At 45.3% G+C, this 72,089-nt stretch overlaps 2 protein-coding genes and 1 long non-coding RNA gene across 4 annotated transcripts in view; 1 reads left to right on the forward strand and 2 right to left on the reverse strand.

Annotated features, from left to right (window-relative positions):
* inpp5f (inositol polyphosphate-5-phosphatase F) overlaps window positions 1-7,413 on the reverse strand; it is a 105,564-nt gene extending 98,151 nt beyond the window's left edge. Inside the window, exon 1 of one of the 2 annotated variants that reach the window (XM_034184163.1) lies at window positions 7,012-7,413. In XM_034184163.1, the coding sequence (XP_034040054.1) occupies window positions 7,012-7,108 (97 nt within the window). In that variant the 5' untranslated portion in view covers window positions 7,109-7,413. The remainder of the gene's footprint in view (window positions 1-7,011) is intronic. The other variant, XM_034184164.1, reaches the window with a different exon arrangement.
* A 9,313-nt stretch (window positions 7,414-16,726) lies between these two features.
* Window positions 16,727-35,431, reverse strand: bag3 (BCL2 associated athanogene 3). The gene is made up of 4 exons (XM_034184165.1): window positions 35,192-35,431; window positions 23,615-23,950; window positions 23,135-23,485; window positions 16,727-17,824 (listed from the first exon to the last, which is right to left on the reverse strand). The coding sequence occupies exons 1-4, from the start codon at window positions 35,381-35,383 to the stop codon at window positions 16,970-16,972; spliced, it is 1,734 nt and encodes a 577-aa protein (XP_034040056.1). The 5' UTR covers window positions 35,384-35,431; the 3' UTR covers window positions 16,727-16,969.
* A 33,968-nt stretch (window positions 35,432-69,399) lies between these two features.
* LOC117523491 overlaps window positions 69,400-72,089 on the forward strand; it is a 15,712-nt gene continuing 13,022 nt past the window's right edge. Inside the window, exon 1 of the long non-coding RNA XR_004564516.1 lies at window positions 69,400-69,410. This is a non-coding gene — a long non-coding RNA (uncharacterized LOC117523491). The remainder of the gene's footprint in view (window positions 69,411-72,089) is intronic.

Here is a 72,089-nt window from a genome sequence, read left to right on the forward strand (position 1 = left end):
TTTCAGATAACTTGTCTCTACTGGTGGTTGGCTCTCAATGCGGTATTGTATCACTTCCTGTTCCGGAGCACAGCGGTGTTTTGATGTATCTGTTAGCTGTTTAATCTGCGCAGTTAGATTGATCTAGTTAACTAGATAACGATTTGCTTCACAGTGTAATCTTCACGTGCCTTAACTAAAGCACTCCCTCTGCTGAATCACCTCTAAATTATTTACACATTATTCACTTTGTGTGTTTTTAGGAATCCGCTAGCTTAGCGCAGCTACTAGCTCTTAGCCGGTTTAGCATGGTGGCTTCTCCTGTCTCTCCCGCACTTTTCTGCTCTGGGTGTGAAATGTTTAGTTATTCTTCGGCCTCCTTTAGCAGTAATGGTACTTGTAATAAGTGTAGCTTATTCATAGCTTTGGAGGCCAGGCTGGGCGAATTGGAGACTCGGCTCTGGACAGTGGAAAATTCTACAGCTAGCCAGGCCCCTGTAGTCGGTGCAGACCAAGGTAGCTTAGCCGCCGTTAACTTCCCTCTGGCAGATCCCGAGCAGGCCGACTGGGTGACTGTGAGGAGGAAGCGTAGCCCTAAACAGAAGCCCCGTGTACACCGCCAACCCGTTCACATTTCTAACCGTTTTTCCCCACTCGGCGACACACCCGCCGAGGATCAAACTCTGGTTATTGGCGACTCTGTTTTGAGAAATGTGAAGTTAGCGACACCAGCAATCATAGTCAATTGTCTTCCGGGGGCCAGAGCAGGCAACACTGAAGGAAATTTGAAACTGCTGGCTAAGGCTAAGCGTAAATTTGGTAAGATTGTAATTCACGTCGGCAGTAATGAAACCCGGTTACGCCAATCGGAGGTCACTAAAATTAACATTGAATCAGTGTGTACTTTGCAAAACAATGTCGGACTCTGTAGTTTTCTCTGGGCCCCTCCCCAATCGGACCGGGAGTGACCATGTTTAGCTGCATGTTCTCCCCTGAATTGCTGGCTGTCTGAGTGGTGTCCAAAAAAATGAGTGGGCTTCATAGATAATTGGCAAAGCTTCTGGGGAAAACCTGGTCTTGTTAGGAGAGACGGCATCCATCCCACTTTGGATGGAGCAGCTCTCATTTCTACAAATCTGGCCAATTTTCTTAAATCCTCCAAACCGTGACAATCCAGGGTTGGGACCAGGAAGCAGAGTTGTAGTCTTACACACCTCTCTGCAGCTTCTCTCCCCCTGCCATCCCCTCATTACCCCATCCCCGTAGAGACAGTGCCTGCTCCCAGACCACCAATAACCAGCAAAAATCTATTTAAGCATAAAAAATTCAAAAGAAAAAATAATATAGCACCTTCAACTGCACCACAGACTAAAACAGTTAAATGCTGGTCTATTAAACATTAGGTCTCTCTCTTCTAAGTCCCTGTTAGTAAATGATATAATAATTGATCAACATATTGATTTATTCTGCCTTACAGAAACCTGGTTACAGCCAGATGAATATGTTAGTTTAAATGAGTCAACACCCCCGAGTCACACTAACTGCCAGAATGCTCGTAGCACGGGCGAGGTGGAGGATTAGCAGCAATCTTCCATTCCAGCTTATTAATTAATCAAAAACCCAGACAGAGCTTTAATTCATTTGAAAGCTTGTCTCTTAGTCTTGTCCATCCAAATTGGAAGTCCCAAAAACCAGTTTTATTTGTTGTTATCTATCGTCCTCCTGGTCGTTACTGTGAGTTTCTCTGTGAATTTTTGTCTGACTTAGTGCTTAGCTCAGATAAGATAATTATAGTGGGCGATTTTAACATCCATACAGATGCTGAGAATGACAGCCTCAACACTGCATTTAATCTTTATAGACTCAATTGGCTTTGCTCAAAATGTAAATGAGTCCACCCACCACTTTAATCAATATCTTAGATCTTGTTCTGACTTATGGTATGGAATTGAAGACTTAACAGTATTCCCTGAAACTCCCTTCTTCTGATCATTTCTTAATAACATTTACATTTACTCTGATGGACTACCAGCAGTGGGAATAAGTTTCATTACACTAGAAGTCTTTAAGAAAGCGCTGTAACTAGGTTTAAGGATATGATTCCTTCTTTATGTTCTCTAATGCCATATACCAACACAGGCAGAGTAGCTACCTAACCGCTGTAAGTGAGATAGAGTATCTCGTCAATAGTTTGACATCCTCATTGAAGAACAACTTTGGATGCTGTAGCTCCTCTGAAAAAGAGAGCTTTAAAATCAGAAGTGCCTGACTCCGGGTATAACTCACCAACTCGCAGCTTCAAGCAGATAACCCGTAAGTGGAGAGGAAATGGCGTCTCACTAATTTAGAAGATCTTCACTTAGCCTGGAAAAAGCGTCTGTTGCTCTATAAAAAAGCCCTCCGTAAAGCTAGGACATCTTACTACTCATCACTAATTGAAGAACATAAGAACAACCCCAGGTTTCTTTTCAGCACTGTAGCCAGGCTGACAAAGAGTCAGAGCTCTATTGAGCCGAGTATTCCTTTAACTTTAACTAGTAATGACTTCATGACTTTCTTTGCTAATAAAATTTTAACTATTAGAGAAAAAATTATTCATAACCATCCCAAAGACGTATCGTTATCTTTGGCTGCTTTCAGTGATGCCGGTATTTGGTTAGACTCTTTCTCTCAGATTGTTCTGTCTGAGTTATTTTCATTAGTTACTTCATCCAAACCATCAACATGTCTATTAGACCCCATTCCTACCAGGCTGCTCAAGGAAGCCCTACCATTATTTAATGCTTCGATCTTAAATATGATCAATCTATCTTTATTAGTTGGCTATGTACCACAGGCTTTTTAAGGTGGCAGTAATTAAACCATTACTTAAAAAGCCATCACTTGACCCAGCTATCTTAGCTAATTATAGGCCCAATCTCAACCTTCCTTTTCTCTCAAAATTCTTGAAAGGGTAGTTGTAAAACAGCTAACTGATCATCTGCAGAGGAATGGTCTATTTGAAGAGTTTCAGTCAGGTTTTAGAATTCATCATAGTACAGAAACAGCATTAGTGAAAGTTACAAATGATCTTCTTATGGCCTCAGACAGTGGACTCATCTCTGTGCTTGTTCTGTTAGACCTCAGTGCTGCTTTTGATACTGTTGACCATAAAATTTTATTACAGAGATTAGAGCATGCCATAGGTATTAAAGGCACTGCGCTGAGGTGGTTTGAATCATATTTATCTAATAGATTACAATTTGTTCATCTAAATGGGGAATCTTCTTCACAGACTAAGGTAATTTTGGAGTTCCACAAGGTTCTGTGCTAGGGCCAATTTTATTCACTTTATACATGCTTCCCTTAAGCAGTATTATTAGACGGCATTGCTTAAATTTTCATTGTTACGCAGATGATACCCAGCTTTATCTATCCATGAAGCCAGAGGACACACACCAATTAGCTAAACTGCAGGATTGTCTTACAGACATAAAGACATGGATTACCTCTAATTTCCTGCTTTTAAACTCAGATAAAACTGAAGTTATAGTACTTGGCCCCACAAATCTTAGAAACATGGTGTCTAACCAGATCCTTACTCTGGATGGCATTACCCTGACCTCTAGTAATACTGTGAGAAATCTTGGAGTCATTTTTGATCAGGATATGTCATTCAAAGCGCCATATTAAACAAATATGTAGGACTGCTTTTTTGCATTTACACAATATCTCTAAAATTAGAAAGGTCTTGTCTCAGAGTGATGCTGAAAAAACTAATTCATGCATTTATTTCCTCTAGGCTGGACTATTGTAATTCATTCTTATCAGGTGTCCTAAAAGTTCCCTGAAAAGCCTTCAGTTAATTCAAATGCTGCAGCTAGAGTGCTGACGGGGACTAGAAGGAGAGCGCGCATTTCACCCATATTGGCCTCTCTTCATTGGCTCCCTGTTAATTCCAGAATAGAATTTAAAATTCTTCTTCTTAGTTATAAGGTTTTGAATAATCAGGTCCCATCTTATCTTAGGGACCTCATAGTACCATATCACCTCAATAGAGCGCTTCACTCTCAGACTGCAGGCTTACTTGTAGTTCCTAGGGTTGTAAGAGTAGAATGGGAGGCAGAGCCTTCAGCTTTTCAGGCTCCTCTCCTGTGGAAACCAGCTCCCAATTCGGATCAGGGAGACAGACACCCTCTCTACTTTTAAGATTAGGCTTAAAACTTTCCTTTTTGCTAAAGCTTTATAGTTAGGGCTGGATCAGGTGACCCTAAACCATCCCTTAGTTATGCTGCTATAGACGTAGACTGCTGGGAGTTCCCATGATGCACTGAGTGTTTCTTTCTCTTTTTGCTCTGTATGCACACTCTGCATTTAATCATTAGTGATTGATCTCTGCTCCCCTCCACAGCATGTCTTTTTCCTGGTCTCTCCCTCAGCCCCAACCAGTCCCAGCAGAAGACTGCCCCTCCCTGAGCCTGGTTCTGCTGGAGGTTTCTCCTGTTAAAAAGGGAGTTTTTCCTTCCCACTGTCGCCAAGTGCTTGCTCACAGGGGGTCGTTTTGACCGTTGGGGTTTTTCTGTAATTATTGTATGGCTTTTGCCTTACAATATAAAGCGCCTTGGGGCAACTGTTTGTTGTGATTTGGCGCTATATAAATAAAATTGATTTGATAACTTTGAAAACAATTAGCGGGCCAATTAGCTTCTGATAAATTTAGTTGCGATAACTTTTAGACAGCTCACATATTTTTGTGGGCATAGCGAATAAACCTTAACAGTTAAAAACATTTGTAAAGTTTGAAATCAAAGATTTTAGTGCCTGCCTGTTACATGTTTTGTAGCAGACAGACAGCCAAGAGTGGTAGAGCTCCATCCTCTGTAGACAGAGGAGAGATGACTACCAGACAGAAAGGGAGGGAAGGAAAAAAAAAAAGATAATTTCTCTTCACACCATACAGGCCTGACGGTCATTTCACTGAAGTCTTGCACAGGCAGACAGTTTAGACTTATGGTAATAATTTTTAAAAACAAACTAATTCCGGACAGGTTATTGAAATTAACATCATGTCTGTTGTTTTACAAAGTGAAAATATCAGCTATATGTTTTAGTTTTAAAGTAATGCACTAATTTTGAAGGTTTTAGCATTTAGACACACACGCCGCATTGCATTATGGATACAATAGTTTCCTGATGTCAGTGGTTGCCTGGTCGGTATAACACACAGTTACTGAAACATGTGGTGGGTTTTACAAATAATCTGTATATGTAAATATGTGATTTTTTTTTTCATTTGTAAAAAAAGGCAATTTGAAAACTGAAAATTGTGTTTGTTAAGTCCTTCATCACTTTTAGCGAATGTGTGGCTGCTCACACTGCCATGAACACTGCCATCTACTGCCAGTAGATAGCAGTGTGAGTTTATTGATTTATCTACTGCCAGTAGATAGCAGTGTGAGTTTATTGATTTATATAATGTTGATTGTGGTAATGAACATTGTGGGACGTTGGCTACACCCTCTGGCCCAGGTGGGGATTTTATCTCCCCCAAGAGAGCCTTCATGGGTCCAGTCCAGTCCTACAGACACTTTGTACTTAATTGGAAGTGAAAGACCAAGTGTAGCTTTGTCCACAGCCATTTCCAATTCACACGTGCTGAGTCCAAATGCTGCAGTCAGCCACGTAGTTATGTGCCGCAGCTTTGCTGAGTGAAATGCTGGTTGTCTTCACACCCAAAAGATGTGGTGTTCAAATCCAACATATGTAGAAGTGCATATGCATACTTCAGGTTGTGGTCAAGGTTAGTGTATGGGGTTTGGGTGGAGGAAATGCATATATGTGGTAAAAAAAAATAAATAAATAAAAAACTATATGTGACCTATTACTACATATGAACTCACAAGTTGCACTGACCTAGCTGGTACATGGAGTGTCCAGGTACCAGAGCACTAGCAAGAGCTTGCATAATTTTATAGTACCCAAAAAAAACCTTTTGTTTGTCTTTTCCCCATCTGTCTGTCAGGTCTGGGAGCATGTGCTGAGGTCATGCAACATTGCATCCACGCCCAGTCAGACAACAGGTCCATCTCCACTTCTCAAAAGTGAAAAGTGGGCATAGCCTTGGCGTTGTCCTGTTGCTGGTCCTCAACACCTGTGTTTACTGGACCATGCCCAGAGAAGCATGCCACATGGTCAATGCAAGTGGCACTCATGATCTGAATATACTTACATAAATATTCAATTGAAACAAAATCATTTCGGCAGTATCTGGTAACAGTGGTAAGAACAAACACCTATGTTCAGGGACCATAAGCTCATCCCATGTGTTTCTCAATCTCAGGACCCAGAGACATTAATATCATTGTGAAGCTATATGAATCTCTCTGCAAACACAACACTTTCACTTCACACAGATACGAGCCTGATGGCAGAGTCCAGGAAGTCACTGAAATGACGTGTCTTAGGTTTTCACCAGGATGATCGCAAACCCAGACACTCCTGACTCCTTACTCTCCTTCTTAGGTTTTGGAATCAGGGACTCCACTGATTCCACAAAGATCACTGCAGTCAGTGAAGTCCAGGTCAGTAAACCTCTCCTTGCCAACAAAGGGAACTACAGTGAGCTGCTGGTTTCCACCGCCTAACTACCTAACCCCTGGTCCATTCAAATGCAGTTCTCTATGTTGAGACTATAAATCATCATGAGTCAAAATACGTTAAATCCAGTGGTGTGTGTGCCCGTTTAATGTCCGTGTGAAAGAATGGAGACTGTAATGTAAGCTCGAGTGTGTAACAGAAGACGTCGTAGTGTACTGGGGGTGTTGGCACTCCCACAACTACAACCAGATCCGTGACTTTTATTACGAACGTCTCAGTATTTTATCTCTTTGACACAGTCTCATAAATAATTTCATTCCACTTTGTACTCTTGGATCTGAAAAAATCACTACAGCAAAGTGAGTCAAGTTCATTCAGAGCCACAAACTGTCCGGATGTTTAAATATAAATGTTTAACTGAAGCTGTGATCCGGTGAATTCCGGTTCAGGACCTACCGGGTCTGAGAGACACGGCTCCGTCCTTTCGGCTGCACCACAGAGCCCGGTCACCACTCTGGACAATGTAATGGTCTTTGGCTTGAAACAGCTCCATGGTGGTGTTGCGCTCTAATTAGTTAGTGGCCGGCTGGAGAACTGGTTAGAGGTAAATATCAGGCGGAGCGCCGCTGGTTGGCCACGTTCAGCTCCTTCCACGCAGCTAGCTAGCTAGCTGGCTAACGAGGAGCTAGCAGCAGCCGAAAGCTGGTCGAATTCGTTTATCCTCCATGTAAACATCCTGACGATCTCACACGAGAGGAAAGTCCTTCCCGACAGTCAGGCTGAAGACAGTAAAGGTAAATACACATCAGTGAGCGAGAAAGCGACGCTGGAGCCGCTGCGGGAATGACGCTGCTGACGTCACCGGCGTTTCCTGTTCCAAACAAATAACACGTGACCATCTGGAATAGTTACGTCATCACTGAAGCCCAAACAAATGGCCTGTAGAATCATTAAGTTACTGATGACAGTTAACCAGCAAAGCGCCTCGAGGCAACTCTGTTGTGATGTGGTGCAATATAAATGAAAATGGTTTGAATCATATTTGTCTAATAGATTACAATTTGTTCATGTAAATGGGGAATCTTCTTCACAGACTAAAGTTAATTATGGAGTTCCACAAGGTTCTGTGCTAGGACCAATTTTATTCACTTATACATGCTTCCCTTAGGCAGTATTATTAGACGGTATTGCTTAAATTTTCATTGTTACGCAGATGATACCCAGCTTTATCTATCCATGAAGCCAGAGGACACACACCAATTAGCTAAACTGCAGGATTGTCTTACAGACATAAAGACATGGATGACCTCTAATTTCCTGCTTTTAAACTCAGATAAAACTGAAGTTATTGTACTTGGCCCCACAAATCTTAGAAACATGGTGTCTAACCAGATCCTTACTCTGGATGGCATTACCCTGACCTCTAGTAATACTGTGAGAAATCTTGGAGTCATTTTTGATCAGGATATGTCATTCAAAGCGCATATTAAACAAATATGTAGGACTGCTTTTTTGCATTTACGCAATATCTCTAAAATCAGAAAGGTCTTGTCTCAGAGTGATGCTGAAAAACTAATTCATGCATTTATTTCCTCTAGGCTGGACTATTGTAATTCATTATTATCAGGTTGTCCTAAAAGTTCCCTAAAAAGCCTTCAGTTAATTCAAAATGCTGCAGCTAGAGTACTGACGGGGGCTAGAAGGAGAGAGCATATCTCACCCATATTGGCCTCTCTTCATTGGCTTCCTGTTAATTCTAGAATAGAATTTAAAATTCTTCTTCTTACTTATAAGGTTTTGAATAATCAGGTCCCATCTTATCTTAGGGACCTCGTAGTACCATATCACCCCAATAGAGCGCTTCGTTCTCAGACTGCAGGCTTACTTGTAGTTCCTAGGGTTTGTAAGAGTAGAATGGGAGGCAGAGCCTTCAGCTTTCAGGCTCCTCTCCTGTGGAACCAGCTCCCAATTCAGATCAGGGAGACAGACACCCTCTCTACTTTTAAGATTAGGCTTAAAACTTTCCTTTTTGCTAAAGCTTATAGTTAGGGCTGGATCAGGTGACCCTGAACCATCCCTTAGTTATGCTGCTATAGACGTAGACTGCTGGGGGGTTCCCATGATGCACTGTTTCTTTCTGTTTTTGCTCTGTATGCACCACTCTGCATTTAATCATTAGTGATCGATCTCTGCTCCCCTCCACAGCATGTCTTTTTCCTGGTTCTCTCCCTCAGCCCCAACCAGTCCCAGCAGAAGACTGCCCCTCCCTGAGCCTGGTTCTGCTGGAGGTTTCTTCCTGTTAAAAGGGAGTTTTTCCTTCCCACTGTAGCGAAGTGCTTGCTCACAGGGGGTCGTTTTGACCGTTGGGGTTTTACATAATTATTGTATGCCTTGCCTTGCAATATAAAGCGCCTTGGGGCAACTGTTTGTTGTGATTTGGCGCTATATAAAAAAAAAAATTAAAAAATTAAAAATTATTTAATTAAAATAAATTGAAATTGAAAATTGAAATTAAAAGCAAAAAGGAAAGCCATCATGCTGATGCACATCTACACCAATAATCCATCCATCCATCCATCCATTTTCTTCCGCTTTATCCGGAGTTGGGTAGCGGGGGCAGCAGCTCAAGCAAAGCCGCCCAGACCTTCCGATCCACACACACCTCCCCCAGCTCATCCATGGGAACCCCAAGGCATTCCCAAGCCAGCCGAGAGATGTAGTCCCTCCAGCGTGTCCTGGGTCTTCCCCGGGGCCTCCTCCCGATGGGACATGCCCGGAACACCTCTCCAGCAAGGCGTCCAGGGGACATCCGGAAAAGATGCCCGAGCCACCTCAACTGACTCCTTTCGATGTGGAGGAGCAGCGGCTCGACTCCGAGCTCCTCCCGAGTGACGGAGCTCCTCACCCTATCTCTAAGGGAGCGCCCAGCCACCCTGCGGAGGAAACTCATCTCGGCCGCTTGTACTCGCGATCTCGTTCTTTCGGTCATGAGCCAAATCTCATGACCATAGGTGAGATTCAGAACGTAGATCGATCGGTAAATCGAGAGCTTTGCCCCCCTACTCAGCTCTCTCTTCACCACGACGGTCCGATACAGCGACCGCATCACTGCAGATGCTGCACCGATCCGTCTATCGATCTCGCGCACCATCCGTCCCTCACTCATGAACAAGACCCGAGATACTTAAACTCCTCCACTTGAGGCAAGGACACTCCACTGACCTGAAGAGGGCAAAGCACCTTTTTCCGGTCGAGAACCATGGCCTCAGATTTGGAGTTGCTGATCTTCATCCCGGACGCTTCACACTCGGCTGCAAACTGCCCCAGTGCACGATGAAAGTCTTGATTTGACAAAGTCAACAGAACCACATTGTCTGCAAACCAGACCTCCTCTACACCCTGGCTGCACCTAGAAATTCTGTCCATAAAAATAATGAACAGAACTGGTGACAAAGGGCAGCCCTTTGTCACCTGCGCACCAATAATATAAATCCACAAGTAAATATAGAGGGTATTCAATCACGTGACCGATTTGCTGCAGGACAGGTGCCGTCTCCATTCTGGATTACAAGGAGGCTGGCGCGTGATAGAAAAATGGAGAGAATGTACGGTTATTATGATGCTTTAAATCCTCAAAATAAAGCTATTTATCGTGATAGATGTGTAGCAGTTGGTTCAGTGGATCTGTATCTTATACCAGCTAGTGAATTTAGTGGTGATGTAACGAACTTGCTGACAGTGTCACACTGTGATATTGTGAACTTGGAAGCGGCCGACCAGGTCAGCCTTGCCGGCCTCCTGCAGAGCATCACAGCGGAGCTCTGAAAGCAGAGGTCGTCTTGAAGTCCTGAGCGATTTCTCTCACCAGGCGCTGGAAGGGCAACTTGCGGATCAGCAGCTTGGTGCCCGAGGACCACAATGTAAATAAGCATCCGTATTGGAAGCTTTCTTGTGTTATCCTTGGCAGTATTTTTATGTATTCTTATATAATTTTATTGCCGAATAAAATAGAATACATTTCTTGGAGCAGTGGATTTCTGGTAGCGGTGGATCTCTCTCAGCGCCACGGTGCCGTGAGGCTTCTTCACACCGACGTTGAAGCTACTGCAGTTGTTCACCAAATGCACGTAGTGTATCACAGCAGCCACCGCGTTGTAATCCAGAATGGCCGCTGGACACAAAATGACGTGACCGATACGTCACATGAAAACCCTCTATACATAATATATATATATATATATATATATATATATATATATATATATATATATATATATATATATATATATATATATATATATATATATATATATATATATAAAATAAACAAATACAGTCAGTTGCCCAGTTCCGGATCATTGCCGGTTCCGGATCACTGCTGTAGTATTTGCGCCGCCGTTTCTCGTAATCAGCGCGAATTAGCTAATACTTGGTACCAATGGAAAGACTGATGTTTTGTCTACAAACGACCACAAGCTCGTCCGGATCCAGCCATCCTTGTGATCAGCAGAGGAATCAAAACATCTCGGTGTCTGCGGTGTGCGCGCATTTTCTGACTCACTCATTCCTGCAAGTTTTAAAGTAACAATCTCTAAAACGTAGCAAAGGTGAGTTAGCCATTCGGTGTTTTTGATTCTAGAGTGGAAAATACTTACTGACTTGGGTAGAAAATCAGTGTGTTATGTCTTGCTGTTTAATTGCTGCGCGCATTTATCTCCGACGCGAAAATTTGCCAGTTGTGGATCACTGAAGCAGCAGCCTTGTGTCAGTACTTGTGAGCCATGTGGACTTTGGGGCTCATCTCAACATCACGAATGGGCATGAATGTGGGGGCTTTTACTTTTTAATTTGGGAGAAATCTCACCTCCACTCTTCATTTTTTGCTCGTAAAAACGTATAACAGTGCCTTTCGAAGTAAATTCTAATTTAGTAAGTATACTTTCTATCATTTTGTGTCCAAAACACATTCTCAGGCACAGCGTGTATCATTCTGCATTAGAAGGGCTCCAGCCAGATCAAATCAAAATCAAATCAATTTTATTTATATAGCGCCAAATCACAACAAACAGTTGCCCCAAGGCGCTTTATATTGCAAGGCAAAAGCCATACAATAATTACAGAAAAACCCCAATGGTCAAAACGACCCCCTATGAGCAAGCACTTGGCGACAGTGGGAAGGAAAAACTCCCTTTTAACAGGAAGAAACCTCCAGCAGAACCAGGCTCAGGGAGGGGCAGTTGATCTCTGCTCTCAGAGAGCAGAGATCAATCACCAATGATTAAAAGCAGAGTGGTGCATACAGAGCAAAAAGAGGTGAATAAAAAGAAACACTGGGTGCATCATGGGAAACCCCCCAGCAGTCTAAGTCTATAGCAGCATAACTAAGGGATGGTTCAGGGTCACCTGATCCAGGCCTAACTATAAGGTTTTTCAAAAAGGAAAGTTTTAAGCTTAATCTTAAAAGTAGAGAGGGTGTCTGTCTCCCTGATCTGAATTGGGAGCTGGTTCCACAGGAGAGGAGCCTGAAAGCTGAAGGCTCTGCCTCCCATTCTACTCTTACAAACCCTAGGAACTACAAGTAAGCCTGTAGTCTGAGAGTGAAGCGCTCGATTGGGGTGATATCGTACCGTGAGGTCCCTAAGATAAGATGGGACCTGATTATTCAAAACCTTATAAGTAAGAAGAAGAATTTTAAATTCTATTCTGGAATTAACAGGGAGCCAATGAAGAGAGGCCAATATGGGTGAAATATGCTCTCTCCTTCTAGTCCCCGTCAGTACTCTAGCTGCAGCATTTTGAATTAACTGAAGGCTTTTCAGGGAACTTTTAGGACAACCTGATAATAATGTATTACAGTAGTCCAGCCTAGAGGAAATAAATGCACGAATTAGTTTTTCAGCATCACTCTGAGACAAGACATTTCTAATTTTAGAGATATTGCGCAAATGCAAAAAAGCAGTCCTACATATTTGCTTAATATGTGCATTGAAGGACATATCCTGATCAAAAATGACTCCAAGATTTCTCACAGTATTACTAGAGGTCAGGGTAATGCCATCCAGAGTAAGGATCTGGTTAGACACCATGTTTCTAAGATTTGTGGGGCCAAGTACAATAACTTCAGTTTTATCTGAATTTAAATGCCAGGAATGACCCCAAAGTGACACAGAGTGTCGTGATCCAGACCGGCAAAAGTGATCTATTTCCGCAAATATTTGCACCACACATAATGTGGCTTCACACTTTAAGTAGAAGGGCTACTCCACCCAGACTTTTTCACCTAAATAACATCCAAATACCCAATACAACAATACACAATTAAAGAACATTCAGTTGCATTATGGCTCCGTATAGCAGGACTTTAAAAAAGGTGATCCGGAACTGGGCAACCATCTGTACCTGGCTTGCTTGATCTGTACGGGAAAGTATGAGACCTCTGTGTTTTTCTAAACACCTTGGTCTGCTATTTCCCTGTACAGACCTCACGCTCTTTTAATAATCCTTTAATCCACCACACTGCTGAAACACACAATTCAGCAACTGGTAGTTGCATAAAATAATATTTGACAAACTGGAAAATAAAAAGGCTGGGAATACAAACAGACATCATGCAGCACATGCAACATTTTAATTTGACATGTCTGCTGCAAATTCATACAATTCACCCAAACACAGCAAAGCATCACAACACGACAAAAACAGTAAGAGCACAACCTGGAGGGCTGCTGAGTGCATCATAGTGCTTCATGCCGACTGTCGATTTCCGTTCCATAAACTGAAATCACCTGGTTCTTGTCCAGGCTAACTCTTGCGAGGCTTAAGCCCGCGCATATCTCAAGGAGTGGAAAATGCTGACGAACATAGCGATTTCTGAGTTTTGTCAGGGTTCATAAACCTTTGCAAAACAGTTTTCAAACAGTTTGCATTTCAGGCTAAACTCAGCCTGAAAAGGCAACGTGGACTTTACATCTCCACCCTGTGGGCTCACCACCCGCAGGGGGAATGGCTTGGTCGGGTGCGCTGTCCCATAGGTGCCAGTGAAAGTCAAGGGCCTCGATAGACCAGACCTGGGCGGCCTGGAGGTGTGGAACGTCACCTCACTATGAGGGAAAGAGTCAGTGCTTGTGCCAGAGGTGGAGCACCACCAGTTAATCTGGTGAGCCTCGGCTCCAGAACCACTCTCTTTGATAGGGGTTGGACCTTCTTCTCTGGAGTTGCCCAGCGTGAGGTGCCGGGCGTGTGGGGATACTCATGAGCCTCCAGCTGAGCGCCGTTGTGTTGAGGTTTACTCCAGTACACAAGAGGGTTGCCTCCCTGTGGTGTCAGAAGGAACCAGAAGGGGGCTTCAGGCCTATAAAAAGTGCTGGATCCGTCTCTAGCGCAGGGTTGGTGTTGGAGCAGGGATGAGCAGGAGGATTCTGTACATAAATACACACACACACATATACTGTATATAGATAGAGAGAGAGAGCTGTAAATAAAGTTGCCATTCTTTCCTAAAGATGTAGTCTTTTTCCCTGGAAGACCCACACACTTTTCTGTTAAACACAACAGAATTTTTGGCAACATGGAATGGATTTTTCCAGGAGAAATAAAGGACACACACAGAAGCGACGGTACATGCAGCGAACGACTTAATGGTGCAAACGTGTTTCGGCGGCGGGCTGAAGCTTCAATTTCATGAAACCCTGGAAAGCTTTGAATATCAGGACCAGTTGATTGATTGATTTATTTATTTATTAAGGAAACAGTTCATTCCAAAGATGATCTACATCGCTGAACATTTTAGATTCCACACCAGAAAGCAAAAAGCAGACGAATCAAACGGTGTCTTTTTGGCAAGCCTGCGGAAAATGGCAATGTGTCAGTTTGGAGGCTTTTTGAGTGAAGCCTTATGGGTCAGATTCGTTTGTGCTGTGAGAAGTGAGAAATTATGTGAATGTTAGTTGGCTGCTGCCAGTGGCAGCTCCAGAGATTTTTTTTTCTGCAGGTACTATGGGGGAGTTTGGCATTTTTATGAGGGTGCTATGGGCTCATGTGTTGCGACAGCTCTCTGCTACACCTCTGCCACATTCACATGCGTGCATACATAGCCACATTCTGATCTGCGACAGTCACTAATGACATACTGAATCACCAAAATCACAAACCAATTGTGTGGGAGGTACTCAGAGATATTTGATAAGAATCTGGGGAAAGTGAGAGGCATCAAAGGCAAACTACAGGTAGCACCTGGGGCCGTTCCAAAGTTTTGCAAACCTCGACCTGTGCCTTATGCAATGAAGGATGCTGTGGAAGTTTAATTAAATAAAATGGAGAAAGACAGGGTTATAACCACAGTAAGTTTTAGTGAGTGGGCCTCACCTACAGTAAACATTCCCAAGGTGGATACATCTGTCAGGATTTGTGGTGATTAAAGTCTCTATAAAGCCATGGTTAGAGGTCGATCAATACCCAATTCCAACACCACAGGATTTGTTCACAAAACTGGCAGATGGGGACAGATTTACAAAATTTGACCTGCTGTAAGCTTATCTGCAACTGGAATTGGGCGAAGCTTTGACAAAATTCGTCACAATCACCCATAAGGGTTTGTACAAAGTAAACAGACTCCCTTATGGAGTGGCAAGTGCACTTGCTATATTTCAAAAGCTGATGGATCAGGTGTCGCACGGTTTAGACCAGTGGTGTCCAAAGTATTCCAGGAAGGGCCAAGAGTGCAGGGTTTCTTTGCAGCCACCAACTCCAGCAGGTAATTTCACTGCTTGGCATCACTTTGAGCAGATGGGATGAGTTCATTCATGAAATCACCTCATGGAGCAACTCATGTAGGGGTTTCCTTCAGCCAAGAACCATTATGATGTCTGTTTTACATACTAGACATGAAAATGTAAATATAGCCCAGTTTGAGAAAAGTATAATTGTGCTGGAAAGTTGTCGACCATCCATTTTACCACTGTGTTCCGATCATACTGAAACACCCCTATTTGCCCTGCTGCATCATACACAAGTGATCGTGTTCCGTTTTGCTATGGTGAAACGATTCCAACACAATTTATTTTACAAAATTGAGCTTTGTGTATGTATACGTTATGTGTATATCAAAACATCTGCACAAAATGTAGTGTTTTTACTATGAAACGCATAATTGTAGTGATATTTTCCTATCTGTCCCACTACTTTGATTACTTAAGGAGGCGCAACTTGATACAACCCGATATGTTGCCAACGGCTACTTCAGAAAACAATAACCTCACAGTCACTGGGAAGCCAGTATTAGTCCATGTCAAATACATTTTATTTTAAACCACACCAATGTGACTTGGTTTCAGCAATGCATTGACCTGCTGTTAAAACAGTGATGAACACTAAACCACAAGCCATAATTTGTAGAACTGTTTGGCATAAAGTAACACCAACATACAGATTAAAAAAAATAAAATCTTACCCCATAACGCAACACTAACAGTTTCTAGATGACACTGACATTTTCTTGCAGCGCATCTGCTGTCAAGCAATCCGATTATTTCATAGAGTTGTATTTGAGGTTTTACACATTTTCTTCAAGTGCTCTTACAGATTGTGGCTTTGGTAAGAATACAAGGACACTCAAACGTAATTAGCATCAAGCACTGATTGTCTCACATCTCAAGTAAGATGCACATCTCTCACCCATTTTGGCATTTCACATTCAAAAATTACCAAAATACTATATAATGCTATAAATACCAAATACTGCTTTTCAGTCAGTAAAACAAAGCAGATACAAACATCAATTGTGTAACCGATATCATTCAAAACAAGTGCTGCTGAGCCTTCAGCATGATACGTTTCAAACATGGCAAAGTGCAAATACCACCAAAAAGCAGCATGAAAAAAAAAATAAAAATTCACTGTGGATGAAGCAGCTTCAGTGTGGCTCGGAGGATCTAAAGGGGAAAATGCTCTTCTGTTGAATTCTGAAGTTTGGTGTAATCACTGTAAAACCACGTTTGTGCTAATGCACCAATTATTGATCTTTGAAAGAATAAAGAAAACCTTTACACAATACTCGATCAGGACAAAAAAAAAAAAAAAAGGCAACTACATGTAACATTTCTTAAGAAAATACTTTTCTTACATTTATTGATAAAGGCCTCATTGATTTGACTAGAAAATGTTGACAACGCGATCAAGCAGCTGTCTTTTTATGAAGACATTTGCAGAACATGGAAGGCAACAACATTGGCCTGAAAACTGTGACTGCACTGAGATATCGTCAATTATGTGCTGAATTGCAGGAAATACCAACACGTTAATCAATACATGCAAGTTCCACAAATGCTGTAGAGAAGAGGAAGAGCATTGGCCACAGCAGACTCCTTCACTATCAAATATACAGCCTCTTCTCTCCCCTTAATTGTGAGCAGTGCAGTTATGAGATCTCCTTTGCCGCCTCTATGTTCGCCTTGCTGATCATGTCAGGTTCTCCTTTCGACACAGACGTATCACCAGCAGGCCCACTTGTCTGCTCCTCCAGTTGCTCCAGTTGTTCCAGTATGGTCTGAACTCGACGGACTCCATCACGTCTTGCTTGGCGCACATCGGCACGACCTTGAGGGTCAACAGAGTCCAGTGCTAAAAGCTCTTTGGTTAGCAGTTCCTCCAGTAATAAGTACTTCTTATCATTTCTCTTTCCATCAAAACATTTCACCTCCTGTTCCAGTTTAGCGACCCGTGTGTCTATCTCTTGGACCTTAGCCAAGCCTGGGTGGATCGGGCACTGAGCAGCTTTTTCGGCTTCTACCGTTACAGGTGGGGCCTCTGGTGGACCAGCAGCCGTGTCCTGGATCTCTGGTTTCAATGGTATTTGGACGGTGATATCTGCAGTATGTTGGGGTAGTGGTGGCTGTTCTGGTTCCTGGGGCCGAGGGAACTGTTGCTGTGACTGTTTTAACTGTTGTGGGTGCAGAAGCTGTGGGGTTGTCTGAGGTGGAGGCGGCTGGAACTGCTGAGGGGACTGAGGTGGCGGAGGCTGGAACTGTTGAGGGGACTGAGGTGGCGGAGGCTGGAACTGTTGAGGGGACTGAGGTGGCGGAGGCTGGAACTGTTGAGGGGACTGAGGTGGCGGAGGCTGGAACTGTTGAGGGGACTGAGGTGGCGGAGGCTGGAACCTTTGGCTGTCAGTTTCTGTGGGTAGCGGGCGAGGGCTCTCTGGTTTCTGCTGAGTGCATTGTTGTTCCTGCTCCAGTTTCAAAGGTGCCTCCCTTGTGGGGACATGATGATGGGGCTAGAGGGTAAAAACAATCCATTAGGATATTTCATAATCGAAATGAAAACATACAGGCCCAATCTCAATTCTATTTGTACGCCTTCCCCTTCTCCTTTAAAAGAAGGGGAATGTCTCTAGCCCAGGGGTGGGCAACGAGGGCCGAGACACTGCAGGTTTTCCTTGCAACCAATCACCACACCAGGTGGGTTGCTGATGAACTTCTCCCCTGCACATAAACACCTGGTCATCAATGAAATCACCCGCTGAGACACCTGAACATTAATGAAATCACCTGCAAAGGTGACTGGTAGCAAGGAAAACCTGCAATGTCTCGGCCCTTTATGGCACATGATTGCCCACCCCTAGCCCTATGAATTGAGACACCCCTCCGCCTTGGGGGGGGGGGGACTGCCCGTCTCAAATTGCTGTCGTCACTGTTTGTCAACATAGCAACCGAAGCAAAACTTGTTGCAGTAGCCCGTTTGCTCTTTTTATTTTCTCGCTTTTGTGCGTAAATGCAAAGAAATAGAAGAAGTCGCAGGTTTTGAGTATATTTCTTATTGTTACATGGGAAACAAGGTACCAGTAGATTCTCACAAATCCAACAAGACCAAGCATTCATGATATGCACACTCTTAAGGCTATGAAATTGGGCTATTAGTAAAACAGGTAATACAGGTAACTCCAGACTGTCTTTGATCATCCTGGAGCTGATCAGTGGGTGAGCCTTTGCCATTCTGGTATTTTTCTATCCATTTTGATGGTTGTTTTCTGTTTTCTTCCACATGTCTCTGGTTATTTTATTTTTTTTTGTCCATTTTAAATCACTGGAGATCATTGTAGATGAACAGCCTATAATTTTTTGCACCTGCGTATAAGTTTCCCCTCTCCAATCAACTTTTTAATTAAACTATGCTGTTCTTCTGAACAATGTCTTGAACGTCCCATTTTCCTCAGGCTTTCAAAGAGAAAAGCATGTTCAACAGGTGCTGGCTGGCGCGCGCACGTAAAGATAAAAAAAAAAAAGAAAGAAACTCCACTGCTTGCTGTGAGGCTGCTCCTCGCTCTTTCCCAAAAAAACTGTCATAATTGTGTTTAGAAACCAGTCACCATTTGCTTTATTATACAACCCCTGGCAAAAATTATGGAATCACTGGCCTCAGAGGATGTTCATTCAGTCGTTTAATTTTGTAGAAAAAAAGCAGATCACAGACATGACACAAAACTAAAGTCATTTCAAATGGCAACTTTCTGGCTTTAACACTATAAGAAATCAAGAAAAAAGATTGTGGCAGTCAGTAACGGTTACTTTTTTAGACCAAGCAGAGGAAAAAAATATGGAATCACTCAATTCTGAGGAAAAAATTATGGAATCACCCTGTAAATTTTCATCCCCCAAATTAACACCTGCATCAAATCAGATCTGCTCATTGACAGTGACCCTGTGTGTCTTTTTGCAAGGAATGTTTTTGCAGTTTTTGCTCTATGGCAAGATGCATTATCATCTTGAAAAATGATTTCATCATCGGTCACAGACGTTGACTCCAGTTTCCTCCCATTCGTTCCTCATTTGTTTTGTTGTACATTTTTCGATTTTTGAGACATATTGCTTTAAGTTTTCTGTCTTGACGCTTTGTCTTCCTTGGTCTACCAGTATGTTTGCCTTTAACAACCTTCCCATGTTGTTTGTATTTGGTCCAGAGTTTAGACACAGCTGACTGTGAACAACCAACATCTTTTGCATCATTGCGTGATGATTTACCCTCTTTTAAGAGTTTGATAATCCTCTCCTTTGTTTCAATTGACATCTCTCGTGTTGGAGCCATGATTCATGTCAGTTCACTTGGTGCAACAGCTCTCCAAGGTGTGTTCACTCCTTTTTAGATGCAGACTAACGAGCAGATCTGATATGATGCAGGTGTTAGTTTTGGGGATGAAAATTTACAGGGTGATTCCATAATTTTTTCCTCAGAATTGAGTGATTCCATATTTTTTTCCTCTGCTTGGTCTAAAAAAGTAACCGTTACTGACTGCCACAATCTTTTTTTCTTGATTTCTTAGTTTTTCTTAAAGCCAGAAAGTTGCCATTTGAAATGACTTTAGTTTTGTGTCATGTCTGTGATCTGCTTTTTTTCTACAAAATTAAACAACTGAATGAACATCCTCAGAGGCCGGTGATTCCATAATTTTTGCCAGGGGTTGTACATCTGTGTAGTTAATTTAATAAGTAAAATAATCTCCATGGACGATTCCCTCGCAAGCGCACGTAAAATAAAAAGAAACTCTGCTCCCGCTGCTGTGGTGCTGCTGCTTGCTCCAAAAACTCTCTCATAATTGTGAAATAAAGGACAAAAGAGACATAAGTCCTGCTCACAGGCTGCTACCAGAAACAGGACATGTTCACATCTTCAGTCAAACTCCAGACATCTCCACATCACTACATATTCAGTCCCTGATTGGTCATTGTGGCGCGAAGAGACGAAAAAGTTCAGATTTTTCAACTTGGGGAGGAGGGCAACACGATGTGACGTGACGCAATATCACGCCACAAACGCGCAAAATCGCTTCACTCGCGTCGCGCTGTGCAGTTTGGCGCCAAAATGCGTCCTTACATAGGGATTACATGGCAACCTGTGGCTGCACTCGCTCGTGTCGCGCCCGGTGTGAACGCAGCATTAGAGACATTATCTTCAGTTCACGAGGCTCCTCCTTGAGCATGGCACTAATTTCAAGATGTTCAAAATTTAGCAACAACAGCATATGGCGCAGTTTCTGTACGAGTTACTATGACATCTTGGAGGGATTTGCGTGGTGCTTACGAGGCTGCTAAAAGCCCATTATGTGTGTGCCTGGCAGCTATGCAGGACCTGAGAGGCGATTTTTGGAGCAGCTGCCTTCTTGCGCACACAATTCCACCTGCTCTGTGCGCTGGACACTATATAAAAAAAAATTATTTTGTAGCAGACTAATCATATTCTGCCAAAGCTTGGATGCTGAAAACACCTAATCACTTCTGGAATCACAGAGGACTGTTTCATGGATGCTTTTTTCCCCTCTTTCCTGATCCATGTGGAATGTATTTTGGAAGAGCTAAAGGTAACTATTTTTAATGTTTTATAGTTTGATAAAACAGTTCCTCCCTGTTAAGGTATGTCTATGGTTGATTTAGTATCTTGTTAATGAATCGCATGAGCTCTGCTGTGTGCGCGCACTGCGCCTTGAGTCAGTGACTCATCACGCTCCAAAGGAGCATTTAGGTAGAACGCCAGCTCACAAAAGAGTGATTTTTCAGTCAATAATAGACTAACAGTTAAAAATGGATGTGTGTTTAAAGCCGCGGAAGAAAGAACTCCAGTGAAGCAGCGCAGAGCTGTGCACCAACACAATAGGAGCGTGCCCAAAAAACTGATTTTGTAGACATAACACAAAAAGTTGTATCACGGTGACTTGTAAGCTGCGGAAGAAATATATACAGTATATATGTTAAAGTGATCTACATGAGTTGCGGCAGCAGGTGTATATAATTAAAGCGGCCACGTCATTGTGTATGGAGAATGGCAGCGTGCGCAAAAGAGCGATTTTGCAGAAATAAATGGACGAACACCAAGTTAAAAGTGGGATCACTGTGTGAAAATGACTGTGTTTAAAGCCAGGAAAAAAAGCCAGCAAGCCACAGAGGTGGCTGTCCAACAACCCTTGGTTTGGTTGTAGCTGGTCTGGTGCATTACAGGTGGACAGCAATCTGGCGCACAGGGCACAACCGTGGGTCTGTACTGGAGCATCTATTTTTGGACTGTTTAAAAAAATGTGACACCTTTAAATGCTGCTGTGAATTGAAAACCCACACTTTAAAGGGACCAGGTGTGGGAGGGCTCAAGGTGTTATCATGGCGTTACGTAGCTTAGCCTGGATGATGCGAGCCATTCGAGGCCCTAATGACCGGTCGGTTGTGGCTTACTAGAAGCTGCTACATGGCACATGCAGGGTACAGAGAGGCACCTTAGTAGCAGATGCGTGAGATGAAAATGTGAGTCATTCTTCGATTAATCACTGACACACCCATGCGTGGCTCATTATTCATCCTTCATTATTTGGTGGGATCCAGGCTTAACGGAGTTCTGAATTGGATTACAGCTCTTGTAATCAGCATTGGATGAATTTACTTTATAGCGGTTTTCTTTGTTTTAACTGGTTCCACGACATGTTGCGCCAGACCACCTTCAATATTTTGTCAAGTTTAAGTTTGTTAGATTTTTGCAGAAATTACATCATCATAAAGCATCACTCTGCACAGATTAAAAATCATTGTAAGCAGCATCACTACTCAGTAAACATCTCATCTGTGAAGATGTCAAATTAATAAGTCATGCAATATGTTCGTGGTGTTGTCTTAAAGGCACATGCAGCAGTCTGATGCCATACAGGGACAGCGATTCAACACAAATGTGAATTGTATGCTCTGGCTTTTAGGTTCCTTGTATGTAAAGTAACCAATTCCATTTATTCTTCCAAACTTTCTGAACAGAGTGATACAGGCTGGTTCGCTGTTGCATGCTGTCTACTCTAAGCGCCCCTTACATAGTCTATGCCAGGGGTCTTCAACTCCAGTCCCCGAGGGCTGGTGTCCTGCACCTTTTAGATGTGTCCCTGGTCCAACACACCTGAATCAAATGGCTGAATTACCTGCTCGGCATGCAGTCAAGTTCTCAAGAGTGCTGCTCATGACCTCATTAATTGACTCAGGTGTGTTGAAGTAGAGATGCATCTAAAAGTTGCAGGACACTGGCGCTCAGGGACTGGAGTTGAATACCCCTGGTCTATGCTGACACACAGAGCAGGCTGACCCCACCTCCTCCCGAAAGCATGAGAGAGGGACAGTAGCAGCAACTCCCAGCGGTAAGGAGAAAAACAAAACAGAATGCACACCACTCCTGGGACGTGGCATCCGAGGGGCATGGCACATATTATATATGTTTATCCAGCCTTCATATATATCCAGCCTTGTTGATTTTGCATCAGGACAGCATTAAGTGTGAATGGTGAATTGCATTATCAGAATGTCAAAAACATGCAGGACTAAATGTGTAGTTATCAGTTAGCTAATGTATAATGATGTGCACAAAATGATGATCTGAATCTTTTGTTTGCTGAAACCCTTGTTTTTATAGGTCTCATACAAGATCACCTACTGTAATATTCAACACAGGGCCAGATAAAAGTATCTCCATGAAGCAGCAGAGAACTCGTCTGTGGGGGTGAAGGTACTGTATCTGAGGCTGCTTTGGTTTATATGACAAATCCAAACAAAGGCACAAAAAGTCAGATTACCTGTGATCTTTCTGCCATCATATGTGTTATAACAGGTGACTGGCTTCGAGCATGAGGTGGGAAGTGACCAGCAGCAACATCACGATGCTGAGGAAGCAGTATCGGGGAAGCCCTTTCCCGGGGAGGCTGCATTATGCCAGAATAAACAGGCCATTCTTCCGTCTGAAAGCGATGGAAAGGCTGCTGATGCTCTGAGTATGGGACACGCTGAGAGTAAATCGAAGGATTTGGCTGAGGGTGGGGTTGTGCCTGGCCTCCTCCACCCTCATGGATCACGGGGATGGAGATGTAACCTGGTTGAAGACCTGTGCTGCTGGGTCGTGGGGATTGGTGAAGAGGGGCCGTGTAAACCTTAAACATAAGATGCCAAATTGAAACAGTGAGAATTCTCCTTGGTCATTCAAATCATTCCAAAATACAATCTGAGGTGCTTCTTAGACAAGAGTCGGCCATCCATCCAGCCTGCATGACTAATCTTACCTCTGCTGGGTGTGACACTGGCGAGGCAGACTTTCCAGGCTCAGGGGAGCAGCTGTCTGACAGTCCATGTAAAGGTGATCTTGGCCTGCAGTGGAGACCTTGCGTTGGGGAAGGCATGTGCCCTTCTGTTCGAGTATTCTGTGGAGCAGACGGCTGGATGTAGGAATAACTTGGGTGGTGTTGGTGTCGGAGTTCTGCACCCTCATGGAACACTGGGATTGGGACATAACCTGGACGAAGAGTGGGTTGCTTCATCTCTCTCACGAAAGTCTTCTGCAACTCCTGTGGACTTGGTTCTGGTGGTATGTTGGGTCCGTTTGCTGACACCTCTCTGACCTGACAAACAGATACACAGTCACTGGGTTTTTCCATATGGTGTCATATTAAAGCAATCCCTTCTGGTTTACTTTCAAGTAACTAAGTTACTAAATGTTCACATTTTGCAGTAACACAACTCTGAACTTCTAAAACTGCAGTAACTCGGCATCTTCGACTCTAGATCTGAAAAAGGGGCACCCAGAGAGTGACTTGTGCAAACTCATTTATTGTGGTACGGTGGTACCATAACACATGGCTTTGTGTGCATTAACTATACTTACTTCAGGGTTTATTACAACAACAGGGAAGCTATATAAATTTGCAGACGTTTCCCTCCATTAAATTCATCATAATGTAATGATATCCATTTAATTTTTTATGACCTATTTAAGTGTATGATTTTGATAAGGTGCAAATTAAGGATCAGCTTTGCAAGTGAAATGTAACTACATTTTGTAAGCACTGACCTTGACTTTGACCTTTAAAGGACAAACGTCAAACAACAACAACAACCATCTAGGTTTATTGTCCCCATTCTAGATATCCCTTGAATAACAGAATGCACTTTTACATCCAAAGCAGACGCTCAAAGTGCTTTACAATGAAGTTCAGGTCACTTTATCTGCACCCATCAGTAAATCTGGTTTGCAGTAGAGTCCTCACTCAGACACTGGGAATGTGAATCTCATCACTGACAACGATTCGATACGATTCATTCTTGTTCTCAATTCAATGCAATTTGATGCCGATTCAATTCCTCACAATGTGATAGGATGCGATTCAATATGATGCAAAGAAATTATACCAAAAATTTAAATCGAAAATAAGAAGCTGCAATTTAGTATGGTATTCTTCTGATTCTACTAGAGGCACAGAATTTGTTTTACTCCTTATAAGCAGCAAATTTACCAGATTCAATGTTCTGGAACAGGAACAGGAATCAGTTCCCTCATATGTGGAACCTGTTTGATCACACTGTCAGAACTGAAACAGTAAGACAACATCACTCATTGACTGACGTAAAGTGACTCACTCATTGACAGACTATTGCCTAATTTAGAATATGTGTGCCAAATTCCATTCTTTTATCACAAAATGCACAATTTGTATGGAAATTTTACCTAAGCTGCACCACCACTGTCAAGTATTCCTATTTTTTTTTTTTTTTTTTTTTTAAACCAAAATAATTCCAAATGCCTGATTTAAATGTTTTAGGTGCATCAAAAATCTCCTAAAACTCCTTGCACCATTGTTGTGGGCCCCCATTTTAAAATAGATTTGTTGCGGTAGAAGCGTACTTTGCTTTCAGGCTTCCCTCCATGGTGCATTCAATGTGAGTCAGAAAAAAAAAAAAAAAAAAAAAAAAAACACAACTGATGCAAGCATGCAGCGACCGATCCATCATGATTTCATCTGTCGATTGAGTCAATGCACATTGAATGAATCGATACACTCGCATTGCGCAGTTTGTATCTAGATACCAATTCGTATCGATTAATCTCCACATCCCTAACAGACACACATGCAGAAACAAATAGGCATATGTCTTAATGGTCATTATGCAGGCAAATGAAACAATGACATCAAAGTTCTCAAGAGCCCCTTCCCACCTCACTCACTCATTTTCAACAGCTTACTCCAATTAAAAGTCACGGGGGGCCTGGAGCCGATCCCAGCAGTCCCTACCGAAAACATTTAAATCCACTACAACAATAACAACAACAAAAACAGGATGAAACAATATGCTAAAATAAGTAACATGAGTAGAACTGTATGAACTATAAAATGCAGAAATAAAAAAAAAAACACCTGCGCCTCATATAGTTACACACCAACATCAGCCTGCTGCCATGCAAAGGCACAACTGCACAGCAAGAGCAGTACGGGGTTTCAGGACCTCGCTCCAGGGCACCTTTGTGAGTTTCCTCTTTGATAAGCAACTGAACCAAGGTCATAGGTACATCTCTCTAATGCCCCTGTTCCACAGAGCACAGTTCCTTCCCGTTTCATCCCGAATAACAAATCGAGGTGTTTTGTAGCATCACAGTAACTCCTTGATCCATTTTTTTTTTTTTTTTTTTTTTATTTAGTTTTGTTGGGGAATGGAGAAATCACTCACCCAGTGCAGGAGGGTCACTCACCCACTGTCACTCTGGCCGGAAAAATTACTGGTACAGCGATGACCACCAGGTGACTGCTTTTGTGTTCCAATAGTGAAGCAGGTAAGTATGATTTCTGGCCAGAATTGTTCACTTGGTGATGCAAGCAGCAAATTTGGCATGAATGTTCTTCATAAATCAGTGTTTGAGAAAAAAGTGCTGGCCACTTGAAAATCCAATATGGCGGCCAGGTAGGGGTCAATGAAGAATTGCACAGGGGTCAAAATCTAAAAATGCTCCAATCATATTGAAAAGTATAACATTATTTGTCTGATTATAAATATTCCAAAAAGGTATAGTTTGGATTATCTATGTCTGACTGTTCTGGAGTTATGGGGTAAAAACAGCAAGAATGGTGACAAAGGTCAGTTTCAGTTTGTACAGGGGTCAAAAGATAAAACTGCAACAATTTTTGTAAACTGTGATGCAAATTTTTGGTTGAGTTAATGTGTTAAAAAGGAACAGTCTGCACCGTGTGTCATGCTTAGTTGTCACGTTACAGGGTAACGTCTGTCACATGCCATAGAATCCAGTGGACGTCGACATTGTTTGACATTTACCTTGCAGACCAAGCATTCAATACAGTCAGAACTATTCCATTTATTAATCCTATTAGTTCAACCAATAATTTGCACCACGTTTTACCAAAATTGGGGCAACTTTAACTTTTGACTCCTGTATAAACTGAAATTGACCTTTGTCACCATTCTTGCTGTTTTTATCCCATAACTCCAGAACATTCAGTCATAGATCATCCAAACTATACCTTTTTGCAATCTTTGGGACCAGACACATAATGTGGTATAGCTTTCAATATGATTAGAGCATTTTTAGATTTTGACCCCTGTGCAATTCTTCACTGACCCCTACCTGGCCACCATATTGGATTTTCAAGTGGCCAGCACTTTTTCTTCAAACACTGATTTATGAAGAACATTCATGTCAAATCTGATGCTTGCATCACCAAGTGAAGGATTGTTTCAGTTATCTGCTGCACTACTAGTCAAACTACCAAATACTTCTCTTATTTCATCTGCGTGCGCTTGTGATCCTCACACATCATTCAAAGCAAAGATCAGCATGAAGCACTTAATGGAATCTTACGGCTCTCTTCAAAGCTGTGACTCGAAATGTTTCGCTGGCTGAATTCAAAACAAGAAGCCGACTATGAACTAACGAAGTTACGATGCCTAATTGTCAATTGATAATGTTAGATATCAAGGTAGGATATCACACAATTTGAAGCAAAGATTGCAGGTGAAGCACTCTGGCATATTTAAAGCCTTGAATCAAAGCTAGTCTCACAGGCTGAATTCAATACAAGAAGCCGATGGTTAACAGCATGCAGTTGCACAACTACAAATGGTGAGTTTTAAAGCATTTCAACTGTTCAACTACATTAAACACCCTCCTACATAGACAGAGTAACATAACGTGATCTGAAGGGCCACCTGAATAGTTTGCAGTTCTACACCATGATCGTTAAATACAGTAATTACTGTCATCTGATGAAAGGTGATAGACTGACAGAGAGAAAGAGATTACTGTATCTGGACACAAATACATTCAAGTGCTAATTTATTAGGTACACCAAGTGAAACAATGTAGCCCTGTAACAAATCTACCTCCCTGAAGGAGTGAAGATGCATTCTCCTAAAAATCAATACCACCAGCTGTCACAGTTTCCAAGTAACATATGTTTTAGTCTTCATTTGCATCACTCAAAAAAAAAAAAAAACAAACAACAAAAAAACAGAACATGGTACTGTATGGTAAATTGATGTTGTGTAGGTACTTCTCAAAAATGGAGTGACCATGCAAGAAGACTGCTGAGGCAAACCAACACAGTGGCGTAGTGGTTAGCTCTGGTGCCTCACAGTAAGAAGGCTGTGGGATTGCTTCCCGGCCTTTCTGTGTGGAGTTTGCATGATCTCCCCGTGTCTGTGTGGGTTTCCTCCCACAATCAAAAACGATTTTTTTTAGGGTCTGCTCCTTTTTCTGCTCCTGACCAAGGCAGCGTCTCTACATCTGGAGTTGGTCTCTGGGCCCCAAACTGTGGCCGCCCACTGTTCCTAGAGGTTGGGTTGTGTCTAATTGTATTTAGGAAGGGTTACATGTAGAGGATGAATTTGACTGTATACATGTATGTACAATGACCGTAAAGGTACGAGACATGACAACTCTGATGGCGTTACAGGCATTTGTGGATGTAATTGGAGAAACTGTGGATAATGTATCTTTGGTCTCTTGCATCAGGGGTCATAGCTCCACCGATTTATTAATAGAAACATGAGTCCATCAACCTCAGACGGTGAAGCTGGAAACAAATTAACCGGTTTCATCAAACCATTTCAATGGGGCAGTGCAGTCTCGTTTGAACCCCTATGTGATATTGCGGGATTTGACCACTTCCGGGGAAAGTCTGCACAATCACCGAAGCAGTCGCAAAAAGTGCAGTTTTTTTGGTTCCCAGTGGAGAAGTGAAGATGAGGCAAATGGGAGTGGTTGTGTCGGTAAGTGTTAGCCTACCCACTTCACCTTGACAGAGTAGCTATGTTCTCTCGCCTGCACAACCGCCTCGACATGTTTGAGCTCCGGTTCATAAACTAACCACAACACATGTGCACTTTCTGCCGCATTGTCACTTTCTTTGCATTTTCGCTTTGTATGTAATTTGCTCAAAAACTCAAAGTGCCGTGTTTCTGATGTGGACAGACGAGGGCTGTCCCCAGAAGTAGAAGTACTGCATAATACGAGTCATATTTTAACCCTTCAGTGCCTGCCCTCAAACGACACTACAGTGTCCAATGAAACTAACAACAGACTTTATAGGGTGAAATCCCGGAACTGTGAACAAGCTGTACACTGAGACTCCTCTGGATGATATTCAGAGAGCCCTCTGAGATGACACACATCCTTCTGTCAACATTTGTTGACATGCATCATCCAGGTTGCACTTCAGATCTTGTCCCACTTTCCATTTGACATGTCCATGTATGCAAATCCTCAATGTAGTTTGCATATAAACGCCCCAGAAACAGCCAGATCTTGAAGTATAGGCATATTATATCTGGGACACTGAGCAGATCGCAGTCTGCAGGACTTTAAGAAGCAACAAAACATCTGTCAGTATCATCAGTTTTCAAAAACTGGTCACTTCTACTGACCCTGCAATTCTGCAGGACTCTCGCGCATCTTCACACAAGAACATGATGAACTCCTTAGCTGCATCACCAGTACTGGAGTTTAAGGTCTAGCAGTGCAGCTCTGGACACTGGAACCAGGTTGCAACAGCTCAGTCCCTAAAATTTTGTAATGTTAAAAAGGACAGAGCTATTTTCACCATTTTATTAGAACTACTGCGGCAGATGCAACTGTTGTAGCCAACTGTATCAATGAAACAGGCTGTATTAAAAAAAAAAAAAAAATCATTTGTCTGTGAAGCGTCACTTCTGGTAAAGCCGTCTATCAGCAGGTAAAGCTGCAAACAGAATGTCTCTCTCTTTGCGATATTACTGTTCAGAGCACACATTGACACAACAGACAAATGGTAAATGGACTGCATTTATATAGCGCTTTTCCATCTGCATCAGATGCTTATAGCGCTTTACAATAATGCCTCACATTCACTCCTTAGCCACTAGACCATCACCTCCCCAAGGTGATGGTCCCCAAGACCCCATATCTTGTCATTTGTCAAGAGTAACCAAGTCTGCTGCTTGTAATATGCTTGTTGACAGAGTAATACCTGACACCATTGGAAGAAGCAGTTCAGCCACAACAGCTGCTACTCCTCGAGTGTTCCAGCCATTAGAGTGACCACCCAAGAATTAGATATATCCCCCTATCAAGAGCTCAAAATGAGAGGGCTCCTTTCCCAGTTCCCTTGACTGTTGTGGGCAATGCTTGTCTGTTATTATCTATGCCCCTTTAGTGGTGTCTCTGTGATACATCTGTGTTATCCAATTTGTCCCCACTGTTTGCACGTTGGTCACTTCTTTTTTCCATATTAGTTCTCCTTCTGTTCTTGGAGTTGGTTATTATTTATGGTAAATAGACTGCATTGATATAGCACTTTTCCATCTGCATCATGCGCTTTACAATAATGCCTCACATTCACCCCGATGTCAGGCTGCTGCCATACAAGGTGCTCACTACACAACAGGAGCAATAGGGGATTAAGGACCTTGCCCAAGGGCTCTTAGTGATTTTCTGGTCAGGCTGGGATTCGAGATGAGTTTGTATTTTGATCGTCTCCTTAGCGGTTCTTACTCTTCATGCTAGTTTTCCCACTGTAGCACTTTCTGTGCTGAGCTCCATGTTGCTTTTCTGTTAGAGCTCACGACTTGGTATTTATTTGATTACCTCCTTTTAAAAAATAATTCACCTTTTAAAAAATAACTGACTTTGCAGACAATATCACCACATACATACCCATCCATCAGACGCCTCCATTACGGTAATGTGAAATGATTTATTCTGAAATGTCGGTCTTCTCTCATCCAGGAGCATATAGTTTCAGCTTGCCACATCAATGAATGGAACCACACTGCCATCTAGTGGATATCCAGTGTGCATTTGCAAATCAGTAGGCATTTGTTTTTGGATCTGGATTTCGCGAAAAGAATGTCTCAAAATTACGTCACAGAGGAAAGCGATGAATGCGTGTAATTGGTGATCCACAAATGCTGAAACTCGATTCACAAATACAATTTCCAGTTTTACAAATGTAATTTTTTTTTTTTTTTTTTTTTTTACAAATTAAGCTTTATATTTGCAAATACAACATTATTTGCAAAGACCAATTTACAAGTTACAAATATGAAATTTGCATTTGTGGATATCTGAACACATTTGCAAATCAATGATTATTTGTAGATCACCCTGCATGCATTTACAAATATTAATGAGACAATTTTAACCCCATACTAATCCCATCACCAACCCCCAAAAAGAACTTCTCTGTACTTTGAAGGACCACCTGTGGTTCAAATGCAGTTGAACAACATGCCGAGGACTGAATTATCTTTTAAATTTGAATTTACATTATTTCAGTGTCAAATACATGGAGATCAAAAATAATTAAAAAGGTTAAATGTTACATGTAATTTCAGCAGGGCAAGTATCGCCATTGTACATTTAGTAAATGATGTCACGTTTGATACTCTGTGTGCTTCTTACCCTGTGTGCTGCTATACAGTTCTGCTGGAACCTCAATTTCTCTGAGGGAGTCTTTAAGAGATCAGTAAAGTTCTATCTAATCTAATCTGTTACAATTAGCAGTGAGTTTGATTTTAGCCCATTTTCAAACTGGGGCAACAGTTTACATCAGTAAATCTGTTCCTGTATCCAAATGACCTTACTTAAAAACCTTTATCCTCAAAATACTTCCTTATCTTTTAACATTTCAATTATCCACCTTATGGTGTCATAAAGGGCAACATACTTCTGAGTGCTGACAGACTGTTGGACTGAGTAAAGTAATGTGTTCACCAGGAATCCAGGTACTTTTTAACTACTTAAAAGTAACTAAAAAGGCCACCTTAAATGAAATTCGGTAAACTGACTCCTATTAAATATTTGCAATTTTTTAAATCAGTGATTCAGGCCATATTTGATGATTATCTATATAGCTGTCTATAATAAGGATTATGTAACTTAGTACTCTGCTGTAATTATCAAGCAGAGTGTGACGCATCACATTCACTTTTATGAAACAACCTTTGAATTTGATCCAGATCATTAAGATGTAGCAATTCAGAAGCATCCTTACTGTAACACTGCTGTAATAAGGTAGTTACATGTTTAAGACACCCTAATGTATTCCTACTAATTACCGATCCAAAATAACTGAGAAATTACCAATAATCAGAGGTATGTCTTCTCTGAATGCTTTAGTTTTATTCAACCCAGATATGATTATCCTACTAAGAATGTTAAAGTTGGCTTCATTGTATTCAGAACTCCACTGCAAGATTATTATCCAAAACTATAAAGCGAGAACATGTCACGGCAGTTTCACCAGAACTACAATGGCTACCCACATCTTTCAAAATTAGCCTAATTTCCAAATACTGTTACTTCTTTACAAAGTCCTGAATGGTCTTGTTACATTACAGTTCCCCTCTACTCAAACTCCAGTATTCTGCTGGATTGATAAATATCTATCATTCAGACAAAAACTGGTGGAGTCTGGTTGAATTATTGAGCAGGACTCGTAACTTTCTCAGTACTGCCCATGTCATGGATGCGTTAATGGTTTCAGTCACTCAGCTCCTCCGTACACAGTCACTCAGTTTTTGAGAACTGCCTACTCCAGATTTATCATGCTGTGCCATACTATATACACACTGAACAAAAATACAAACCTAACACTTTTGTTTTTGCTCCCATTTTTCATGAGCTGAACACAAAGATCTAAAACATTTTCTACACAAAAGACCCATTTCTCTCAAATATTGTTCACAAATCTGTCTAAATTTGTGTTAGTGAGCACTTCTCCTTTGCTGAGATAATCCATCCCACCTCATAGGTGTAGCATGTCAAGATGCCGATTAGACAGCATGATTATTGCACAGGCGTGCCTTAGGCTGGCCACAATAAAAGGCCACACTGAAATGCGCAGTTTTGCTTTACTGGGGGGGGGGGGGGGGGTCTGAGGAGAGTCAGAAAACCAGTCAGTATCTGGTATGACTACCATGTGCCTCATGCAGTGTAGAGTTGATTAGCAGCCAAATGCCATCGAATGTGAGTTTTTGCCCACTCAAGTCGGTTACCATGATGTAACCAACATGAGTGATGACCAATGAATGTCCTTTAAATAAAATTACCATGAACAACAAAAAATAACTGCTGCAAGTACTATAAATAACTGAAATTAAACAGGGCTTGTTCACCAGTTCTTCTGGAAGGCACCCACCTTTTTCAGAAAGTTACCTGTAGGATACACGGGTCAAAGCTTGGAACCAAATTGCATTAACGCAAATGGCCAAATATATTTAATAAATGAAATAAATGCAGCATATCTACATACATTCCACTATAGCCAAAAAAAAAAAAAAACACCAATTAAATATTTAATTGAATCACACATTAAGTGGCACACTGCTAAATTTGCCTGAATAATCATCTTCACTAACAAACCACAAGTGTAGGTGTTTGTAAACAAGGCATTTGTCCATTATATACCATTAATAGTGTAATTTACAGCACAGCTTATAAACTGTTGCCACAGTAACCATGGAATGGCTGCTGGTAAAAATGCTGAGAAATAGGCTTTCAAAGAAAAAAATAATAATAATATTGAGTCAGCTTAGTAAAAACAACTTGGAAGCTCAGTCAAAGCAACAGTTTAAGATAAATAAGGCCTTATTTGAGATCTCAAGAGTGTAATTAAGAGGTAGCATTAATGTTTTTTATTGTCTGTTTTTGCAAGACAAAAGGACGTCATGCTGGTCAGTTTTGAGTGAACACTCTCACTACACAACATGGCCTGTCAGCAGCTGTCAGTGGTTGGTGGACAACAAAAATTACTTTGAGATTTATATACAATGCTTTGGGGTAGAATTATACAAGCTCACACAGACAGATGTATCTACAGCACAATGAATCCAATCAGGTGGACTGAGCAAACTGCTGCTCCACCTGGTACAGAGCAGAGTCCAGATCAACTCTGATTTATAATAGGAAGCACGTTATCTTGTTTACATGACAGAGATTCAAGTCGAACAAAATGCCTTTTTTAGTTGAGACTTTTGATTAAATTTTTTTCATATTCCAGTGATATCCTCTGTTGTACATTATTCAGTCTAGTCTCCTGTTCATCAAGGGTCTTTAATTTTTGAGCTGAATTCTTTTAATACCATCAGTGAGGTCCAGCAATTATGGAAAACCACCTTCTGAAATTGTAAACATACAACAATCTCTTTTGGTGTGTACATGGTATCAGACTTCTGTCCTTACTGCACAAAATCTAAAGTCCAAAAGCTCTTGTTTCTTGGTTTGGATCAGACCAACAATTTGACTTCATGCTGAGCTCCAAACACTATGACTATTATGCATCTTTATATCCAAATACCTGACATCTAGAGGGACTGAATGGTGCCTGTAATCAAAACTGGTGAACAATCAGTGAACCTCATTTATGATTCTTCTGCAAGAGATTATCATTCTTCCATGCAGTAGTTGACTTTACATCATGATACAGATTTAAAAAGAAATGATACAATTCGATACAAGGCCCCAAGAAACGACTACATAATACGCGATGGATCCTTCCTCTCCTGCCTTCATAATTAATTGTGAAAAATAATTACTGGTTGCAGCCCTCAATAAGACGACCGTCAGTGAGACATGCATGCAACAGGTGTGGTGGAACAAAGCCTTTGAATACTGGAACAACATGCGACAACTTTTGTGCCTGGGAGCAGCCAACAGCAACATAAACTGATTTATTGAGTAAGCCAGTGTAAGTAATACGTTCTGAAGTGGCTGTGAGTGACCCTTTGCCCTCTGCCATTCCACCCCGGGACTCTCCACGCTGCCCAGCAGCACTGCACCAATTTTATCCCGCGACAGCTGTCTTTCCAGTAGAGATTCTTCGGGGACACTAACTTTGAACAACAGCAATACGCGTCTGTCTCTCAGATTAAAGGCTGCCAAGACAAAGCTGGCTTCATTAAAACTTTACCCTCCTCAGACTCTGTTGGGAAACATGACTTTTAAAAGAGATGAACACATGAGACGGACCAAAGTGAAGCTGACACACCAGCGTCGATCCATGTAGGGTAAAAAGTTTAACGCCTGTTTCAGCGTCAAAGAAAAGCTTCCAGGAGAGACGAAGGCAGCTTCAGCAGCCTGCAGAGTGACTCATCGAGTAATTATAGGCGTCAGATCAGGAAAGGGGACATAACCGGGACTCGATCAGCCTTTAGAACAGGTTATCTGAGCTGCCTGTGAGGGAGGAGGGAGGGGGAGAACAACAACAAGGCCCACAGACACACAAACAGACAAACCAGACTAAAAAAAGACACCGCAGCCCGCGATCTCAACACCACACAACTTTACCCCGCTGCGCTTTCTCTTTATTGATTTATTTTACCTTTTTCGTGTCGTGTCTGGGGTCATTCCAGGTCGTCGTGCGGTTGTTGTGATCCACAAAAAAAGGCCACCCGGTGTGAGGGTCGATTTTTACCTCCCAGCCGAGCGGCAGCGGCTCGTTGTCGTTATTATTCGCCATCGTCTGTGTCTTCATACCGTTCATGTTGCTGGTTGTCGAGTAGCACTGAGACATTTCATAGAGGCGACGACCACTTTAAAGATTCCTCGGAGTGACGTAGAAAAGTGGGCTGGAAGTTTCTCGAAATAGCGGGATTGATGGCGGGGTGGGCGGAGCCAGCGCGGCACGCCGGTATGGAATCCCAACTCACCCCGTCACTCAGCCGCCGCCCCCACGCTTAAAGGAAACGCCTCAGGTGCGTTCGATTTTATTTTTTCTTGCTTGTCAATGTTTTGCCAAGTCTGTCGAGAATGTGAATTTAAGTACGTTTTAGGACATTTAAGGTATTTTAATCACACTATACTACAAGGAAAGCTGTAAAATATACTCAAATTCAAAAAGTTTTAAGAAGCGCTGTGATTTCTTTTCATTTTGTTATTACCAGTGGCGGCTCCACAGGTCCCCCCCCCCCCCCCCCTTAGTGAGGGCATTCTCAAGGTCGGCCATCCGGGGTGGGTTTTCTCTGTGAAAACATTGCCGAGCTCAATACAAATATGTAATTTGGTCACTTTGCAAAGGGGTCAGACTCGTCAATAAAGTCAGTTTAATGTACAGTGGTTCATTTCAGGTCATCTTACTGTATATCACTGTCATGGGTGCAGTTTGGTGGGGGATAGGGGGACATGTCCCCCCCACCTTTTCAACCAGGGGGGACAGAATATGGTATGTCCTCCCCACCTTCTGACATATATGTGTGTACTTGAAACATGCTATGCCAGTCTTATGTGCAAACCATGTCAGTCTTATGTGCAAAACCATGTCAGAATAGTATCTTTGTTTCTGCAAGTTTGTATTTTTAGCAGCATTGACTTGTTTACAACACCTGTTTCTTGTTTGACACATTCTGAATTTTCTGGGACTGCATTTGCCCAGATTTGAAACCAAAAATAGTTGCCTCTAGGGACTAGTGTCTACACATAAGTATCAATGGACCATATGCTAATTTACTAAATTCTGAAAGTTAGAAAAGGAAATCAGAAAAGCTACCTGGGACCTCAGAAAGCCCATCTGCAATTATTGCTTGATCTCCAAAATCAGTCTATGCAAGCGAAATTATGTTCAGTATGAGTGTTGTCGTTAGTGCTGCTGATCTGCTCTGTGTCAGCCTGATCCTGTAAGATCTCAGAAGCTAAGCAGTGCGGGACCTGGTTAGTACTTGGATGGAAGACCTCTTTGGAACACCAGCGGCTGTGTGTGTTTCTCCAGGTAACACTGGAGTTGCGTTAGGAAGGGCATCCGGCGTAAAACCTGTGCCAAATATCAATGCGGATCTGGTTGTATCTGCTGTGGCGACCCCGAACACAAAACGGGAGCAGCCGAATGGACAACAACATGAGTGTTGTCATTAGTGCCACTTCGAAAATTAAATTAATGATAAGGAATTTATCCTAAACATATAATCTGTTGTTTTTCAAACTTATGCAAAAACAGATCTTGAGAAAAAAATACAGTATGCAATAGTTAATAATTATTAAGAACCTGTTTTTTTTTTACCACATTGCAGTTGTTTTTTAATGAAAACTCAACCTATCATTCTTTTTGAGTTCTACACATGTGGTGATACCTTATTTACACCAGGATGTTAATAAAATCAATACTGGCTATTCTCAGAATAAAGTACTTATATCCACAGTTTCAAATTGCATAAGTCAAATGGTGTCCACTTTATGGTCTTCTCAAAACATTAAAATTACTGTTCTGGATGCTCAGAATGCATCTGAGCTTATCTAGAAACCGTTGGCTACTAGGGGCCTAAAGCGGCGATGGATCCTTCCCCCAGACCCCCGGCCTATGGGCTTCGGCCCTGCGGGCCTCGCACTTTGTCCCCCGCAATTTCTAGTTCTAAATTGCACCGTTGATCACCGCTCGAGGCAATGATAGCTGTCACATGGCCATTAGAAGCAAGTTACAGACAATAAAAAAAACCCAAATGATTTCAATGGAACAGCATAAAGCCCGAGTGTGTGTACGAATTCTCACCTTCAGATTGGCCACTTCACCACCTCACATGGGTGCCGACCTCAAGAATTCTTATTTAGTGGTAGGCCAACAAATCTGCAGTATTAGTAGCCTACAATATACATGTTGGTGTACGAGGTCTGTCAATAAAGTAACGGTCCTTTTTATTTTCTTCAAAAACTATATGGATTTCATTCATATGTTTTTACGTCAGACATGCTTGAACCCTCGTGCACATGCGTGAGTTTTTCCACGCCTGTCGGTTACGTCATTCGCCTGTGAGCACGCCTTGGGAAGGAGTGGTCCCGCCCCCTCGTCGGATTTTCATTGTCTGGAAATGGCAGAATGAAAAGGACTTTTTTTCCATCAGAATTTTTTCAGAAGCTGTTAGAGACTGGCACCTGGAAACCATTTGAAAAATTTATCTGGCTTTCGGTGAAAATTTTACGGGCTTCACAGAGAATAAGGACTGTTACTACAGCTTTAAGGACCCCTTTAAGGACGCTCGGCGCCGCGCTCCGAGCTGCGATGACGCGGCACAAGCCACTGGACCATTTCTAAACGGATGGCTCTGTGGATACGAGACCGTCGTGTGCTCTTTCTCTGGGTATCACAAGAGCTGGACATCAGCCATTTTCCGGCAGATTTCACTTTTAACAAGAGATTTTGTCATGGAAAGCCGCGCGGAGGCTTCGCGCGTAAAGACCGATTTGCTTTGGAAGGGAGACAAAGGAACACCTCCGTTTCGGCGTGTCAGAGGACAAGTTTGGACATGTCTATCTCAGCTTTCAATGCTTACCAGTCCAGTAAATATCAGAGAAATTGTGGAGAGCTGGACATGTCCAAACTTGTCCTCTGACACGCCGAAACGGAGGTGTTCCGTTGTCTCGCTTCCAAAGCGAATCGGTCTTTACGCGCGAAGCCTCCGCGCAGCTTTTCATGACAAAATCTCTTGTTAAAAGTGAAATCTGCCGGAAAATGGCTGATGTCCAGCTCCTGTGATAACCAGAAAACGTGCACACGATGGTCTCGTATCCACAGAGCCATCCGTTTAGAAATGGTCCGGTGGCTTGTGCCGCGTCATCGCAGCTCGGAGCGCGGCGCGCCGAGCGTCCCTAAAGGGGTCCTTAAAGCTGTAGTAACAGTCCTTATTCTCTGTGAAGCCTGTAAAATCTTCACCGAAAGCCAGATAAATTTTTCAAATGGTTTCCAGGTGCCAGTCTCTAACAGCTTCTGAAAAAATTCTGATGGAAAAAAGTCCTTTTCATCCCGCCATTTCCAGACAATGAAAATCCGACGAGGGGGTGGGACCACTCCTTCCCAAGGCGTGCTCACAGGTAAATGACGTAACTGACAGGCGTGGAAAAACTCACGCATGTGCACGAGGGTTCAAGCATGTCTGACGTAAAAACATATGAATGAAATCCATATAGTTTTTGAAAAAAATTAAAAGGACCGTTACTTTATTGACAGACCTCGTACGTAAAAGGTTGGTCTCTGTAGTCACACAACGGGTCAAAGATAAACCTTTCCTGTACAGTGGTCCCTCGTTTATCGCGGGAATTACGTTCTAAAAATGGCCCACAATAGGCAAAATCCGCGAAATAGACAGCGTTATTTTTTTACAGTTATTATAGATGTTTTAAGGCTGTAAAACCTCTCACTACACACTTTATACACTTTTCTCAAACAGGCATTAACATTTTCTCACTTTTCTCTCGTGTGTAAACACTCTCAAAGTTCAAACCTTAGTAGAAAAATAAGACCAACCTGTTTTCAGGCCCAAACATTTGTTTGAGAAATAAAAATAGAACATTTTCCTATAAATAATTATGATGGCTTTTAGAACTAACGAATTTAATTTTAACGATCAACTTATGAGGTTGGACACATAAGAAATTATTAATAGTGACTGACCAGTATTGCAGAGTTACTCTGATCGCACCTCTTCGTCGTGGCACCGCTCCGCTGAAGGCCTCAGTGCAGGTGTCTTTTTCTGAGTGAAGAACACAGTTATGGGTAGTTGTTGGTGCTCTTTTTTCTTCTGGGCGAGAAGATTCTTATAAACAGACACGCAGAACACAATGCGTGTGCTCTCCCCTCGCGGTGCTGTGACCGGCCTGCTTGATGAGGACGCAGAACACAATGCGCTGTAAAAAAAAAAAAAAAAAAAAGCATGCAAAATTGGACTAAAAAAATCAGCGAAACTGCGAGGTCGCGAAAGGTGAACCGTGTTATAGCGAGGGACCACTGTATTTACAACAATACATAACTTTTATCTTACCATAAAAGTCCATATCTTAACATAAAATTCTGTGTGGAAACTGGATGCTAGCCTACCTCAGAAGAGTTGAAGCCTTTGGTTGGATGCCGTGTTGAATCTTCTGAGAAGGACATCTCGCCACTCTCCGTTGAATGTTGCCAAGTGCTTGCTCATAGGGGGTCGTTTTGACCGTTGGGGTTTTTCTGTAATTACTGTATGGCTTTTGCCTTACAATATAAAGTGCCTTGGGGTGACTGTTTGTTGTGATTTGGCGCTATAAATAAAATTGATTTGATTTGAATTTCCTGGTTAAGTCATTCTCAAATGCCAGCCTTATTAAGTTTGCCTTTCGTTCATGCAGCACGCTGCGTCTGTGATCACTAGGCTTTTTCCACTCGTGTGCAAAATCTTAACACCCCCCCCAAGTGAGTCGTGCTGCATGATCTGCCTTTTGCTTGGTGGACTTGACAAATCCCAGGAACTCCAGCTCTGACACTGCTTGAATAAATCAAGCATGCTTTAGTTCGTCCACCTTGCCATAATCGCTGGACTCAGGATCCTTGCCCTCTGCCGCACTGACAAGCGCAACCCTCAACCTATCAAATCGCTTGAACACAGACACACGCCATATCTGTTTGTTTTAAAATTAATTACTTTAGTTAATTAATTTGGTTTATTTCTTAAATACGTGATATTATTGAATAACTAATATTTTGCTATATTTTTCAGTATTTCTTTTTCTTTCTTTTTTCTTTTTATTTTTTGATAACTCTCACATCCGAGGGGGCGAGGTTGATGACGTGAGGGGGCGTCGCCCCCAAATGCCCCCTTGTGGCGCCGGGTCTTGCACTAGAGTGTTTCAGGGATATACATTTGGAGTCGTTCCTGTCATTCAGATCTCATTGATGGCTGAGTTAACATTAAAATTTACATGGTTTTAACATCAAATTTAGCTGTCAAACAAAACAGTACTTGAACAAAAGAAGTCACTGGTAAATTTTTGGATGTCAACAAACTCTATGAATTTAACTGAGTTCAACCTGTAAGTCCCTTCAGCTGGTCCCTTGTATTCACTCGGGATCTGCATGTTGATTTGGCACAAGTTTTACACCACATGCACTTCCTGATACAATTACATGGAGAAATGTGGCAAGGGTGGGGTTTGAACAAGGAACCTTACACACTGAAACCAAGCGCAGTAACCACTTGGCCACCACCCTGGCTGACTGAGTCCAACTTAACTCCATTGACTCGGTTGCACATCCGTGTGCTCCGTGAGCTCTTAGCAACGCCTGCTGGGGTGTAAACAATCAGTAGTGGACAGTGTAGGTAAGAGGTCTCAAACTCATTCCAGAAAGGGCAGAGAGGGTGCAGGTTTTCTTTGCAACCACCCACTCCACCAGGTGATTTCACTGATTAACTGATTCCACCTTCTCAAAGTCATGTTAATCAGAGAAATCACCTGGTGGAGTGGGTGGTTGCAAAGAAAACCTGTGCCCTCTCTGCCCTTTCTGGAAGGAGTTTGAGACCTCTGGTGTAGGTTGATGCAAGTTTTTTTCATTTTCCTCCATTTTTGTTTGTTTTTTTAATGCCCGGGCAATGCGAGGCAGTGGGTTGTACCAACAAAGTGAGAAAGAAAATTAAAATCCATCACGTCACACCAATAGGATTGTGCATCACATCGATCAGTATCATGAGTTACTTTGGGGGAAAGAATCAGCAGCATGCCCCCCCACCCTCGGGCAGACCAGCAATCCACAATGCATACACAACAAATGATATAAAATACAAAAATACCTGGGGTCCATTCCATAAAACAGGATTACCAAATAAACCAGGCTTATTTGGTTAGTCTGTCTTATTTTCCAATGGATCTGGAAAATAAGACAGACTAACCAAATAAGCCTGTCTTATTTGGTAATCCTTTTTTATGGAACAGACACCTGGTGTGTCTATGAGGTAGGAATAAATATCAGGATACTGAGCATCCGGCCATTGTGTAGGATCATTTTTTCATTGTCCAGCATTGAGTTGGTATGGACAAGATGCCAGTCCTGCTGCTGCTAATTTGGTTTTATATCACTCCCGGAAGATATTATCCGAACCCTCTGAATAGTTGAAGGCCACACTAAGGGCCCAACAACAGAAATATAAGTAAATTCAAACAAATAATTACTTAATTCTGGAAACTCAAGAGCAAATACCACTCCCAAATACACAATGCATCTCTATAGTAAAATACGTCGACAGCCGCGTATTTTCACACCAGCCGTGGAAGTAAACTGGCAGTGGCCGTGAGCAAGCCAATAATTCCTGAACTGTACTTGTTTTTTCCACTCTGGTTACTGGACACAGCAAAACCCAGCTAAGTGAATGCAGGCAGGAACTATTCCCCATTCACAAGGAATTATGGGTCCCTGTAAGACTCCATATGGTGTATACTGGACAAACGTTGCTTGAGGTCACCCATAGGTTTTCCATGAAGATGCGGTGTCACCAACAGTCCCCCCGCCTTCACTGCGCATGTGTCATTTTGGAGCGTCAGCATCAATTCCCCGATTAGCGCCTACTTTCTGCTTAAAACTGCACTCCAGGCATCATCATGAATCTTTGAGTCTGACTGTCTACACCCAAAGTGATCAAAGGGAATAATGTGATTATTAACCATCAGATGACAAAAACCTCTTAAATCATTCTAAAGTCAGTTTTAAAGCAGAAATGAGGCTGTTCGAAATTATGTAGGCGCAGCAGCCTCAGACTCAGATGTGCTGCTGTGGCACTCCTATCGTTCTCCCGTGTTTTATTCTGAAATAATGCTGAATTTATGTGGAAATGATTGTTGTACAAACACTTCAGATAGCTGTCCCTGAAACAGATGATGACTGGACACAGTTTGAAGCAGAAACCCTCGTTGGAGTCCCCAGCTTGGGACTCTGACGAGGGCGGTCACATCTCCTCCACTCTCCTTTATCTCTATTCTCTGCCTTTAACCTTCAAGTCCCTACTTCACCAGACTGTGAATTCCTCAAATTATATTGGATTCTGGATCTATTGGACTACTATTGGATTAACCATGGAATTGATCAGCTGGTCTCTGAACACTATTGACACCATTTTTTCTACAAGAAGGTCAGAACCGGGGGATCCTACCTGCCCAGATGGAACGTATCCTGCGGGCTATGTCCTTGACTCCTGGGGGTCTTGGCGTGTTGCATGCTTGGCGCCTTTCTCCATTGAGGACGTCGAGGATTTATTCATTTTTGGTCTCATGGTAGCAGGGCTGGTACTTTTTGGCTTATGTGCTGCCCTGATTTACCGGAAAATTGGCAAGATCAAGAACCACGGCCCCTCATGATTAACGAGGTTGGCAAGGCAGTGCATTCTCAGACTGCGATGACTCATGAACTGAGACGCAAATTGGATGACATCTTGGAGCAGATGCGTGCCTTGCAGTTGAAGCTGAAGATTTCAGAGGCCGGTGAATATTCTTAATTCATAATTGGGAATATTCTTAATTCATAATTGGGATTTGGTTGTGCAAGTGTAACTGTTAAAAGTGTTTTTCACTGCTGTAACCATAACATTACAGGCTTATCAAGCCTGAAGGTCAAATAGCCTGACTGTTTTTCCTCCAGAGGGATTTGTTTCGGCCTGGGGAACATTGGCTGTTTCTTATCTCATCTCACAAAGACAATAAACTGTTGTGTGGGCCGCTAAAGAGGAGGTACTACTGGCCCACCACCACCATGGCGCCCTGCTTGGAGCGCGGGCTTCAAGCACGAGAGGGCGTCGGAGCAACGGAGAGTGACAGCTGTCACTCATCATCTGCACCAGCTGTCACTCATCTTCCACATCACCTTAAAAGCCGGACTACAACTCCACCTGCCCACCGAGAAATCAGCAACCAAGCGGTAACCGTCTCTATTGTGATTTCTCTGCTGAACTGAACTCTTCTTTGCAGCCGTTTGCCCTGTGGTGTCCTTATCAGAGCTGGAGTAAGGGCGTGACCACGACGACTTTGCATCACGCTCCATAACAGATAAGTGGTTACACAGGAGCTGCACGAGTGTGTGATTGGAGGTGGAGGTGCTCCCTCCTTAAAGAACATTATCTGTGAGTGGACTACTGAGTGTGCGGACTCACACTCACCTGGATTTTCTCTGTTCTCTGCCAGCAGTACCAGGGTCAACAGCCGAAGGCAGAGGCCATCTGGGGACTTGGGACTTGGCGGCTCCAGTGTTCTTCAGGCCTGTTGGTGGTGGAAGCTGTGTGGGAATCAGCTCTTCTCTCGCCAGAGGTCTTCTATCTTCGAGCCTGCCCACACGTCACCTGGTGTATAATTGGCAATCCATATTTCTGTCTGTATTCCGTTGTGTGTTTCCACAACATTAAATTGTTACTCGTTGGCTTATCCATTGTCCGTTCCTTAGCGCCCCCTGTTGTGGGTCCGTGTCACGACACCTTCCCAACAGGATTTCTCGGCCAATCGTCATGGATCCTGAGGGGCGTCAACCAGAGCTTGAACGGCCAATGGAAGAGCAAGAGGCGCAGGCATCAGCGGGAGGTGTGTTGAGTGATCTGCAGCATATTCTGACTGCCTTCATGGCTCGGTTGGATTTGGTGACCGAGCAGAATGTACTCCTTAATCGGAGGATGGAGGCTCTCACCGCCAGGGTGGAAGCGCGCGAACAGGGCGCTGCTGCAGTCCCTCCTCTTGCTGGTCCTGGGCCCGACACAGACATTCCACTGGTCGTTCAACGACCCCCCCCCACCGTCCCCTGAAGCATACATAAGCCCTCCGGAACCGTACGGAGGTTGTGTCGAGACGTGCGCAGACTTCCTCATGCAGTGTTCGCTCGTTTTTGCACAGCGTCCAATCATGTACGCATCAGACACTAGCCGGGTGGCTTATGTGATCAATTTGCTTCGAGGAGAGGCACGCGCCTGGGCTACGGCGCTCTGGGAGCAGAACTCACGGCTCCTAACGTCTTACGCTGGGTTTGTGCGGGAGTTCAAACAGGTTTTTGATCATCCCAACAGAGGCGAGACTGCTTCGAGCGTGCTACTGTCAATGAGACAGGGGCGCCGGAGTGCAGCTGAGTATGCAGTCGACTTCCGCATCGCGGCAGCGAGGTCCGGCTGGAATAACGTTGCGCTCCGCGCCGCCTTCATAAACGGACTGTCTCCGGTCCTGAAGGAGCATTTGCTGGCTAAGGAGGAACCGCGGGATTTTGATGGGCTTGTTGCTTTGGTTATACGCTTAGACAACCGTTTGAATGAACACCGTCGGGAGCAGGCCGGGGGGCGTGGCCAGGCACGAGCCGTCCCTCTCCCTTCCGGTTCCGAAAGGGTGCCGTCGTCCCCACGCTTCACTGCCAGAGAGCTCCGTGTGGCAACAGCTCCTCCTGCTGACGAAGCTATGGACACGAGCAGGGTCAAAGTAAAAGCAGACATCAGACAAAGGAGGCTGGCCCGTGGGGAGTGTTTTTTCTGTGGCTCATGTGAGCACATGCAAAAGGACTGCCCCAAATGGTCAAACTACAATGCCCGTCCTTAGAAACTGGGCTAAGGGTGGGCCATAACACACACGCGGGGAAGCCCCGCAAATCTGCACGAATCCCAGTAACGATCCTGAGTGGAGATTTAACCCTTCACGCCCCAGCACTGGTAGACACGGGTTCGGAAGGGAATCTGCTGGACAGCAGATGGGCAAGGGAAGTAGGGCTCCCCCTGGTGGCTCTGCCGTCACCATTGCAGGTGCGGGCACTAGATGGCACCCTACTTCCATTAATCACACATCAGACACAGCCCGTGACCTTGGTTGTGTCTGGGAATCACAGGGAGGAGATCATGTTTCACGTAACACCTTCTACCTCCCGAGTGATTTTGGGGTTCCCATGGATGGTGAAGCACAATCCCCGGATTGATTGGCCATCTGGGGTTGTGACTCAGTGGAGCGAAACCTGCCACCGGGAGTGTTTAGGATCCTCGGTTCCACCCGGCATGACGGCTGATGAGGAGGTCAAAGTCCCCCCCAATCTGTCGGCGGTGCCAAAGGAGTACCACGATCTTGCTGACGTCTTCAGCAAAGATCTGGCACTCACTCTTCCCCCGCACCGACCGTACGATTGTGCCATCGATTTGATCCCGGGCGCTGAGTACCCATCCAGCAGGCTGTACAACCTCTCACGTCTGGAACGCGAATCAATGGAGACCTACATCCGGGACTCCTTAGCTGCCGGGCTGATCCGGAACTCCACCTCCCCGATGGGTGCGGGTTTCTTTTTCGTGGGCAAAAAAGACGGCGGACTCCGTCCATGCATTGATTACAGAGGGCTGAACGAGATTACGGTTCGCAACCGATACCCATTACCTCTGTTGGATTCGGTGTTCACGCCCCTGCATGGAGCCAAAATCTTCACTAAACTCGATCTTAGGAATGCGTACCACCTAGTTCGGATCCGGAAGGGAGACGAATGGAAGACGGCATTTAACACCCCGTTAGGTCACTTCGAGTAGGCTTATTTGGTTAGTCTGTCTTATTTTCCAATGGATCTGGAAAATAAGACAGACTAACCAAATAAGCCTGTCTTATTTGGTAATCCTTTTTTATGGAACAGACACCTGGTGTGTCTATGAGGTAGGAATAAATATCAGGATACTGAGCATCCGGCCATTGTGTAGGATCATTTTTTCATTGTCCAGCATTGAGTTGGTATGGACAAGATGCCAGTCCTGCTGCTGCTAATTTGGTTTTATATCACTCCCGGAAGATATTATCCGAACCCTCTGAATAGTTGAAGGCCACACTAAGGGCCCAACAACAGAAATATAAGTAAATTCAAACAAATAATTACTTAATTCTGGAAACTCAAGAGCAAATACCACTCCCAAATACACAATGCATCTCTATAGTAAAATACGTCGACAGCCGCGTATTTTCACACCAGCCGTGGAAGTAAACTGGCAGTGGCCGTGAGCAAGCCAATAATTCCTGAACTGTACTTGTTTTTTCCACTCTGGTTACTGGACACAGCAAAACCCAGCTAAGTGAATGCAGGCAGGAACTATTCCCCATTCACAAGGAATTATGGGTCCCTGTAAGACTCCATATGGTGTATACTGGACAAACGTTGCTTGAGGTCACCCATAGGTTTTCCATGAAGATGCGGTGTCACCAACAGTCCCCCCGCCTTCACTGCGCATGTGTCATTTTGGAGCGTCAGCATCAATTCCCCGATTAGCGCCTACTTTCTGCTTAAAACTGCACTCCAGGCATCATCATGAATCTTTGAGTCTGACTGTCTACACCCAAAGTGATCAAAGGGAATAATGTGATTATTAACCATCAGATGACAAAAACCTCTTAAATCATTCTAAAGTCAGTTTTAAAGCAGAAATGAGGCTGTTCGAAATTATGTAGGCGCAGCAGCCTCAGACTCAGATGTGCTGCTGTGGCACTCCTATCGTTCTCCCGTGTTTTATTCTGAAATAATGCTGAATTTATGTGGAAATGATTGTTGTACAAACACTTCAGATAGCTGTCCCTGAAACAGATGATGACTGGACACAGTTTGAAGCAGAAACCCTCGTTGGAGTCCCCAGCTTGGGACTCTGACGAGGGCGGTCACATCTCCTCCACTCTCCTTTATCTCTATTCTCTGCCTTTAACCTTCAAGTCCCTACTTCACCAGACTGTGAATTCCTCAAATTATATTGGATTCTGGATCTATTGGACTACTATTGGATTAACCATGGAATTGATCAGCTGGTCTCTGAACACTATTGACACCATTTTTTCTACAAGAAGGTCAGAACCGGGGGATCCTACCTGCCCAGATGGAACGTATCCTGCGGGCTATGTCCTTGACTCCTGGGGGTCTTGGCGTGTTGCATGCTTGGCGCCTTTCTCCATTGAGGACGTCGAGGATTTATTCATTTTTGGTCTCATGGTAGCAGGGCTGGTACTTTTTGGCTTATGTGCTGCCCTGATTTACCGGAAAATTGGCAAGATCAAGAACCACGGCCCCTCATGATTAACGAGGTTGGCAAGGCAGTGCATTCTCAGACTGCGATGACTCATGAACTGAGACGCAAATTGGATGACATCTTGGAGCAGATGCGTGCCTTGCAGTTGAAGCTGAAGATTTCAGAGGCCGGTGAATATTCTTAATTCATAATTGGGAATATTCTTAATTCATAATTGGGATTTGGTTGTGCAAGTGTAACTGTTAAAAGTGTTTTTCACTGCTGTAACCATAACATTACAGGCTTATCAAGCCTGAAGGTCAAATAGCCTGACTGTTTTTCCTCCAGAGGGATTTGTTTCGGCCTGGGGAACATTGGCTGTTTCTTATCTCATCTCACAAAGACAATAAACTGTTGTGTGGGCCGCTAAAGAGGAGGTACTACTGGCCCACCACCACCATGGCGCCCTGCTTGGAGCGCGGGCTTCAAGCACGAGAGGGCGTCGGAGCAACGGAGAGTGACAGCTGTCACTCATCATCTGCACCAGCTGTCACTCATCTTCCACATCACCTTAAAAGCCGGACTACAACTCCACCTGCCCACCGAGAAATCAGCAACCAAGCGGTAACCGTCTCTATTGTGATTTCTCTGCTGAACTGAACTCTTCTTTGCAGCCGTTTGCCCTGTGGTGTCCTTATCAGAGCTGGAGTAAGGGCGTGACCACGACGACTTTGCATCACGCTCCATAACAGATAAGTGGTTACACAGGAGCTGCACGAGTGTGTGATTGGAGGTGGAGGTGCTCCCTCCTTAAAGAACATTATCTGTGAGTGGACTACTGAGTGTGCGGACTCACACTCACCTGGATTTTCTCTGTTCTCTGCCAGCAGTACCAGGGTCAACAGCCGAAGGCAGAGGCCATCTGGGGACTTGGGACTTGGCGGCTCCAGTGTTCTTCAGGCCTGTTGGTGGTGGAAGCTGTGTGGGAATCAGCTCTTCTCTCGCCAGAGGTCTTCTATCTTCGAGCCTGCCCACACGTCACCTGGTGTATAATTGGCAATCCATATTTCTGTCTGTATTCCGTTGTGTGTTTCCACAACATTAAATTGTTACTCGTTGGCTTATCCATTGTCCGTTCCTTAGCGCCCCCTGTTGTGGGTCCGTGTCACGACACCTTCCCAACAGGATTTCTCGGCCAATCGTCATGGATCCTGAGGGGCGTCAACCAGAGCTTGAACGGCCAATGGAAGAGCAAGAGGCGCAGGCATCAGCGGGAGGTGTGTTGAGTGATCTGCAGCATATTCTGACTGCCTTCATGGCTCGGTTGGATTTGGTGACCGAGCAGAATGTACTCCTTAATCGGAGGATGGAGGCTCTCACCGCCAGGGTGGAAGCGCGCGAACAGGGCGCTGCTGCAGTCCCTCCTCTTGCTGGTCCTGGGCCCGACACAGACATTCCACTGGTCGTTCAACGACCCCCCCCCCACCGTCCCCTGAAGCATACATAAGCCCTCCGGAACCGTACGGAGGTTGTGTCGAGACGTGCGCAGACTTCCTCATGCAGTGTTCGCTCGTTTTTGCACAGCGTCCAATCATGTACGCATCAGACACTAGCCGGGTGGCTTATGTGATCAATTTGCTTCGAGGAGAGGCACGCGCCTGGGCTACGGCGCTCTGGGAGCAGAACTCACGGCTCCTAACGTCTTACGCTGAGTTTGTGCGGGAGTTCAAACAGGTTTTTGATCATCCCAACAGAGGCGAGACTGCTTCGAGCGTGCTACTGTCAATGAGACAGGGGCGCCGGAGTGCAGCTGAGTATGCAGTCGACTTCCGCATCGCGGCAGCGAGGTCCGGCTGGAATAACGTTGCGCTCCGCGCCGCCTTCATAAACGGACTGTCTCCGGTCCTGAAGGAGCATTTGCTGGCTAAGGAGGAACCGCGGGATTTTGATGGGCTTGTTGCTTTGGTTATACGCTTAGACAACCGTTTGAATGAACACCGTCGGGAGCAGGCCGGGGGGCGTGGCCAGGCACGAGCCGTCCCTCTCCCTTCCGGTTCCGAAAGGGTGCCGTCGTCCCCACGCTTCACTGCCAGAGAGCTCCGTGTGGCAACAGCTCCTCCTGCTGACGAAGCTATGGACACGAGCAGGGTCAAAGTAAAAGCAGACATCAGACAAAGGAGGCTGGCCCGTGGGGAGTGTTTTTTCTGTGGCTCATGTGAGCACATGCAAAAGGACTGCCCCAAATGGTCAAACTACAATGCCCGTCCTTAGAAACTGGGCTAAGGGTGGGCCATAACACACACGCGGGGAAGCCCCGCAAATCTGCACGAATCCCAGTAACGATCCTGAGTGGAGATTTAACCCTTCACGCCCCAGCACTGGTAGACACGGGTTCGGAAGGGAATCTGCTGGACAGCAGATGGGCAAGGGAAGTAGGGCTCCCCCTGGTGGCTCTGCCGTCACCATTGCAGGTGCGGGCACTAGATGGCACCCTACTTCCATTAATCACACATCAGACACAGCCCGTGACCTTGGTTGTGTCTGGGAATCACAGGGAGGAGATCATGTTTCACGTAACACCTTCTACCTCCCGAGTGATTTTGGGGTTCCCATGGATGGTGAAGCACAATCCCCGGATTGATTGGCCATCTGGGGTTGTGACTCAGTGGAGCGAAACCTGCCACCGGGAGTGTTTAGGATCCTCGGTTCCACCCGGCATGACGGCTGATGAGGAGGTCAAAGTCCCCCCCAATCTGTCGGCGGTGCCAAAGGAGTACCACGATCTTGCTGACGTCTTCAGCAAAGATCTGGCACTCACTCTTCCCCCGCACCGACCGTACGATTGTGCCATCGATTTGATCCCGGGCGCTGAGTACCCATCCAGCAGGCTGTACAACCTCTCACGTCTGGAACGCGAATCAATGGAGACCTACATCCGGGACTCCTTAGCTGCCGGGCTGATCCGGAACTCCACCTCCCCGATGGGTGCGGGTTTCTTTTTCGTGGGCAAAAAAGACGGCGGACTCCGTCCATGCATTGATTACAGAGGGCTGAACGAGATTACGGTTCGCAACCGATACCCATTACCTCTGTTGGATTCGGTGTTCACGCCCCTGCATGGAGCCAAAATCTTCACTAAACTCGATCTTAGGAATGCGTACCACCTAGTTCGGATCCGGAAGGGAGACGAATGGAAGACGGCATTTAACACCCCGTTAGGTCACTTCGAGTACCTGGTCATGCCGTTCGGTCTCACGAACGCCCCCGCGACGTTCCAAGCTTTGGTAAATGACGTCTTGCGGGACTTCCTGCATCGGTTTGTCTTCGTATATCTGGATGATATATTCATCTTTTCTCCGGACCCTGAGACTCATGTCCAGCATGTACGTCAGGTCCTACAGCGGTTGTTAGAGAACCGGTTGTTCGTGAAGGGCGAGAAGTGCGAGTTCCACCATACATCTTTGTCCTTCTTGGGGTTCATCATCTCCTCCAACTCCGTCGCCCCTGATCCGGCCAAGGTTGCGGCGGTGAGAGACTGGCCCCAACCAACAAGCCGAAGGAAGCTGCAACAGTTCCTCGGCTTTGCGAATTTCTACCGGAGGTTCATTAAGGGGTACAGTCAGGTAGTTAGCCCCCTGACTGCCCTGACCTCCACTAAAGTCCCCTTCACCTGGTCGGATCGGTGCGAAGCCGCGTTCAGGGAGTTGAAACGCCGGTTCTCGTCTGCGCCGGTTCTGGTGCAGCCTGATCCTAATCGCCAGTTCATAGTGGAGGTGGACGCCTCTGACTCAGGGATAGGAGCCGTGCTGTCCCAGAGCGTGGAGGCCAACAAGGTTCTCCATCCTTGTGCCTATTTTTCCCGCAGGTTGACCCCAGCCGAGCGCAACTATGACGTGGGCAATCGGGAACTCCTCGCGGTGAAGGAGGCTCTTGAAGAGTGGAGACACCTGTTGGAGGGAGCGACGTTGCCCTTCACGGTTTTCACGGACCATCGGAACCTGGAGTACATCCGGACCGCCAAGCGGCTGAACCCCAGGCAAGCCCGCTGGTCTCTGTTCTTCGGGCGCTTTGACTTCCAGATCACATACCGCCCCGGGACTAAGAACCAACGATCGGACGCACTGTCCCGGGTGCACGAAGAGGAAGCCAAGGCTGAGCTGTCGAATCCAACCGAGACCATCATCCCCGAGTCCACTGTCGTGGCCACCCTCACCTGGGACGTGGAGAAGACCGTCCGGGAGGCCCTGGCAAAAGACCCGGACCCGGGGACCGGCCCTAAGAACAGATTGTACATCCCACCAGAAGCCAGAGCTGCCGTCTTGGACTTCTGTCACGGGTCCAAGCTCTCCTGTCATCCCGGAGTGCGTAGGACCATGGCAGTTGTCCAGCAGCGCTTCTGGTGGGCGTCCCTGGAAGCCAACGTCCGGGACTACGTCCAGGCCTGTACCACCTGTGCCAGGGGCAAGGCAGACCATAGGAGGACCACGGGCCTCCTCCAGCCCCTGCCGGTGCCTCATCGCCCCTGGTCCCACATCGGCCTGGACTTCATCACGGGCCTCCCGCCGTCCCAGGGCAACACCGCCATCCTCACGATAGTGGACCTGTTCTCCAAGGCGGCCCACTTCGTGGCCCTCCCGAAGCTCCCGACGGCCCAGGAGACGGCAGACCTCCTGGTCCACCACGTCGTGCATCTGCATGGGATACCATCAGACATCGTATCGGATCGTGGTCCCCAGTTCTCCTCGTAGGTCTGGAGGAGTTTCTGTAAGGAGCTGGGGGCCACCGTGAGTCTCTCGTCCGGGTACCACCCCCAGAACGGGCTAACCAGGAGCTGGAGCAGGCCCTTCGCTGCGTAACCTCCGTGCACCCGGCGGCCTGGAGTAACCATCTGGCCTGGATCGAGTATGCCCATAACAGCCAGGTCTCGTCTGCTACCGGCCTCTCCCCGTTTGAGGCGTGTTTGGGGTACCAGCCCCATTGTTCCCGCTTGTGGAGGGAGAGGTCGGAGTGCCCTCAGTCCAGGCCCACCTCAGGAGGTGCCGCCGGGTGTGGCAGACCGCCCGTTCTGCCCTGTTGAAGGCTCAGACGAGGGCCAAGGCCCATGCGGATCGCCGGCGTTCCCCGGCCCCTGCGTACCAGCCCGGGCAGGAGGTGTGGTTATCTACCAAGGACATACCGCTCCAGGTCGAGTCACCAAAACTGAAAGACCGCTACATCGGACCGTTCACCATCCTCAAGGTCCTCAGTCCGGCTGCAGTGAAGCTGCAGCTGCCAGCTTCACTGCGGATCCACCCCGTCTTCCATGTGTCCCGTTTGAAATCCCATCGAACCTCTCCACTTTGCACCCCTGGACCTGCACAGCCTCCTGCCCGGATCATCGACGGGGAGCCGGCATGGACTGTGCGTCGGCTCCTGGACGTCCCTCGGAAGGGCCGGGGTTTCCAATACCTGGTGGACTGGGAGGGGTACGGACCCGAGGAACGCTCCTGGGTGAAGAGGAGCTTCATCCTGGACCCGGCCCTCCTGGCTGAGTTTTACCACCATCACCCGGACAAGCCTGGTCGAGCGCCAGGAGGCGCCCGTTGAGGGGCGGGTCCTGTTGTGTGGGCCGCTGAAGAGGAGGTACTGCTGGCCCACCACCACCAGATGGCGCCCTGCTTGGAGTGCAGGCTTCAAGCACGAGAGGGCGTCGGAGCAACGGAGAGTGACAGCTGTCACTCATCATCTGCACCAGCTGTCACTCATCTTCCACATCACCTTAAAAGCCGGACTACAACTCCACCTCCCCTCCGAGAAATCAGCAACCAAGAGGTAACCGTCTCTATTGTGATTTCTCTGCTGAACTGAACTCTTCTTTGCAGCCGTTTGCCCTGTGGTGTCCTTATCAGAGCTGGAGTAAGGGCGTGACCGCGACGACTTCGCATCACGCTCCATAACAGATAAGTGGTTACACAGGAGCTGCACGAGTGTGTGATTGGAGGTGGAGGTGCTCCCTCCTTAAAGAACATTATCTGTGAGTGGACTACTGAGTGTGCGGACTCACACTCACCTGGATTTTCTCTGTTCTCTGCCAGCAGTACCAGGTTCGACAGCCGAAGGCAGAGGCCACCTGGGGACTCGGGACTTGGCGGCTCCGGTGTTCTTCAGGCCCGTTGGTGGTGGAAGCTGTGTGGTAATCAGCTCTTCTCTCGCCAGAGGTCTTCTATCTTCGAGCCTGCCCACATGTCACCTGGTGTATAATTGGCAATCCATATTTCTGTCTGTATTCCGTTGTGTGTTTCCACAACATTAAATTGTTACTCATTGGCTTATCCATTGTCCGTTCCTTAGCGCCCCCTGTTGTGGGTCTGTGTCACGACACCTTCCCAACATAAACTGCTTTTCACAGGACTGAAGCATGCTCCATTCCCTCCCCCCCACCCCTCCTTCCCCCATCAACACCCACTCTTTCCGGCGCCACTAACGTCACTCCTTCTCCCTTTGGCGGGGGCGGTGCAGTTTTAGCTGCAAGCCCACGTCCCCCCCCCCCCCCCCCCAAGCTGATGGTGGTGCATCTCAGGGTTGCAGCGTGGCCTTCACCCACTTGCCTCAATTCGGATAACGGACTTCTTCAAACTTAGTGCACATAAACAATGTCAAATGTGTATGTGCTGTCTTTAATTCTGATGTGTGCCATTATTAAGGTAAACAAGTAATAACTGTGGACTAATTGCTGTCTGAGGTAACTCGAGTGTAAACGTAATTTCTCCACTGTGAGACCAATAAAGTATATCTAATCTAAACGAGGCGATAATCGGTGAATCGCTGCTGATGCTCAGAAATGACGCATGTGCAGTGAAGGCAGCGTGGACCGATTTTTAAGGGGGGAGCGTTCGGTCGGTGATACTGCAAGTTGGTGGTCTGGGTGTCACCATGTTTGCAGCATTTCCTCTCCCCATATTTGTATAAAGCAGTGGACTATGGGTAACACCATACGTTACATAGATGGGACAAATGAAGCCTGAACACACCGTCATCTTTAAATCCAAACCCAAGGTAGGTCTTTAGTTACAAAAATCATAATTTTGGGGATCTCATACAGGTTGCTTTGGTGTGGGCATAAAGCCCTGGTCAGAGCGAATAATTGTCATGTGGGGATTATGTTAGGTTGTTTGGTGTTCATTGTTACCTGCTTGGTGTGGGGATTTTGTGTCTTTTCTTTCTGCTCACGGTGGGGTTTGCTTGGTTTTTGACTTTACTGGACTCTCTTGGCTGGTGGTGGGGTTTGGGTGTGTCTGGTCTTTTTGTTTGTCACGCCCCCTTCCTGTCTGCTCTCCCACACCTGCATCCCATCTGCTCTGATCACTCTTCTTATTTAAACCCTGTGTTTGCACACATGCTTTGCCAGTTTGTTGTTCCCTAGTGTCTTCATTCCAGCTTTTGTTCACAGTCTTTGATCTTGTTTTTGCCATACTGTGTTTTTGAACCTCTTGCCTGTTTATGACTTCATCTTTTTGTCTCGTGTTTTGGATACTGTTGCTGATTCTGGCCTGCTTACCCGTGTACCGACGTTTTTCTGGCTCTACAGTAAAACCCGTTTTTTACTCTAAGTTCTGGTGTGAGTCTTACATTTGTGTCCAGCATTTTTGGGTCCAGGCTCCTGTTGGAACGAACTGGCTACAAATGGACACAGTGGACTCCTCCCATGTTCACCTGGCGCTCCGTGTTCAAGGGCAGAAGCTTGAACAGTAGGAGGAGTGTTTATTGACTCTGAGCACCAGCGTTTGTGAACTCGTTAAATGTCAAGACCAGCTCATGTCCGCTCTGAGTTCACAAGTCAGTCGCCTCACTGAAAGGTTTGACAGGAGCACGCCCACCACAGCAACACTGGTGTCAGCGGCGTCCACGTCATCAGGGACGTCTGCTGTGAGTTTTTTCCATTTTTGCAGCCAGCTCTCCCATCTGGAGCATTTTTCTGGGGAATCAGGTGACATGAAGCTGTTTCTCACACAGTGCGAGTGGCATTTTGAGCTCCACTCAGCAGCTTTTTCTTGTGATCATGCCAAAATCACTTGAATTATCTCCCAACTGTCAGGTCGCACCGCTGCATGGGCCACGGCCAAGTGAGGACGTCAGTCTGACACCTGTTCTACCCTGCGCAGTTTCACCAAAGCATTTGAGCAGGTTTTCAGTGCACATCCCCGGGGCGGGAGGCTGCGAGGTCATTACTGACTTTCAGGCAAAGTTCACGGCAGGTGGCTGATTACGCCATCAACTTCCGCACCCTCACTGCCAAAAGTGAGTGGAACACGGCGGCAATAACTGACATTTTTTCCAAGGACTCTTTCATCAGATCAAGGACCAAGTTGCCACAGTCGATTTACCAGAGGATCTGGATTCAGTGATCATGTTGGCAATCAAAGTGGACCGAAGGCTGACGGAATGACACCAGGAAATGAGCTCTGGCCATGATCGAGGAGCACGCACAGTGAGGAGACAGCAGTCAAGCGGGGATCCATCAACACGAGCGACCACGCCCACCACCCTCTCACAAGAGCAACCTATGCAGCTGGGATGCACCCAGTTGACGGCTGAGAAACGTCTCTGACAACAGCGAGAGGGGAGGTGATTCTATTGTGGAGAGCTTGGGCATCTGGTTTCGGGCTGTCCGTCCCACGGCGACTGTTCTCAACCACCATCCTCCTTGAGGGTGAGTCAGAATGTTATTAAATCTGGGAATGAAGCCAACCAAGTTAAAGCCACAATCACATGTGATGGTTCTTCAGAGACTTTATTGTTGTTCATAGACTCTGGATCTGACACTAATCCTCTGCATACGTCTATCACCAGGAAGTTGAGCCTTAAGCTGCATCCACTACCACGCCCCCTGGAGGTTAATACTGTGGATGTGATGCGTTTTGGGGCAGGTGCCCCTCCACTCGCAGCCGGTGCAGCTAACATTCCTTGATGGGTATACCAATTCACTTAGTTTTCACATTTTTGGTAAAATGACCCATTCTGTTATTTTGGGACAGCCATGGTTACAGAGACACTCTCCAAATATTGATTGGGCCCCAGGACAGATCCAGTCTTGGGGTCCGTCCTGCCAGTCCTCATATGGGCTCCAACTTAAAAACCACAGATCCTGGCAAACTCTGATTTAATTAATGTCCCTGCCTGTTATCATGATTTAGTCACAGTATTCAGTAAGACCAAGGTTAAGTCCCTCCCTCCACATCCACATTACAGTTGTGCCATAGACTTATTACCTGGAGCTATGCCCCCTAGAGGCAAGCTTTATTCTCTCTCCGGACCAGAATGACAAGCCATGGACGACTACATTCAGGAGTCTCTTGCCACGAGTTTAATTCGTCCTTCCACATCCCCTGCTGGTGCTGGGTTTTTTTCGTGGAAAAGATGGATAAGACTTTATGTCAATGCATTGACTATCGAAGGTTGAATGACATTATGGTCAAGAACAGATAGCCCCTTCTGTTGCTAGCATCTTCTTGTGACCCACTAGAGCAGGGGTGCCCAAGTTCGGTCCTCGAGATCCACCTTCCTGACACTCTTAGTTGTCTCCCTGCTCCAACACACCTGAATCCAATGAAAGGCTCATTAAAAGCCTGCTAACAAGTCTTTCATTGGATTCAGGTATGTTGGAAAAGGGAAACAACTAAGAGTGTCAGGAAGGTGTTATGTGTCGGACGCAGCCCGGAGAACCGACCAGCGTTTGAAGGACCCAGTATAAAATAAGCAGAGCACGGTACAAAGGATAACAGAGTTTAATGAACATAACAGTGCTGTGAAAAATATAAAAGTGCGCGGTCTGGCGTGGTGGATTGCGGTGCGCTCCCAGCAGCGCTAACGGTCTGGAGCCAGAACTGGTTCGGACCCAAGGACCCCGCCGACACCCCCCAGGTGGCCGCGACAAACCGAGTCTGTGAAAGAAGGAATCATTATGTGAGTCCACACTCAACACACAGAGAGAACGCTCAAAGGTGCACAAACAGCAAACACTTCCTGGCTTAATTACTAATCAGCTTCCCACCCTGCAGGCATGGAACATCCAGTTCACAAACTCACTGCAGCGGAAGCTGATTTAAACGACCAACATACAGCTCAATATAATAAGGTGTGAGGGACACCACATTTACTGACTGTATAAATGTTAGTCACAAAATCTAACGTACCTCAGGAAGTGTGCTGACGAGCGTGAGACCTCACCCTCTCCTCTTTCACAGACCATGCATCAAACCTGGACGTTCTCTGCATCCACTGATGATGAGATGGCTCCCGAGACGACGATCTCACCCGTCTGGTCACAAGGTCGAGTCTCTGGCAAATACACACTGTGTACTCCAGTCTTAAATGCCACCATGTTCCAATCCATGTAGATGCACCACAGCTGTGAGTCCTGACGAGCCGCAGGTGATCAGGGTGAGGTCCTGATAAACTCAGCTACACAGCCACTCAGTCCCAAATGCAAGCCACCTGAAAGGAAAAACAAAAGACAGAAACAAAAAGGCAGCCAGGCCCCCCAGCCATACAACAGTACCCCACCCTCACGGGAAGCCTCCCGGCGACCACACAAACCTGGCCCAGGAGAAACACCCCCCTCCAGGGACCATGGCTGGAAACCGTATCCGCATTCATCTTCCAACAGAATCTTCATCTAACAGAATGGTAGATGTCTTCTCCTCTGGCTGCATCTTTGCCCTTGTTTCTATCAGTCAATTAGCACAGGTGTGGCCAGGAGTTCTTGAACCTGTGCGGTCAGCCTTTGTCCAACCATGTTCACAGTCTGATTAGTCATAAAACAAAAAAGACAAACACAAACAACCAAAACACCCCCCCCCCCTCCTCAGAGGCCCGTTCCATCAAACCCCGGGAAGGGGAGAAAAGAAAAACAACCCAAACTTAAGCTAACAAATAAAAACACTAACACCCCCCCCCCAGAGGACCGTTCCATCAAACCCCGGGAAGGGGAGAAAAGAAAAACCCAAACTTAAGCTTGCAAATAAAAATGCTAACACCCCCGCCCCCCAACGACATGTAGGGACCAACACCCCCCAGAGGACATCCCGCCAGCTCCAGGAGTAATAACCACAGCCGAGGTCCCTCTGGGATCCAACGTCACCCACGGGGACACCCAGCACCTCCCAGAGGACCAGTCCATCAACCCCAGGAGACGCCTCCCCTCATGACCAACGGACCCAGCCCTGGCCGTCTATGGCTAGACGGACCCACAGCCCTTTCCCCCCCAGAGGACACCACAGTCAAACCCTGAGGGCGGAAACTGGGGGGGAAAAACAAAAGGAGAAAAAAAAAAAACATACAAACAAAACAACCCCAACCCCACCCTCTTGGCGCAGTGGAAACTGGAAGCACGTCCAGTGTCACCAACCGTGACTATACCCCAGAAGCCAACCGGGAGGAGTGGAACAGCGGTTATGGCAGACGGCACAAAACGGCGCCACTCCTCCGACTTCTAAACCAGCCACCACCTGCGGGTATATCCCACTGCCCCAAACCTCAGCCATGCCGATGGCAGACGGCTCAAAGGCGTGCTGAAGCCGGAGGTGGAACAGGGAAACAACAAACAAAAACACCCCCCCCCCCCAGGTGCAGAGGTTACCTGGGAAACGCCCAGCATAACCAAACTGCACCACTCCAGCAACGCTGACACTACGGCTCACCCGGCTGGAGTCAGAGGAGAAGAGAGGGCATAACAAAAAACAAAACAAAAAAAAAGAAAAAACAACCCAATTACCCCCCCATGACCCCCCAGGGGACCGTCCCATCAAACCCTGGGAGGTGAAACTGAAAGAAATAAAAAGAAAGACTAACAGACTAACATAAAGTTGCTTGGGTCCTTTTTCTTTTTTTCCAGACAGAACTGCAGGGACACGACCCCAGACACTAATAGTGTAAAAAAAAATCCCACACAAAAACCAACTCAAAAAACACCCACACAAAATGAACTAACACAAAACAAATAAGTGATTTATACCGTCAAGCTCAAACAAATGGAAGACACCTGTTCCAACTTAAGAGCTTGACGGTAATGTGACTCAGTCACCAAAAGAGGGAGCCAAAGTGCTAAAAATGAAAAACCCCCTTTGGTAACTGAGAAAACAAACTCATGCTGCCTTTCTGTGCGCAGCTCTGTGTAACACACAACCAAAAATGTGATTTAACTAAATAACACCGGAGCTGACACAACAGACGCAGTAGTTATCTTCATCCGGGGAAACGGGGCTACAACTGTCACACGGGAAGCTCAGCGACCTGTGCCACAGAGCTCCGCCGTGCGCGTGCACCCATTACAGACACACTCTTGCAGCTCCCGTTTAAACCTCTTATCCGGTCGGAGCGTGACGCGAAGCCGTCGCCAGTCACACTCCACCACGACCCACGGATAAGGCACACACAGGAACACGGCTGCATGAGCGCTCAAATCAGTATTCAGTAATGGGTTCTCCAACGCGCACCATCCGGGCGGAGAGCACCCGCAACTGATCCGGATAACTTCTGAACGTCTGCTGCCGCCTTCCCGGCGCGTTACCGTCTCTGCTACCGCTGGGTCCGTGATGTTTGGCCAGAGACTACTGTTATGTGTCGGACGCAGCCCGGAGAACCGACCAGCGTTTGAAGGAGATGGATAAGACTTTATGTCAATGCATTGACTATCGAAGGTTGAATGACATTATGGTCAAGAACAGATAGCCCCTTCTGTTGCTAGCATCTTCTTGTGACCCACTAGAGCAGGGGTGCCCAAGTTCGGTCCTCGAGATCCACCTTCCTGACACTCTTAGTTGTCTCCCTGCTCCAACACACCTGAATCCAATGAAAGGCTCATTAAAAGCCTGCTAACAAGTCTTTCATTGGATTCAGGTATGTTGGAAAAGGGAAACAACTAAGAGTGTCAGGAAGGTGTTATGTGTCGGACGCAGCCCGGAGAACCGACCAGCGTTTGAAGGACCCAGTATAAATAAGCAGAGCACGGTACAAAGGATAACAGAGTTTAATGAACATAACAGTGCTGTGAAAAATATAAAAGTGCGCGGTCTGGCGTGGTGGATTGCGGTGCGCTCCCAGCAGCGCTAACGGTCTGGAGCCAGAACTGGTTCGGACCCAAGGACCCCGCCGACACCCCCCAGGTGGCCGCGACAAACCGAGTCTGTGAAAGAAGGAATCATTATGTGAGTCCACACTCAACACACAGAGAGAACGCTCAAAGGTGCACAAACAGCAAACACTTCCTGGCTTAATTACTAATCAGCTTCCCACCCTGCAGGCATGGAACATCCAGTTCACAAACTCACTGCAGCGGAAGCTGATTTAAACGACCAACATACAGCTCAATATAATAAGGTGTGAGGGACACCACATTTACTGACTGTATAAATGTTAGTCACAAAATCTAACATACCTCAGGAAGTGTGCTGACGAGCGTGAGACCTCACCCTCTCCTCTTTCACAGACCATGCATCAAACCTGGACGTTCTCTGCATCCACTGATGATGAGATGGCTCCCGAGACGACGATCTCACCCGTCTGGTCACAAGGTCGAGTCTCTGGCAAATACACACTGTGTACTCCAGTCTTAAATGCCACCATGTTCCAATCCATGTAGATGCACCACAGCTGTGAGTCCTGACGAGCCGCAGGTGATCAGGGTGAGGTCCTGATAAACTCAGCTACACAGCCACTCAGTCCCAAATGCAAGCCACCTGGAAGGAAAAACAAAAGACAGAAACAAAAAGGCAGCCAGGCCCCCCAGCCATACAACAGAAGGTAGATCTTGAGGGCTGAACGTGGGCACCCCTGCACTAGAGGGAGCCAAAATATTGGCCGGATTCAGGATGAATCCAGCCAAGGTGACTGCAGTTGCAGATTGGACTATGCCCCGCACTCACAGGGAAGTGCGGTGGTTTCTGGGTTTTGCTAATTTCTATCAAACGTTTAATCGTAATCTCAGCACATTAGCATCTCCCTTACATAAGCTTACTTCTCCTCACAGATCATTTGTTTGGACTTTCACAAGTGAGCCCCGTAGATAAGCTACATCCTTTTGCTTTCCTCTCTCAAAATCTGTCTTCAGCTGAGTGAAATTATGCACTTGGAGTTCATGTAAATGGGGAGTCTTCTTCACGGACTAAGGTTAATTATGGAGTTCCACAAGGTTCTGTACTAGGACCGATTTTATTCACTTTATACATGCTTCCCTTAGGCAGTGTTATTAGAAAGCATTGCTTAAATTTTCATTGTTACGCAGAAGATACCCAGCTTTATCTATCCATGAAGCCAGAGGACACCCACCAATTAGTTAAACTGCAGGAATGTCTTTCAGACATAAAGACATGGATGACCTCTAATTTCCTGCTTTTAAATTCAGATAAAACTGAAGTGATCGTACTTGGCCCCACAAATCTTAGAAACATGGTGTCTAACCAGATCCTTACTCTGGATGACATTACCCTGACCTCCAGTAATACTGTGAGAAATCTTGGAGTCATTTTTGATCAGGATATGTCCGTCAATGCGCATATTAAGCAAATATGTAGGACTGCTTTTTTGCATTTGCGCAATATCTCTAAAATTAGAAAGGTCTTGTCTCAGAGTGATGCTGAAAAGCTAATTCATGCATTTATTTCTTCTAGGCTGGACTATTTTAATTCATTATTATCAGGTTGTCCTAAAAGTTCCCTGAAAAGCCTTCAGTTAATTCAAAATGCTGCAGCTAGAGTACTGACAGGGACTAGAAGGAGAGAGCATATTTCACCCATATTGGCTTCTCTTCATTGGCTCCCTGTTAATTCCAGAATAGAATTTAAAATTCTTCTTCTTACTTATAAGGTTTTGAATAATCAGGTCCCAACTTATCTTAGGGACCTCATAGTACCATATCACCCCAATAGAGCACTTCGCTCTCAGACTGCAGGCTTACTTGTAGTTCCTAGGGTTTGTAAGAGTAGAATGGGAGGCAGAGCCTTCAGCTTTCAGGCTCCTCTCCTGTGGAACCAGCTCCCAAATCGGATTAGGGAGAAAGACACCCTCTCTACTTTTAAGATTAAGCTTAAAACTTTCCTTTTTGCTAAAGCTTATAGTTAGGGCTGGATCAGGTGACCCTGAACCATCCCTTAGTTATGCTGCTATAGACTTAGACGGCTGGGGGGTTCCCATGATGCACTGAGTGGTTCTTTTTATTCACCTGTTTTTGCTCTGTATGCACCTCTCTGCATTTAATCATTAGTGCAGGGTTGGCCAAGTTCGGTCCTTGAGAGCCACATTCCTGACACTCTTAGTTGTCTCCCTGCTCCAACATACCTGAATCCAATGAAAGACTCGTTAGCAGACTTTTAATGAGCCTTTCATTGGATTCATTGTGTTGGAGCAGGGAGACAACTAACAGTGTCAGGAATGTGGCTCTCGAGGACCGAACTTGGCCACCCCTGCATTAGTGATTGATCTCTGCTGTCTTCCACAGCATGTCTTTTTCCTGATTCTCTCCCCTCAGCCCCACCAGTCCCAGCAGAAGACTGCCCCTCCCTGAGCCTGCTTCTGCTGGAGGTTTCTTCCTGTTAAAATGGAGTTTTTCCTTCCCACTGTCGCCAAGTGCTTGCTCACAGGGGGTCGTTTTGACCGTTGGGGTTTTTCTGTAATTATTGTATGGCTTTTGCCTTACAATATAAAGCGCCTTGGGGCAACTGTTTGTTGTGATTTGGCGCTATATAAATAAAATTGATTTGATTTGAATTGATTTGGACAGCGGAGTGTGAGAAAGCCTTTCAGGCCCTGAAACAACATTTTTTTCCTCCCGGATCCCAGCCGACAGTTCATGGTCGAGGTAGACGCCTCCGATATTGGGGTCAGGCCGTGCTTTCATAAGTGAGCCCCGCAGATGATAAGCTACACCCCTGTGCTTTCCTCTCTCAAAAGCTGTCTTCAGCTGAGTGAAATTATGCACTTGGAGATCGCGAGATTCTGGCTGTTAAGGTTGCCCTGGAGGAGTGGCTCCACCAGCTAGAGGGGTCCAGACTCCCTTTTTGGTTTGGACAGATCACAAGAATCTGGAACAGGGGTGGGCAATCATGTGCCATAAAGGGCCGAGACACTGCAGGTTTTCCGTGCAACCAGTCACCTCAGCAGGTGATTTCATTAATGATCAGGTGTCTCAGCAGGTGATTTCATTGACAACCAGGTGTTTATGTTCAGAGGAGAAGCTCATCAGCAACCCACCTGCTGAGGTGAATGGTTGCATGGAAAACCTGCAGTGTCTCAGCCCTCAATGCCCACCCCTGATCTGGAATATCTACGTTCTGCTAAATGTCTTAACGCCAGGCAGGCCCGCTGAGCTTTGTTTTTTAGCTGCTTCAGTTTTGTGCTCTCTTACCGGCCTGGATAAAAGAACACTAAGCCTGATTCTCTTTCCCGCTCATTTGGCCCTGATTTGAACTCCATCGATCCAAAGCCAATTTTGCCTGAAAAGTGTTTTGTCTCTCTTCTGACTCTTGACTGGTGTGGGCTGGGGTGTTTGGCTGGCTTGGTTTTGTTTTCTGTTTCTCCCACCAGGTGGTATGCATTCAGGACTGAGTGGCTGAGCATTAGGACCTCACCCTGAACACCTGAGGCTTGTTTTCACGTGCAGGTCATCAGGACTCACAGCTGTGGTGTATTTTGTCTTGATCAGAGCTTGCTGCATTTAAACCTTGAATGCACAGTGTGTGATTGCCAGAGACTCGACCTTGTGAGCAGACGTGTGAGATCGACGTCAGGAGAACAATCTCACCATTACGGATGCAGAGACCGCTCCAGGTTTGACGCCACAGTCTGTGAAGGAGGATTGGGTGAGGTCTCACGCTCTTCAGCACACTTCCTGAGGTAATTTGGTTTTGGTGACTTTTATGAAGTAATGACAGTGGATTTGGTGTCCCTCACACCTTGTTGTATCGAGCTGTCACGTTATGCTAATTGTCTAATCAGCTTCTGCTGCAGTGGAGATTTGAACTGAGTTGTTCCGTGCCTGCAGGGTGAGAAGCTGATGTATAGATTTAAGCCAGGAAGTGTTTGCTGATTGCGTGCACCTTTGAGTTGTGTCTCTCTGTGTGGAGTTGGACTCACCTCCATGTTTTCTTTCTTCACAGACTTGGTTTGTCGCGGCCACCTGGGGGGTGTCGGCGGGGTCCCTGGGTCCGAACTGCTGTGGCTCCGGACCGTTTGCGCTGTTGAGAGCGCGCCGTGTTTCCACCTCACCAGACCGCGGACTTTTTAGTTGTTTAGCACTTCACCCACTGTTATGTTTATTAAATTCTGTTACCTTTTGAACCGTGCTCTGCTTATTTTATGCTGGGTCCTTTCAAACACTGGGTCGGTGCTCCGACCGCATCCGAAACATAACACTTGACATTGAAACCAAGGTTAAAACGGCTACTGGGACTCTTGTGCCCCCCGGTGATTATCCAATTGTTTGTTGTGGATTCATTGGGGGGGGGGGGAGGTGATCGAGTGGGCACACTCCAGCACATTATCATGTCACCCTGGTATAAACTAAACTTTAGCAGTGGTGCAGCAATGGTTTTGGTGGCCAGGTATGAGGGATGATGTCTGCAATTATGTGAATGCTTGTCAAACATCTGCCATGTGTAAGTCTAGTACCCACAGGCCATCTGGATTGTTAGCTCCTCTCCCTGTGCCTCATAGGCCTTGGTCACATATCTCTGTGGACTTTGTTACTGGACTTCCAGTGTTGCATGGCAACACAGTAATTTGACCTGTTGTAGGCTGTCTTTCGAAGATGGCTCACTTTATTCCCATGCCTAAGTTACCCTTGGCCAAGGAGATGACCGAGGCACTTTCTAATCATGTTTTTAGATATTACGGTTTTCCACAGGACATTGTATCTGACCATGGTCCACAGTTTGTGTCACGATTCTGGGCCGGGTGTTGTCGTCTTTTGGGAGTATTTCTTAGCCTGTCCTCAAGCCATCACCCCCAGTCCAACAGTTAGTCAGAATGTATTAATCAGGAACTTGAAAAGAGACTGCGCATTACGTCAGCTCGCCATCCAGCCACCTGGTCAGAACAGTTACTCTGGGTAGAATGAGCACAGAACACCTTACTTTCCTTGTCCACTGGGTTCTCACCATTCCATCTTGTCCATGGTTTTCAACCTACTTTCTTCCCTTCTGCAGATTCTGACTCCCTGGTCCCATCCGCCTTTGCCCTGGTGGAAAGATGCAGAAGGACCTGGAAGCGAGCCCACCAGACCCTCATCAAATCAGTGGCCATCTACAAGTCTGCTGCAGATCGTAAGAGGACTCTTGCTCCTGCCTGCTGCCCTGGTCAAAAGATGTGGTTGTCCACTAAGCATTTGCTGCTGCACATAGAATCGAGGAAACTCACTCCCAGATTTGTTGGACCATTTCCCATTTCCAAGGTTGTCCATCCTGTGGCTGTACATCTCCAGCTCCCCAGGGCCATGTGCATCCACTGCACGTTTCATGTGAGCCAAGTCAAGCCTGTGAGGACCAGCTCTCTTTAATATCACTTATTTAACATTTAAAATAATTTTGAGCAGATGGGATGAGTTCATCAGTGAAATTACCTCCTGGAGTCAGTGGCTGCAAAGAAAACCTGCACCCTCTCGGCCCTTTCTAAAATACTTTAGACACCACTGTCTTAGATGATCCATTAGGACATTTCACCACACAACATATTATTACAGATACTTGTAATGAAATGCTCAAAATGACAGACGCAGCCCTCCATGGCAGCTAACAGCCGCAACCAGTGGCCTCTAGTTATGCATAAATGTATGGCATAACACATCATTAATAAGGAGTTTGAAAAAAATCACCCTGTTCAATTGTCATGGAGGGAGAAACTACCTATAGAGACCAAAACCATTTTATACCAAGCTAACATGTTTATTTCTGCACTGAAGTTAGAAATTTTAACATGGGCTTCAGTGGGAACTCGCTGGCTTTTTGAGCCAACCTCAAGTGGTCAAAGAACACTAACTTTTTCTTCTTCTTGGTATTCCTCATTTGGGTCCGTCAAAGCTTACACCTTTGTTGGTGTATGCTTGGTGTTTGGAGAATCACCAGTGTCCATAACTGAATTCAGAAACTGGAAGACCCAAACATTTCCAATTGAGAAAAATGGTTATTGAAATTTCACTCAAATTAGTAAGAATAATCCATCCATCCAGTTACTATACCTGTCATGGTTCTGCCCTTTCCTGGGCTCTTGTCATGTTTTGGCTCTTTTTCGTGGCTGTGTCCCCTGTCCGTGTCCTATTGTCTGGCCTCAACCTTTGTTTAGCTTTTCTTATACAAGCCCAATTCCAGTGACGTTGGTACGTTGTGTGAAATGTACATAAAAACAGAATACAATGATTTGCAAATCCTCTTCAACCTATATTCAATTGAATACACCACAAAGACAAGATATTTAATGTTCCAACTGATAAACTTTATTGTTTTTGTGCAAATATTTGCTCATTTTGAAATGGATGCCTGCAACACGTTTCAAAAAAGCTGGGACAGTGGTATGTTTACCACTGTGTTACATCACCTTTCCTTCTAACAACACTCAATAAGTGTTTGGGAACTGAGGACACTAACTGTGAGTGTCATGATTGGGTATAAAAGGAGCATCCCCAAAAGTCTCAGCCGTTCACAAGCAAAGATGGGACAAGGATTACCACTTTGTGAACAAGTATGTGAAAAAAATAGTCCAACAGTTTAAGAAAAATATTTCTCAACGTTCAGTTGCAAGGAATTTAGGGATTCCTTCATCTACAGTCCATAACATAATCAGAAGATTCAGGGAATCTGGAAAACTTTCTACATGTAAGCGGCAAGGCCGAAAACCAACATTGAATGCCCGTGACCTTCGATCCCTCAGGCGGCACTGCATTAAAAACCAACATCATTGTGTAAAGGATCTTACCTCATGGGCTCAGGAAACCATTGTCAGTTAACACAGTTCGTCACTACATCTACAAGTGCAAGTTAAAACTCTACCATGCAAAGCGAAAGCCATACATCAACAACATCCAGAAACACCGCCGCCTTCTCTGGGCCTGAGCTCATTTGAAACGGACAGACACTAAGTGTGCTGTGGTCTGATGAGTCCACATTTCAAATTGCTTTTGGAAATCATGGACGTCATGTCCTCCAGACAAAAGAGGAAAAAGACCATCCAGATTGTTACCAGCGCAAAGTTCAAAAGCCAGCATCTGTGATGGTATGAGGGTGTGTTAGTGCCCATGGCATGGACAACTTACACATCTGTGATGGCACCATCAATGCTGAAAGGTACATCCAGGTTTTGGAGCAACACATGTTGCCATCCAAGCAACGTCTTTTTCAGGGACGTCCCTGCTTATTTCAGCAAGACAATGCCAAGCCACATTCTGCACGTGTTACAACCACATGGCTTCATAGTAAAAGAGTGCGGGTACTAGACTGGCCTGCCTGCAGTCCAGACCTGTTGCCCATTGAAAATCTGTGGCGCATTATGAAGTGCAAAATACAACAACGGAGACCCTAGACTGTTGAACAACTGAAGTCGTACATCAAGCAAGAATGGGAAAGAATTCCACCTACAAATTCCACCTCCTCAGTTCTCAAACGCTTATTGAGTGTTGTTAGAAGTAAAGGTGATGTAACACAGTGGTAAACATACCACTGTCCCAGCTTTTTTGAAATGTGTTGCAGGCATCCATTTCAAAATGAGCAAATATTTGCACAGAAACAATAAAGTTTATCAGTTTGAACATTAAATTCTTGTCTTTGTGGTGTATTCAATTGAATATAGGTTGAAGAGTATTTGAAAATCATTGTATTCTCTTTTTATTTACATTTTACACAACGTCCCAACTTCATTGGAAATGGGGTTGTAGTTTAGTCACTTAAGTCTTGTATTAGTTTTTTTTTTTCAATGTTTTATTTTAGTATTTTCAAATTTTAAACAACACCAACAAACAAGGCTCAGATGCACAAACTACCAGGTTTTTACAAAATAAAACAACGTAAAAGAGCAGCAGAAAAAAGTCACTATTGCAGGAGTGAACAGTCAATCCAATTTTACACCCTCAAAATGAGTTAGGAATGGACCCCAGGTTCTGGAAAACATGTCCATTGACCAGGTACAGAGTTTTCCATTTGTATTATGGACATCATTTCAGTAACCCATAACTGAAATGAAGAGAAGTAGGGGACTTCCATTCCTTCCATATCAGTCTTTTGGCAACAATCAGTCCAATGGTTGCCACATAATAGCAGGTAGAAGTCTCAGAGTCTGTGTGTTGCCAAAGATGACCAGTCCAGGTACAGGTTGAAGGGTTTTTTTTGTATGCTTTGGAAAACCAATCAAATATTTTTGACCAAAAGGCTGTGAGTGAAGAGCAGGACCAAAAAGCGTGAGACAATGTACCCTCTGACACCTTGCATCTGTCACACACTGGGGAAACTGAGGGATAGATTCTGTGCAGTCTGACTTTTGAATAGTGTAAGCGATGAACAATTTTGAACTGAATTAATTGATGTCTACTGTTCACAGAACAATAATGAAAGTTGGACAGACATGCACTCCACATGGACTCAGACAGTTCTATACCCAGTTCGTCTCTCCAAGTATCCCTAGTTTTCGCAGTGTGTGCAACAATACAGTCATCAAGCAGTTGTACAATTTTTGTAATTAGGTGTTTGGAGTCAGAAGGTCTATTAAAAATGTTGAAAATATTATTCTCCATCGGAAGATTTATAAAATTTCCTATTTTTCGGTCGGCCTTGAAGAAATTCTGGCAAACCGTCCGACGCCTCAGGAGGCGGAAGCAGCTCTCCACCAGCACTGTCTACGGTGCGGATGGGGAGCTGTTGACCCTGACTGGAGATGTTGTCGGGCGGTGGAAGGAATACTTCGAGGATCTCCTCAATCCCATCATCACGTCTTCTGAAGAGGAAGCAGAGACTGGGGACTCAGAGGCAGACTCATCCATTACCCAGGCCGAAGTCACCGAGGTGGTCAGAAAGCTCCTCAGTGGCAAGGCTCCTGGGGTGGATGAATTCCGTCCTGAGTACCTTAAATCTCTGGATGTTGTGGGACTGTCTTGGCTGACACGCCTCTGCAACATTGCGTGGTGTTTGGGGACAGTGCCTCTGGATTGGCAGACTGGGGTGGTGGTCCCTCTGTTTAAGAAGGAGGACCGGAGGGTGTGTTCCAACTACAGGGGATCACATTCCTCAGCCTCCCCGGTAAGGTCTATTCCATAGTACTGGATAGGAGAATTAGACCGATAGTCGAACCTCGTATTCAGGAGGAGCAGTGTGGTTTTCATCCTGGTCGCGGCACACTGGACCAGCTCTACACGCTCCATCGGGTACTCGAGGGTTCATGGGAGTTCGCCCAACCAGTCCACATGTGCTTTGTGGATCTGGAGAAGGTGTTTGACCATGTCCCTTGCGGCACCCTGTGGGGGGTGCTCCGGGAGTACGGGGTCCTTTGCTAAGGGCTATCCGGTCCCTGTACGACCACAGCAGGAGCTTGGTTCGCATTGCCAGTAGTAAGTAAAACCTGTTTCCAGTGCACGTTGGCCTCCGCCAGGGCTGCCCTTTGTCACCGGTTCTGTTCATTATCTTTATGGACAGAATTTCTAGGTGCAGCCAGGGTGTAGAGGGGGTCTGGTTTGGGAACCGCAGAATCTCGACTCTGCTGTTTGCGGACGATGTGGTTCTGTTGGCTTTGTCAAATCAGGACCTTCAGCATGCACTGGGGCAGTTTGCAGCCGAGTGTGAACCGTCCGGGATGAAAATCAGCACCTCCAAATCCGAGGCCATGGTTCTCGACCGGAAAAAGGTGCTTTGCCCTCTTCAGGTCGGTGGAGTGTCCTTGTCTGAAGTGGAGGAGTTTAAGTATCTCGGGGTCTTGTTCACAAGTGAGGGACAGATGGAGTGTGAGATCGACAGACGGATTGGTGCAGCATCTGCAGTGATGCGGTCGCTGTATCGGACCGTCGTGGTGAAGAGAGAGCTGAGTAAGGGGGCAAAGCTCTCGATTTACCGATCGATCTACATTCCGATCCTCATCTATGGTCATGAGACCATGACCGAAAGAACGAGATCGCGAGTACAGGCGGCCAAGATGAGTTTCCTCTGCAGGGTGGCTGGGCACTCCCTTAGAGATAGGGTGAGGAGCTTGGTCACTCGGGAGGAGCTCGGAGTCGAGCCACTGCTCCTCCACGTCGAAAGGAGCCAGTTGAGGTGGCTCGGGCATCTTTTCCGGATGCCCCCTGGACGCCTCGCTGGAGAGGTGTTCATGGCATGTCCCATCGGGAGGAGGCCCCGGGGAAGACCCAGGACACGCTGGAGGGACTACGTCTCTCAGCTGGCTTGGGAACGCCTTGGGGTTCCCCCGGAGGAGCTGGGGGAGGTGTGTGTGGATCGGGAGGTCTGGGCGGCTTTGCTTGAACTGCTGCCCCCACGACCCAACTCTAGATAAAGCGGAAGAAAATGGATGGGTGGACCTATTTTTGTTTAGATGTAGTGCCTGACCTGCAAATACTGGAAGAAGTGTGAGTTAGGTAGGTTATGCTTTTCTTTCAGTTGGTTGAATGATGCAAATTTACTATCAATATATAGGTCTTTAACTGACATCAAACCCTTCTCTCTCCAGTCATGAAAAGATTTGTCATGCCAAGCAGGCATAAAACAATGATTAAAACATATAGGCACTTGGTAATTATTGGTAAGTATTTGGTAATTCCAGAAAGCTCCTAATCTGGTTGAAAATTCTGACTGCCTTAAAAGAAAACAAAAATGCTTACGAGACTCAGAGTTTTCAAACTTGGAAAATAGCATAGTTGGCAAAGAGGAATTATTCACACAGATGGCCTCCATTTTGACCCACAATGGTGTTGTAGGAGTCTGAGTGTCCTGTACGCCCTGCTGCCGAAATATCAATGCCCTAACATTGTCAGCCCATTAATAATGTTTAAATACCAGGAGGCCCAGCCCTCCCTCTGCCTTAGACTTCTGTAAATGCATTTTTGAGATTCTTGCATTCTTATTATTCCAAATGTAAGATGAAATAATTGAGTCCAAATCCTTAAAAAAAGGCAGTAGTTAGATAAATTGGAAGATTTTGACATAGGTATAAAAACCTGGGAAGAGAAATAATTTTTATTGAGTTTATGCGTCCAATCATTGATAAAGGTAAAATTTTCCAAAATTCAATATTCTGTTTTAATCCTGATATAAATGATGTAAAATTCAATTTGAATATCAACTTTGGATCTTTAGGAATAGACAAACCCATGTAAGTAAAATGGTTATCAATTATTTTGAATTGAACATCTTACAAAAAGCTTGATGAGTAGACACTGGACAGAGGCATAAACTCACTTTTGGGCCAGTTAATTGTGTATCCTGATATTTTACCAAAGGATGTAATTAAGTTGACTAGAATCAGAACAGATTCTTCAGAATTACGCAAATACAATATTACATCATCAGCATATAAACTAATACGCATTTCTGTATC

This window comes from Thalassophryne amazonica, chromosome 13, assembly GCF_902500255.1.
Source record: "Thalassophryne amazonica chromosome 13, fThaAma1.1, whole genome shotgun sequence".
Taxonomy (NCBI): domain Eukaryota; kingdom Metazoa; phylum Chordata; class Actinopteri; order Batrachoidiformes; family Batrachoididae; genus Thalassophryne; species Thalassophryne amazonica.

Excerpts from the sequence above, each read along its gene's own strand:
- bag3 (XM_034184165.1), bottom strand. The coding sequence starts at position 35,383 with ATGTCTCAGTGCTACTCGACAACCAGCAACATGAACGGTATGAAGACA. Across the intron at positions 23,486-23,614 it reads CAGTGTCACACCCAGCAGAG|GTTTACACGGCCCCTCTTCA; the intron begins GTAAGATTAGTC and ends CTTATGTTTAAG. Across the intron at positions 17,825-23,134 it reads TGATGGCAGAAAGATCACAG|CCCCATCATCATGTCCCCAC; the intron begins GTAATCTGACTT and ends TTTACCCTCTAG.